We start from the raw sequence: 71,617 nt of genomic DNA, 5'->3' as shown, positions 1-71,617 counted from the left end.
GCCAGGCCAACCGGGACTAAAGCCCCTCCCGTCCGCCAGCTGGATGGGCCTTTAGCCCCGGTTGGCCTGGCCAACCGCGACTGAAGGCCTTCGGGGACCTTTAGTCCCGGTTGGCCAGGCCAACCGGGACTAAAGCCTCTCCCGTCCGCCAGCTGTCGACCGAGCGCGCTGGGCCCAGATAGTTGGTCGCGGGTCTCCTCCCGAACCGCGACTAAAGGCCCCTTTTGTCGCGGTTCGATTGTTTTGAGGACTAATGGGGGCGTATGGAAGCCTCTTTTTCTACTAGTGTACTTCATGCCGGTCCCACTATACATGAGCGAAAAATTCTATTCACAAGATTGTTTTACCCATGTTTGGCAATTAATGTCAAATATTTTGGTTGTCCTCCAATCTTGGATCGTCTTGTCCCTAAAGAAAACTAATAATTGACAGACTCGTATTGTTGCTTCACCAGTGCTGTCGATGTTTGTCGGCTCCTGAAATCACAATTGTGTATTGGGCATTTATCTATACCAATATAAAAAAAACCCAAATGGGCAGATCGAAACCATCTCGACCATCAAATCATATTATCTAGCAGTTCAAATCGCTTCAATGTTGAGCACCAAGCACGTTTAACGCTCTAATTACCCACCACTGTCATTGGTTATAAATACGTTTTGACTCAACGCTATCCCTTGAAATCTTTCATGTAATTAATATCCTATCATTCCCGCGAAAAAGTAATTGATATCTTACTAAATACCAATGTGCAGCAGATATATCTTACCTAATATAACGTGCAACTAATATCCTACCTAATATAAACGTGTATTGCACTTACATTATTACTAGTTTGATTAAGGTTCTCTTTTTAATCGCAAACATATCAGTAATACACTAGTTAGTCTCTACACTACAATTTTGCCCCTGAAATCATGATGGCTACTATAAAAAGTCATGGAAAGTCACCATTGACGTGTCGCAGCTCGACCCGTCGTAGTTGGTGGAGTTAGTGGCCGGGGATGATCGACCTACACTCCTGATGCTAACTGTCACTCACATCTAGCGAATCGCTTGACCATCAATGGTTGGGTCTTAGCGTTTTATAAGCATGTACACTCTACTGCGATCTCACCATCGGATGCTCCTCCGCACCCGCCGCCTCACGCCCCTGCCATCTCTCCCCAGTAGTCGCCTCCCACCAATTTTCGTACATGTACGGTCAGATCCGTGCAACCCCACCGACCCTCTTCATCTCTCCATGCCCCTACCCCTCCCGCTTACCATGATCCACTCCCTCTGTGGTATCCTCTGACGTTCTGGCAACATGTCCTTCCGCATCGAGCGTTGGACCCGAGGGATGCACAGAACCAGCCAGCCGCATCCCTTCCCTCCGACCTAGCGTTGCATTATTCAAAAGGGAGCCTAATACATAACAAGGTTCAAAACATGCATGGGCACTGAATACCCAAAAAATAAAACGCCTCAGTTCAGGCAAAATAATATTACGAAACCTATAGAGGTGCTGCTACAGAAGGAACAACACAGAGCATACCATGCTGGAAAAGCCGGGGAAATCAAGACTAGAAGCCTTCAGACGACAGTATGACTAGAGACTAGAGTATCCCCATCAGTGGAGTGATTGGCCGTTTGCAACCTCTCACCTCCACTTGACCAGGACCGGTCTCCGTAGCAGCTACTAGAGATGCAGATAGAAGAGACCCATCATCTCCGGCATGTGTTTCTTGAAGAGCATGTGCTTGATCAGTAGTTTTGTCCATTTCACCAAAAGTTTCCTATTATGCTTCCCACAGTTCTGTCTAAGATGGTCACGATTTTGTGTTCCCACTAGAATTCTTCAAAATCATGAGAAATTCTGGAGGGGCGAAGATCATATGACTACAAGCAAGACAATTGCACTTCCAAATACAAGGATGCAGCTGTACAAAGCCGTATACAGATCAATGAGACGTGTTAACATGGTTAAGTTAGGAGGGTATATGGCCGCGCTGCTGCTAATTAGTAGTAGCCAGGGGTGTAAACCCCGCACTACTACTAAGTTAATAGTAGTAGCGTGGGCTATAAACCCACGTTGCTACTAAATGGTCTCCACCGTGCCCCTCAGGACAAGCCATAGTAGTAGCGAGGGGTACAAAACCCGCGCTACTACTATGTTCATAGTAGTAGCGCGGGCTATAAACCCACGCTGCTACTAAGTGGTCTCCACCGTGCCCCCGGGACGGGTCATAGTAGTAGCGAGGGGTATAAACCCATGATGCTGCTAAGTCTAGAAATCCCCATCTCCTCCCCCCAAATCCTTCCTCTCCCCGTCACTCTCCTTCCTATCTCTCCATAGACTCTCACATAGACCTCCTGCCCATGCACACCCACTAGTAGAAAACGAAGCTTTATCACCGGTTCGTAAGGGCCTTTAGTGCCGGTTCTGCAACCGGCACTAAAGAGTGGAGACTAAAGCCCCCCCCCCCCTTAGTACCGGTTCGGCACGAACCGCCACTAAAGGCCCACCACGTGGCGTGAGCTCGCGCTGTGGTATGGGGGACCTTTAGTACCGGTTGGTGTTACCAACCGGTACTAAAGGTTTTTTTTGAAATTTTTTTCTGAAAATTTTGGATTTTTTTTTTCAATTTTCTAAATTATTTGAAGATTTAGTCTCTAATCACCCCTCTTAACTACTCAAGTGTGGATCACTCATTCCAAATCGTCTAACTTCCCGGCCGGTCACCCATCCTCTCACTCCCCCAGCCTGAGCACGCTTAACTTCGGAGTTCTATTCCCTCTTCTTTCCAAGTTTGCACTTATTGTTTTCCTGACAAATGTAAGCTGACAATCCTATTAACCCTCAGCAGTTTAGTTTGAGCATTAGGTCACACGTTTCACCGTTTGAGTTTGAAACTATTATTCTAAAAAACAGTAATTATTTAGTAACACTAATCTTTTTTGAATAAGTTTGACCATAGTTTGACCACAGTTTGACCATAGTTTGACCAGATTTGACCAAAATTCAAAAAATTGAAATAATTATTTAGTAACACTAATATTCTTGAATAATTATGTAGTAACATTAATACTTCTTGAATAAGTAGTTTGACCATAGTTTGACCAGATTTAACCAAAAAAACTGAAATTTAAGCATATCTTTTTTCCCTTTTGGAATTTGAGGATTCTACAAAATTGCAAACAGGCCGTAGTGAATTCTCGTGCTGATTTTTTTGATATATTATACGTTTTTTTCTGACATCGTATGCAAAAGTTATAGCCGTTTTACATTTTCCCTACACTTTGCAAAACATGTCCAAATTGAAGTTTTCAAATTTTCCTAACTAGTACTCCCTCCGTTCGGATTTAGATGTCGCGACGGCTTTTTTGCGAAAACCCCCTCCATCTATTTCCGACCGAACCCGCGGTCCTCGCCCTCACTTTCTTCTCCGGCTGGCCGCCGCGGTCCGCTCTGTGCTCTTCTCCGGCTCGCAGCCGCGCTCTCCCCCCCTCCCTCCCCCCCACCACGGATTCCGCGCTCTCCCCCCCACCTTCGGTGGCCTCGCCGCGCTCCTCTCCTCCTTCCCGCGGCGAACTTCCAAAAAGCTTGGACCTTTGAGTTCAAGCCGGCGACGGATTCCGTCGATGCGAGGCCGAAGGCGCCAGATCCAGACCACTAACAACACGACGCCGGCAGCAACCTTCCCACAAGCAGCGGCCATGGCGTACTCGGCCTCCCTGCAGAGCTTCCTCCCACCCTCGGCCCACGCGGCGATGTCGTCGTCCCAGCACCGGCCCAACCGCGCCCGCCCCTTCCAGTGTGCGGCCGTTTCCGCCCCGTCGTCGGCGGCCGCCTCGCCGTCGGCCTCGGCCGTCCCGGCGGAGCGGCTGGAGCCGCGGGTGGAGCAGCGCTGCAACAGGAGGGCGGGTACTGGGTGCCTCACAAGCTCACCAAGCTGCCCATGGAGCAGATCGATGCCGACAAGCTCACCAAGCAGGACGTCGACGTGCGGCTCAAGTGGCTCGGCCTCTTCCACCGCCGCAAGCAGTAGTGTATGCCCCTGCTCTGTCAAGGTATACTCTGAATTCTGAAATTTTATTAGAACTCTGAATTTTTATCTTGTGGCACCATAAGAGATACTCTGAATTTTGATCGAAGATACTCTGAATTCTTCTTGTGGCATCATCAGAGATACTCGTAGAGTAGACTGAATTTCTCCCTCTATTGCTCGTGGAGCAGCCTAGAACTGAGTGAGTCTGTCCAAGCATCATGTTTGAACTCGTGGAGCAGCCTAGAAAAATTAAACATCAGGTAGATAAATAAATTCAGTTTTTAGCTAGATGTAGCATAGGGAGATTACCTGCACATTACCCTTAGGAGTAAAAAGGCTTCAGAACTCAGGAGTCAGGAGAAAGTTTGATTTTTTAAAAAAAATTGCCCTCTCAGATCTCTGAACGGCAAACAAAGGTGGCCCTTTTAGGATGCTTTCGACTTTTATGAGGGAACAGTCTAATCAGTGTTGCAGGGTTCAGACTAGATACTCCAGTTATAACACCCCAATTATATTAGTGACACCCCAATTATTGGAGTACATATATTAGACACCCAATTATAACACCCCAGTTAGATTTGTTTGATTCAGTTTCAACTATAAAATTGACACCGTTTGTTATACCCGAAGCTAACTGAGAAAATAGAACAAGCATGCATGGTCTTACAGAGGATATGAGACGAGCAATATCAAACAACAAAGCACAAGGACAAAAGAAAAACTCCTGGGAGTAGTTTATAATGTGCATGAATGAACAAATTCAGTCTGTACAACAAACACACTTTTAAATTCAGAAAAAATGAATGAAGTCTGTGTCTCCAGTGCTAAAAAATTTCACCATAAAAAGCTCCTCCTTGGCATTAATTTCAGTTAATTTGGATCTGTTTGGTAAATTACAAGATTATGATTGGAAGCTGCCACTGTTCCACTGTTCCACTTATCTGAATCTTCTGCCAAAATCACCTGGCTGCAAATGTCATTCCTAGCACCAACTGGTCATTCCTAGCACCAACCAGAGCACTAGCTGACCCCAAGTAAAGAAGAGTTGCTCTTTTCCTGCTGCTTGGAGGCTGCTGGTGCTCTTTTATTGCTGCTTGAAGGCTCCTGGTTCTCTTTTCCTGCTGCTTGGAGGCTGCTGGTATTCGAAGGGTGTTTCTGGTTCTTCAAGGCTGCTGCGGCTCTTTTCTTGCTGCTCTTTTCCTGCTGCTTTTGCTCTTTTTCTGCTGCTAAGATTGCTTCTGACTCTTCTATAAAGGGTATGGTCTGTTCAACTAGCTCACGGTCGATAGATAGAGCTATAGGAAGCCGTCCTTCTTCCTGCCGGCGTTCCTTGTTCATGTGAGGGATCGAGTAGTTTATCGCTCCCTTGTTCTCATTACCTCTCGGATGCATGACTGCAGCGTCACGAAGCTTCTAGCTAGCTTATCAACCGGGTAGTTTCGATATTCCTCCTCCACACCTTCTATCAGTTCCCTGATGCTTTGAGGTGCTCTGCTATCGGTGTGGGACTGGAGAGACCTGAATATGCAGAGATCAAAAATGTTCATGTCGGGACTGTTTGGAGGCTATTGAAGCAACTTAATATCCAAATCAGTCTGTTCTGTGACTTGTCGGGAAACCGGGTCATCGGGAAGAATATGTGGTGTGGCATTATCTTGTTGGATATAGATTGTCCGTCCTTCATCTTCGTCCGGCTAGCGCTCTTGGATCGCAGGAATAAGTTTCTCACACATGTAATACCTCATTACATCTCGTGTGACTTTCAATGATTTGAGCTCAAGCGTCCCTCTATCTCTATTTTCACTGGTTCTTTGAGCAGGAGACTCTGTGACAAAAGCCCAAATGCCGAGCTTTCCATCAAAAGTGACCTCACCACCTTCGCCGTATCTTGGTTTAGCCACGGCGGCGAGAAACATCACCTTGGCGATGCTATCCTTATGATGCAAGGTGCGCAAGAGGTCGGGTTCTTCGGGAAGCAAATAGTAGTTGTTCACCTCCCCAGTCATGTTGAACCACTTTTCATCCATATAGGCTATGTTGTCTAATTCCCGTGTCGCAGACCAATAATCTTCACACATAGCCAAGCACCATTTCAATCTCTTTACAATGTTGGATAGGTTTAAGTGGGGCCTCAACTTATTACTGTGACGCCTCAAATGACCCCACTCGAACCTTGAGTGTAAGGTCGTGCAGCTTAGACCCAATGCCTTTGACAGACCTCGCAATGTTCTCCTTCTGTTCAATGGGATTGTTACCACCCTCGACATATCCAAATCTTTCCACTTGCGGCCAACTCTACCTGGCTTTTGATTTGAGACATCAACTTTCTTCCCTTGTTCAATCTGTTTAAGAGCTCTTTCCCATATTCTCTCAACAGTTCTTACGGTCGTATCGAGTAGGCTAGCAATGACCTCCTTGTCTTTTTTCAGAACTTGTCCATTTTGGGTCTTGATCACCGTGAGTGCAAAATAAATACCATATCTCTCCTCGTTTGTGAGTTCCCCATGAATTGGTTTCTGTACAGCACTTGCTTCCTCATGAATTGCTTCCTCTACACCACTTGCTTCTTCATGAATTGGTTCCTCTACACCACTTGCTTCTTCCCCTGTCAAATAAGGAGCAAAAGATAAGTCATGTAGCTATTGCAAATAATAGGAGTAGATCATGAAAATGAAAATGAAAATGCAAAAGTTTTGGAGGTAGTACCTGTTGCTTCATTATTGACTGGTTCCTCATTGTTGTATTGTTGGTGACTGTTGTGTTCTTCCTGTTGATCTGCAGGTTCTGAGGCATCATCTTGTGGAGGAGTCATGTTGAGATCAATCCCAAACATCATTGCGGCGGTGGAGCACTTGCTCAGGTAACTGTTCATGTTCCAATAAGAAAGAACATTCTGGTCAAGTTAAATCAGCTAAATCAAAGAGGCACCTGAAAATAGTTCTCTCCACAAGAATTGTTTGCTAGACTGATGGTTATTGCTTCATTGGTTATTTTCTTCATTGGTTATTGCAGAACAAGTAAGTAGTGATGGGCTGCTTGCTTGAGCCTACACCATGCTGTCTTTTGTTCAGACTTGAGGGTAAACAAAGAGCAGCTGTAAAAGCTTTGTTTCTTTTACAAATCCTAGATACTCTGCATCTACTCCCAAATTCTGTACTGAATAAAACTGTTCTGTACTGAATAAAACTGTTCTGTACTGAATAATGCCCAAATTGTACAAGGAGGACATTGGATCATTGTCTAGTGCAGAACAAGCAATGGGCCTAAATAAAACTGTTCTGTACTGAATAATTTCTGGAAGTGCATGTGAATACCAGCAACAGCAACTACTCCAGCATTCAGTATTGAGCTTCATTGGGTATTCAGTGTAACTGTGTTACCAGCAACACTCAGTATTCAAGTTCTGTTTAATCCAGTTTTGCTTTACAATCAAACAGGGAGAGGAATACCAGCAGCAATTAAGTTCTCTTTAATTCAGTATTCAGTATTCAGCAATCCAGTTTTGCTTCTACTCTTTCAAGTATTCAGTATTCATGTACTTTAATTCAGTATTCAGGTTTACAATCAAGTTCTCTTTAATTCAGCAGCAGCAACAACAGAGGCGGGGGCGGGGAATACCAGCAGCAACAGAGGCGAGGGCGGGCGCGGAGAGGAAGACCCTGGGCTTGGAGGAGAGGTTGAGCAGGGCCAACGCGGCGATGAAGACCCTGGGCCAGAGTGGCGACAAAGACCCAGCGCCGCGACGGCGACCAAAATTGTCCGCGGCGACGGCGGCCAAGGCGGACCAAATCGAGGACCTAGTCATCGATTTACTGCTTCTTGGCATGATTCAGAGGGAGGTGACGAAGAGGAAGAACTTTAGGAGCAATCCCACTGCTCAGGTAGGCGAGGGCACACCCATGGCGGCTGCGCGCAGCTGGGCGGCGGCGCAAGGCGCCTCCGTGGAGGTTCTGCGCGTCTCCTCCGCGACGACGCAGGTCGTCTCCTGCACAGGCGGCTGGGTCCTGCAACACGCGGAGACTCTCTCTGGGTGCTGAGGAGAACGGGGGAGGAAGACGGGGGATGGTGGCCGGAGCCGGCGACGTGCGAGCGACGGTGGAGAACTGAGGAAGGAGACGGGGCGTTTTTTCAAATGATTCGAAAGTATCAGGACATGTTTGCAAAATGCATAATGTACAGCATGCGCGACATCTAAATCCGAACGGAAGGATTTTATTTTTTGAAGTTTTTATCATTTTTTTTATTTTTTCAAAACTGAAATGGCGATAAGGGGGGGGGGGGGGGGGGGTAGAGTTTGAAAATTGCCCTATAGTCCTGGTTTGTGTCTCCAACCGGGACTATAGGTCAGGCCCCTTTAGTCCCGGTTCATGGCACGAACCGGTACTAAAGGTTAGCCCTTTAGTACCGGTTTGTGCCATGAACAGGTACTAAAGGTGATCATGGGGCCCCGGCCTGACGCCAGCCTGCCACCACCCCTTTAGTACCGGTTCGTGGCACGAACCGACACTAAAGGTTCAACACGAAACGGCATTAATGCATAGCCGTTTGAACCGGCACTGATGGTACCATTAGTACCGGGCCAAAATCAAACCGGGACTAATGTGTCTCACATTAGGTCCTTTTTCTACTAGTGACCTCCTCCTCCATGGCGCCAAAAGAGGCCGCCGCCTCACGTCGCTGGCGTCCCGGAGCTTGCCGGTCTTCCCCGCATCTCCATGCCACCACGCCAGAGCACCTCACCACCGGCGACCAGCCCTGCTGCTACCTCCATCTCCTTCCTCTCTTCCTCGTTTTTCTTTTTTGCACTCTTCCTCTGGTTTGACTAACCCTCCCATGTCCATGCTCGTGCAGGTTGTCGCCATGAACGACCAAGAACTCACTGCCTTGGCTGCGAAGAGGAGCCCCACGCCGCCGCCTTGCTCTGCCATGGAACCGGGCCCTTTGCAGCAGACGTCGATGGATCTGGTCTGCCACTGGCCTTCCACACCTCCGGCGACCCCTGTCGTCACTGGATCAAACCATTGCTGCCATTGACAGCACGCACGGGATCAAGAATTTTGTTTTTGTTTTTGAAATTAATAGTAGTAGCGCAGGTGGCACTCACGCTACTACTAACAGATGTAGTAGTAGCGCGGGAGGCACCCACGCTATCATTACAAGTTAGTTGTAGCGTCCTAGTACTAGCTATTTAACCCGCGCTACTACTAGGCTTTTCCCTATAGTAGTGTGTGATGGTGTGCATGATAACATCTTTGCCTGATCACACTACTAGAATCGCCTAGTTTGCCAAGTTTCAAAGAAACTCGGCAGAGCCCATAATAAACTCGGTTAAATCTTCAGCGAGTGCCATACTCGGTATACAACACTCAGCTGGATGGGGCCCGGAAATCATTACTACTGTCGAGTTTTTTTATCGCGAACTTGGTGAATATTTAACAATGTTTGCCAAGTTTCATCATCTAGAGAACTCGGCAAACTACACCGTCAGATGGGACGGGTCGTTAACGAAAATGCCACATCGCTCAACCTGTCGTCGGTGGATGGACCTACTAGCCAAGGATGGCCTACCCCTGATGGACCTACTAGCACGAGCCGTTAACGGAAATATAAGATGTTTCTTACACTAAATGGAGGGAGTAGTACATTATTGTATTGTATATAAAAAGTAAAAGAAAGCGTGGAAAGGCCTACATATGCACCTAGACAAAGCCATGTTATAAAAGGTGGACGTAGTAGCATAGAGCAAACATAATACTACCACCTACAATGTTTGCGAAGTGGAAAAGAGAAGGAAGAGAGCCAGACCAACTTTGCCATGGTTCCAACCTGGCCTTTGGACGGGGGCAAAACAACTGATGGGATTGAGAGACCTTGGGAACATGTTGCGTTCTTTCAAATCTTCTTCCGTTGTTCGGCATTATGTGTTCTCTCGTGCAATGGTGACATGGACCGTATCACCTACCGTAGCCCCAGATGTCAGATGGTCGTTCTGCCCACCACGGTTGCAAATATGGTGAAGGGGACATGGATGTCATCAGCAAGTAACCTCCCTGATCTGTGTGGTCAAGACCGTGCGGGAGCCCAGACGCCGACACCGCTCCACGCCCCCGGTGGGAAAACAACTCCTCCATGAACTCCTGCCTCATCCTCCTTGACGCCGCTACCGCCGTTGGACTTACCTTCCAATGATGGACGCACAACTCCTCCCTCACGGCTCCACTGGGTAACCTGCCGACTTGATCCCTGATATCCGCTCAATTGCTCTCTCTGCTCCGGGCGCCGGCAGAGGAAGCGGCAACACCTTTGGTGTGGGCGGCACGGAGGGTGCCTGCACCACAACCATCTGCAAGGACCGCAAGCATGCACGCCACAACTGCAATTCCCCATGTTTGAATTTTATGTGTATATACAGTACAAAAATATAGAGGGCACTCAAATTTAGTATCCACTTTATTTTTGTAGATCATTCTACGAGGCTTGCACTACCAGCTTAGCAAAATATATAATTGTTATTGCACATCACACTTATGCAAATGCATTTCATAATTTTGTATGTCTTGCTTGGAATTGTGAGACTATACTGTGGCATCAAGTGAGCAATTGAAGCAACAAGAGGGTCCCAATTAGTAGTTTCTAAGATCTTTTTATGATTATTTACGTTTTGCGTAGTTAGATTTCATGGATTTTAGTTTAGTAGACTTGCATTTGTACGTAAAATTTTTTAGACGTAAAAAGTTTGCCCCAACTAACTTCAGTTTCTGGATCCACCACTGCAGTTGTGTTCAATTCGTCATCACTGTTTCTTCGAGATGGGCTTGCTACAGAGTAGTATCCCGTCCAAAATGTGAGTATTACAATGCACTACAGGCTTAAGCTTTAAAAGATCGTGGCAACTGTATTGCCTAGCATTAAAGCTGTGTCAGGAAATAAAAGAATGTGTGGAAGGACCTACATCCGCACCCAGCCAAGACATGTTATAAAAGGTGGACGATGTAGCTAAAGAAAGTGTGATACTACCACACCTATAAGTTTACCAAAGTGGAAAAGAAAAGAAAGAGAGACAAAGCAAGCTAATTTCCAGGGTTTTCACCCGGGCTTTGGATGGGAGCAAAAAAAAAAAAGACTGCTAGGATTGAGAGCCGTCGGGAACATGTTGTGCGCCAGAACACAGAACCATAGTAGTATCAAGTTCGGGCTGTCATGTTTTGGTACACCAATTTTGCTTGGCACCATTTGTTTCCTTGTGCTATTGTGAGCTCACTTATGACCCATGGTGCAAGATTAGCCTAATCGGTGAAACGTGACTACATAAAAGTCAGCATCCGCTAGTGAGCACCTGACCTGTGTGGCTAACTCAATGCGACGGCTGTCAAAAAAAAATTCGGGCCTAAGGAAGAAATACGAAATGACGCCTTTAAATTTCTTCAAATTTATATAAAACCAAAGAACATGCTCTCAGTTAAGGGAAAACGATTCAGATCAGACGGCCGATCCCGTGCCAGCATCCGCCACCACTCCTGTGTGATGCGTGTCTTATTTTGGCCCGCCCATCATTATCTGTAGGCAGCAGTTCCCTTCATCCTTATCTCACGCACACCAACCGCTCAACTTTTCCCTTTCTTCCATGGCGTGTTGTCTCTCAAGCTTTCTCTCAATCTCTCACCAAATTCTCCTCGCTAGAGGATGGTGTTTTTTGCAGCCAGTGCGTATTGTTGCAAGAATCACGAGCGTCGCGGATTGTGAGGGGAAAGTGTTGACGAGTGCTTCAGGGGAGTCACGGCCCACGAGGTGCTATTTGGGGATTGACACCTAATGTGAAGGAACGTGGCCGTGGTGGTTTAGGGAACCGCGGCCGCATGCGAGACCTCCTCCATGCCGCCCTTGACCATTACCGGCCGCACGAACGGCAACGGTGTTGTCAGCAATGGCGGCGGTGTTTTCGAAACATCATCTTTGTTGTAATATTTCTACAAACATCATTTGTGTTGCAAAAGTTCATTCTGCAATAAGATAGCAAAAAAATCTACAACAATTATCTGTTGCAAAAAAAAAATCTGCAACAAGGCTTGTGTTGCGCTAATAGAGGGCGCCGCCGGTTGCAAAAAAATTCTTCAACAAGGTTTGTGTTGCAATAATGGTGGGCGCCGTTGGCTGCTAGATGCGCCAGATCCGATGGATGGCGAACCGGCCGATCTTTTAAAAAGATCTGCCGGCGGGCGCATAGCAGCCCCCCTCAGTTAACTTATTATTCATCAATCTATCTTCTTTAAGAGAAAAGGCATACGCCCGACTTTATAGATAAAGCCACCAGATAAAGTTCACCAGAGACCACAAAAGAGTTCAAGACAGCACCACCACAACAGGGCAACAAACTTAAGTAGCGATACAAGGCCCAAGGCTGAATAAGGCATGCAAGCCCACAACCTACAAGCAACAAATTAAGCTTCAGAGCAGCAGAACATCAGCAACAACATTAAGTGTGGATAGAACGCTCCCACGAGATAAGGAAGGACGCATAAGTACGCACTTTGCCACTGATGTTCCATAAACACGAGCACCAAAATCCTAGAGAGAAAATAAAAGTGACACTAGTAAGAACCACATGCTCCCCAAAGGTGCAATAAATAATTGGTAGATTCTGTATAGTACAACATTATTACAGTGTAAAAAAAATAAGTAAAAGGAAAGTGTGGAATGGCCAAGTTCTGTATGTAGCCAAACCATGCTATAAAAAGTGGATGAAGTAGCATAGAGCAAGCATGATACTACAGCCAATAGTCAATGCACGGTCGAAGAAAGAAAAGCATTGCCATGGTTCCGAGCTGGCCTTTGGATGGGAACCAAAAATGGTGCCAACCACTTGAATTGAGAGGCGTGGGGAACTGCCTGCATGCTTTCTTGTTAGGCAATACCATGATGCTTTCATCCTCCTTTAGGCCAAGCAAATCATACATCTCTTCCTCCTCCACACGAACAATGTTAGCGACATTACCAGCTTGGCGCCAGACTGGTGGATATGGGCACTTGGGCAGCTACTTTCTTTCCGTGTACGGAAGCGTTTTCTCTTGGGAAAACGTTTAAACGCAGCCGGATGATTTCTCGTGTTTGTCAATCGCGTCCGGCATCGTTAGATCCTTTTTGATCGTGTGGCCGCGGACCGCCTCTGTGTCCCACGTGCGAAGGTAGCGCACCTTCGTCAGTTTCTCGACCTGTATTACGTAGCTACCTTTTCTTTGAGACAAAGTACGTAGCTGCCTTGACGTCTTCAGTTGGCGTATGGTGGCGGGTCGTGGCCTGATCAAGGTAGCCCAAAGCGGCGTCTGATCGTTAGTTCGTGACCTTCGTCAGTTGATACAAATAATTTGTAATAGTCTGTACGTTGATTAAGGTGTTGCTTTGTTTGGTACAAGCAAGCTCACGAGTCAAGGTTGCTTTGTATGTACCGTCCTTAACGCTGTTGACGCCGCCTTTGAAGCATGCCGTCGCGGCATCATCAAAGCAGCCGGGCCACCGTGTCAAAGCATGCTGTCGCACCATCATCAAAGCAACCATGCTCGTCATCACAACAATGTCGCGTCCACGAAACATGCCATTGTAGTATCATCGAAGTAGTCGGGCCATCATCGTAGAATCACCGTGGTTGTTGAAGCATGACATCACAGTATCGCCACGACTGTTCGAAGCACGTTGTTGCAGCATCAACGTGACCATTTAAGCATACTATCGAAGCATCATCCTGACTATCGAAGCACAGCACGAGCATTCAAAGAATGTCCGTGCGCCATCACAGCGGCCGCTGCAGCATGCCTCGCAGCATCACCGTGACCATCAAAGCATGCTGTCACGGCTTCGTCGCAGCCATCGTAGCCCCCCACGGGTTTTCGGAGCATGTCGGTATGCTACTGTCGCGTCCGTCGCAACACGCCTCATAGCATCGCCACGACGGTCGAAGCAAGTCATCGCAACATCCTCGAAGAAGCCGTGATGCCGTCGTAGCATCTCCGTGGACATCGAAGCATGCCGTCGCGGCCGTCGTAGCTGTCGAAGCCCGCCACGGGTGTTCGAAGCATGTCGTTGTGCTAAAGCAACGTCCATCGCAACACGCCTCGTAGCATCACTGCTGCGGTCAAAGCAAATCGTCGGAAGATCCTCGAAGAAGCCGGGATGCCATCGTAGCATCACTGCAGCCATCGAAGCATGTCATTGCGGGATCGTCGCAGCCGTCGAAGCCCGTCACAGGTGTTCAAAGCATGTCGTTGTTGTAACGCCGCGGCCGTCACAACACGGCTCATAGCATCGCCATGGCGGTCGAAGCAAGCCGTCGCAACATCAATGGAGACTGGAGAAGCCGGGATACCGTTGCAGCACCATGGGCGTTCGAAACATGTCGCCGCGCCATCGCCGGGGCCGTCGCAACACACGTCATAGCATCACCACAACCGTTGAAGCAGTCAGGTGTCGCAAAGACCCAGCGTCGCAGCACTGGGCTTACGGCCTCACAGTGACCCGTAACAGCCGGCCGACCCTTGCAACATCATCCTCTCGACTTATAGTGCATCAGCCCAAGTACGCAGCAGCCTCTCCGCCACTGGTCTTCTGACGACTCGCGCGTACAAAAGAAGTGGACGACTAATGAGACGGCTGACGACGAGGGTCCGATCGAAGGGCTCAGAAGGCGGTTTACCTTTCGCTGGCATCAACCGGATGATGTGTAGTATCCGCCTTTCTCTTGTTGATGTGTGGCGACGGCGGCCAGGGGGGCCTAGGGGCAGCTGCCGGAACTAGGCTGATGGCGGTGGCAAACCAGGTACGAGCTTCTAGCTCGGCGTACTGGAATAAGAAAGAGCATCGAGGAGATGGAGACCGGCATGGCATCTTGGCCATCGTACATGAGGAAGGAGACGGTCATGGTGAGGCTGCGGTTAGACAGGAGTATTGACACTGCATGTAGGGTAGTTTGTTTTCTGTTTGAATAAGCATGCATGGCAGTCGGATGTGACGCGCCCATGCAGCTAGCTTGTGGGAGGGTGCTACATGCACGAACCCGTTTTTTTTTTTCCTTCTTTGTAATCTCCCGGACGTGGTCTACGCTGTGTGAGGCAATCGTGGGATGGCGCGGTAGCTGCGGATCATGGCGAAGCATCCACGAGAAGTAGTTAGCTTTTGAGGCTTGTACTGAGATAAGGAAAGCAATGAGAAAATAGAAAACGCTGCGACAGTTTCGGCAGCACAAAAATCTCTCTCGTTCGTCTACCTCCGTCTCTCCGGCTCGACATCATCTGATCGCTCTCGCTGAGTCCGGCAACGACAAGGAGGACGTGACAGCGCCGGGGACCAGCTCTCCTCGTCGGCGCACACCTTCTAGCAAAGGGAATAGTCCCCAGGCATTCTGCAGGAGCGGGACGACGACGCCGGGACCAACTCCGGCACAAAGGGAATTGTCCCAAGGCAGTCTGCAGGAGCGGGACGACGACGGAGACGCCAAGGCCGGGGTGGAGCCGTGGATGGAACCAAGTTCACGCCATAAGGAGCCGCGCTGAGCTGGCGCCAGGGGCGATCGTGGACGTCGCCCGGGGCGTCGATGAGGAGCTGGACTGCTGCACGTCAACCTCGGCATCGGACTCAGCTGCCGTCGCACCGTTTTCTGTAAAGGACAGAGGAGCGTGATGCGCTGCAAGCCTACGGGAGGACGCAGTCCACTGCTGCTGGGCACCTTTCTGACCGCGTCACTCGAGGCGTGTTGCCGGGGACACACCGACACGGCTCTAGGCTTGGCTTGGTAGTGTACTGCACGGTGTGCTGGCAGTGTGTTCGTCGAAATACTAGTTGTGGCGACAAGAGCACCCGTGATGTAGATGGTGATTGCAAACATAGTGTGTCTCAAACTCTCAATGCTAGTGCCGTAACAATTCTTTAGTCAGTGTGTGCACCGTTACAATTTTTTATGTATCCATTGATGTGGTTTGCAAATACAACTCCATGTCGACAACTAAGCAATGTTTTAGATTAGATCATATATGCCATGGGCTTAATCATTGTCTGGTTACAAATTGTACTGTTGCAAACTTGCAAGTTATATGGCAATCTCACCGCCTCGATAAGAAAACGTCACCATAGTTTTTAGCCATCACTCATCCATCAAACCATACACATACGTGGCTATGAGGTTCAACCACTTATTATCCTACCCAATCAAGCATACATGGTGGTTGGGGATACCCATAGCCACCTCAAGCTTGCACCGAAACCAAACACACCCATAGTTGTCTTCATGTGGCCTAACCCAAGAAGGGGCATGCACTTCACCGAATCGAATCAATCACTCGGTTCAACCCCTATCACCAGTATTGGTTAGTGCACCCTTACAAAAAAAAAAGTATTGGCTAGTGCATGCCGACGCCGCTTGACGAACTACTCCACGCTGCTGTTGGAAAAAATATTCCTCCACGGACCCACACCTCCTCCTCCTTTACACCGCTGCCGCTGATGGACGCATCTTCCTCTGCTGGACGCACTACTTGCTCATGGCTTCACAGACATGGCCGCCTCCACCTTCACCTACCGACCTGATCCCTGATCCATCCTCGATTGATCTATGCTTCGCGAGCCATCAGAGGAAGCGGCAGCATCTTCAGAGGGGCGGCACGAGATGGTGCCTGCACTACACCGATCTGCAATCGCAAGCATGCACGCCAGAACTGGAATGACCACAACCACAACTGCAATTCCCCATGTTTGAATTGTATGTCTACATAAAATGAAAAAAATAGTGAAATCCTTTGTGTAGGGGGTGATGATAATATTCTTAGAACATACGCTGATATCTTTGATTGTCAAATTGGACATTTTCCCATGAAATATCTTGGGGTTCCAGTGACATTTTCCTCCTTACGAGTAGCTGATTGGGACTTTGTGGAAGCTAGATACGTCAAAAAATATGACTCTGGATTGGGGGGTAATGCTTCTTCAGGAGGCCGTCTGACGCTGTTAAATGCTAATATTTCTAGCATTGCATTCTATTATATGTCTATGTTCCTCCTTTCCAAAACTATTATTGAAAGGATTGACAAGTACAGAAGGAGATTCTTCTGGCACGCGACTAAGAACAAGAAACATTATTATCTAGTCAAGTTGTCCAGAGTTTGTAGATCCAAGAATAGGGGGGCTTGGGTGTTAAGGATCTTCATAAGCAGAACTTAAGTCTGCTTACTAAGTGGTGGTGGAAGGTGGAAACTATATCCGGCCATGGCAGGACATTGTTAAAGCTAAATACTTCAGTAGGACCACGGTGGCTGCAATCAAAATGAAAAACAATGAGTCGCCGTGCTGGAAAGACAATATGAAGGCGAAGAACCTTTATATGGCAGGGAGGCGGGTGGTGATTTGATCAGGTGATATTGCCAGGATATGGATTGACCCCATTGGGGATAACATCCCTCTGGATGTGCAATTCCCTCGTCTATTCTCCATATGCAATTATCCTGAGTGCACTGTCGATAAATGCTTGAATGCTGATCCTCTCTCCTTCTTTAGAAGGAGGTTGAATGTTGAACTCAATGAACAATGGATCATTCTGGGTAACCAGGCGCGGGAAGCATGTGTTTCGGAGAACAGTGATATTATTAAGTGGGTTTTAGGTGCGAAGGCATCATTCACCACTAAGTCCGTGTATTCTCTCCTGGAGAAAAACATTGCTAGGTGTGATTACAGATGGATCTAGAATGCCAGAATTCCATTTAAAATTCAAAACAAAATTATGGCAATTATTTTAGAATGTTGTCTTGACTAGAGATGTGATGAAACATCGGGGATGGCAAGGGAACCCTAAGTGCTCATTCTGTGGGGGTCATGAGACCTCGTAGCACTTGTATTTTACATGTCCAGTTGCTAGGGTAACTTGGAGAACAATTGCATGCATGTTTGGCACTACGTTGTGTCCTGACAACATTTGGCAAGCTTATGTGTGGTGCTTTACGTTTTTTCCTGGAGGAGAAGAGTTTTACACAGTGGGGATTGCGACTGTGTGTTGGGCGATATGGTCTTGCAGCAATAGAGCTACATTCGAATTCAAACCTCCTAAAAACCCGTTTGAATGCATCTTTTTCTTCTTGTGCTTTACTTTGTTACTAGGCAAGGCTGCTGAAGCAAGAGGACGCTGCAAGCATGAGGGATGGGGCAAAGATGTTGAAGGAGAACGCATCAATGATGATGAGAATCTGTGCGGCAAGTCAAGAGGAAGTGGCGCGCTGAGGCATGCATTTCGCGCGGTGGTAATTCATGTTGTTTAGATGCCCTAGACTATCTTCATTTTGTTAATTCCTCCCCTGTGTGGGACTGGCCTTTTGTTTCTCATGTGTGAGCGGTTTGGTTGTCGTGGGGGCTGTTGGGCCTAGACTTAGGAATTGAGATATGGTGTCGTCGGGTTTTCGTCCCACGGCGGGTAATCTCGATGGCGAGTGCTCACAGTGGGTTTCCCGGCGATGCTTGAACTCGCTTTCCCCTTTTCTTCCTTTCTTTGGACTGTTGTATTTCCGTTATGTTGCAGTAATGGAAAGGGGTTATGCCCGGTTCAAAAATATAGAAGGCACTCAAATTTTGGTATCCAGTTTGTTTTCGTAGATCATTCCACCAGGCTTGCATTATCATCTTAGCAAAATATACATTGTTATCACACCACACTTGTGCAAATGCATTCATAATTTTGTAGGTCTTGTTTGGAATTGTAGTTTTATATTGTGGCATCAAGTGAGCAATTGAAGTAACAAGAGTCCACATTATAGTAGTTTCTAAGAACTTTTTACGCTTATTCACGTTATAGGTAGTTGAATTTCATGGATTTTAGTTTAGTTGACTTGCGTTTGTACCTAATTTTTTTAAGACGTAAACTATCTGCCCAGGCTAATTGCAATTTTTGGATCCACCACTACACTTGTATCCAATTCGTCATAACTGTTTCTTCGAGATAGACATGCTACAGAGTAGTATCCCATCTGTAATGCGAGTATTACAATGCACTAGAGGCTTAAGCTTTGTAAGTTCGTGGCAATTGTATGGCCTAGCATTGAAGCTTCACAAACACGAACACCTAAACACAAGGATAGAATATAGGAGTGACCCCCAGTCTCCTAAATGAAAACCACATGCTCCCTGCTCACGATAGCCATTGTATACTACTTGGTACATTATTATAGTGTCAGAAGATAAAAGAAAGTGTGTGTATACCCGTACCTAGCCAAACCATTATAAAAGGTGGACGAAGTAGCAAGAGAAAACACGATACTACCACCTATAATTTTACCAAAGTAGAAAGGAGAAGAGAGACAAAGCAAGTTAATTCTACCATGGTTCTAACCTCGCCTTAGGATGGAAGCAAAACAAAAGAAAAAATCTCCTAGGATTGAGAGAAATTGGGAACGGCTTGCGTGCTAGAAAGTAGCACCCTACTACTCACTTTGGGAATCAGGAATTACCATCCATGGATTGGGGAACATGCCATCTAGGGAAACAGGAATGCAACATCCATGGCATCTCGCGAGGCCCGACAAGACAGGAGGACGATTGGAGGCGAATTTACTAATTAAGGGCTACACCTTGCAAAGGTCTCTCCCACTTCCTTAGGTTGCGACTAATGACACACTGCATGTTTGTTTCTTGTTGCAACCTGAGAGTTATTTTTAGATTCATTTATTCAAAACGTTTTACCTCTTAAACCGTGTATCCAAATCATGAATAATTTTCACCATCAGATTTTAGAGATCTTTGAAACTAGATCCCATGTTGACACATTTCGACGAACTTTTTTTCACAAAAAATAACTGAGACGAAAGCACGATTTTTTTCCTATTTTTTTTTATTTTCGAAAAGTATAGTTGTGCCTCTTGCGAAAGCAAATTTGTGCTTCTTGTGGAAGAAGAAAAAAAGTATTTTTTTTTTCTTTTTCCTGAGGCACAGCGAAAGAAAATGTGTGCCTCTACAAGAAGCAAATCTATGTCTCTCGTGAAATAAAAAAAACATGTTATTTCCCTCTTTCCAAGAGGCAGAGCTATGCCTCTCGCGAATCAAACATGTGCCTCCATGGGAAGCAAATTTGTGCCTCTCGCGCAGAAAAATAAAGGCGGTTATTTTCTGAGGCACAATTGTGCCTCTGGTGAAGCAAACCTGTGACTCTCCAAGAAGTAAATCGATGCCTCTTGTGAAAGGAAAAAAAACACATTTTTCCTTTTTAGAGAGGCATAGCGGAAGCAAACTTGTGCGTCCAGAAGAAGCAAATTTGTACCTCACAGAGGAAAATACATGTTTTTTCGCGTAATTTCTTTTGTCCAAAATTTAGGGGAAACCGGGAAAAAACCCAAAAGCATAAAAAACAGAATAAAACCCATCTAAAACCTGAAAACGTGTACAGAAAAATAAAAATTAAAATCCCAAAGGAGCACCCTACGCATGGTGGCGGCTAAGAGCATGCCACCAAAAGATTACAACCGACGGCTGGACGATCCTACGTGGAAGGCCAGCAGTGAGCGTGCATGCCGTATGTTATTTGTTTTCCTTTTTATTAGCTGACGCTAGTGCTGTTAAAGAGGAACATCGTTTGCAAATCGTGCGTAAAGTGTCGTCCCTGAAGCAATTTCGGAATGCGACTGTGCCAGGGACCAGTCCAGATTGGCGGCGGCCTTACTGTGGATTGGATGGCCATTGAAAGGTCTTTGCGAGTGATACTCTCCCAAGATCCGATGGTAACGTTTGGCGGTGAGGTGCAATCTATGGAAAATGGCATGACGCAGAGGGCATGGTTGCGCAGCGGTGGCTATCGGTTTTCTGAGCCTAGAACATGTAGCTGCTAGGATCGCGGAAAAGTGATGGCGACAACACATGCTTGACTCCGATGATGGTGCTTTTTGAGTACGTAGTCTCGAGCTCTGGGGTGAAAACCTAGGTCTAGCCCATGTTGATTATACCTGGCAATGACGATGTTTGTGCGTCGTTACCTTGTTGAAGGCTTTGCTCGGATATGCTCAGATTGTTTCTTCAGGGTGAAAACCTAGATTCTGACCTTTGATGGTTGGTTCCAGTGACGGCGGCGCCTGAGTATCGCTCCCTTCGTGAAGGCGTTACTGTTGAAAAATATCGTTGTTCTTGTGGTGTCATGAGATGGTTGGTGCGGATATGGTCATTGTTGTAGGTTTGCCGATCATGAATTTGATCGCTTCAGGTTTTTCTTTTCTTTTCAGCGCTTAGGCATAGCTTTGGTCTTATATGACTTTGCTACATGCCGGTCTTTTTCTGTGTGTGTGCGTTGGTCTTGGCCGTGTGCATCTTAATTATGCAGACGCCGGGTGTATGCTCATTATGGTTGTATTGTCTTGATGCTTCATTTTGAGTAATAAAATCCACCCTTTATCGAAAAAGGGACCAGCTCTCCGTGTCGGCGCACACCTTCTCGCAAAGGAAATAGTCCCAGGCATTCTGCAGAAGCGGGACGACGACGCCGGGACCAACTCTCCTCGTCGGTGCGCACCTTCTGGCAAAGGGAATAGTCCCAAGGCAAGGCAGACTGTAGGAGCAGGACGACGACGGAGATGCCAAGGCCGGGATGGAGCCGTGGATGGAACCAAGTTCACGCCATGGGGGAGCCGCACTGAGCTGCCGCCAGGGGCGATCGTGGACGTCGTCCGGGGCGTCGATGAGGAGCTGGACTGGTGCATGTCTACCTCGACACCGGACTCAGTTTGAGGAGTTGTGCCGTCGCACCGTTTGCTGTCAAGGATCGCAGCGTGATGGGCTGCCTACGGGAGGACGTAGTCCACTGCCGCTGGGCACCTTTGTGACCGCGTCATTCGGGGCGTGTAGCCGGGCGGGAGGAGCTGCAGCCTGGGGTCGTGTACTGCACCGTGTGCTTGCAGTGTGTTCGTCGAAAGAGTAGTTGTCGCAAGGAGTGCAAACAGGCAAGCGCCCGTGATGTAAATGACGACTGCAAACACAGTGTGTCTCAAACTCTCAATGCTAGTGCCGTAACAATTCTCTAGTCATTGTGTGCACCGTTAAAAAAAATTATGTATCCATTTTATGTGGTTTGCAAATACAACTCCATGTCAACTAAGCTATGTTTTAGATTAGATCATATGCCATGGACTTAGGGGTTATTTGGTTCGTGACCTGGTCTCTGTGCCAGGCAAAAGTAGATGCCTGACCTGCGCATGAGAAACGAACGAATATTGCTTGACCAGGCTGTCTGAGCGAGAAGGCGTTTGGTTCGCTTCCTGGGCGTGAACTACTATGCCGCGTCCTAGTTCTTTAATTACTACAGCCCCTTGTTTGTATTCGCCAGACTTCTCGAATTTTGTGTCCAGGCTTCCCTTCCACGTAGACTGGGTCAGGCTAATTGTGTGCCTGCATGTTGGCTAGGCTAATCATCGTTGTACGTCCATCCAGGCCAGGCTCGCAGAGAGATCACCAAACAAGGTCCAGGCAGCTTTCAGGGACCACTCCAGGCCAGGCATTTTTGTGCGAGGACAACAACCAAACACATTCTTAATCTTTGTTCGGTTAGAAATTGTACTGTCGCAAAAATTGCAAGTTATATGGCAATCTCACCACCTCAATAAGAAAAAGGTCACCATAATTTGTAGCCATCACTCATCCATCAAACCAAATACATACGTGGCTATGTCCAACCACTCATTATCCTACCCAATCAAACATACGTGGTGGTTGGGGATACCCATAGCCACCTTAAGCTAGCACCGAACCCAAACACACCCATACTTGTCTTCCTGTGGCCCAACCCAAGAAGGAGCATGTGCTTCACCGAATCGAATCGATCAATCGGTTCAACCCCTAGCACCAGTATTGGCTAGTGCACCCTTTCTAAAAGAAAGACTGGCTAGTGCATGCTGACGCCACCGGACGAACTACTCCACGCTGATGTTGGAAAAACTATTCCTCCACGGCCCCACGCCTCCTCCTCCTTTATGCCGCCGCCACCGTTGGACGCATCTTCTTCTGCTACACGGACTACTCCATCCTGGCTCCACAGAAATGGCTGCCTCCACTGTCACCCACCGACCTGATCCCTGATCCATCCTCGACTGCTCTATGCTTCGCGAGCCGTCAAAGGAAGCGACAACATCTTTAGCGGGGCGACACGAGATGGCGCATGCACCACAACGATGTGCAACCACAAGCATGCACGCCAGAACTAGAATGACCACCACCACAGCTGTAATTCTCCATGTTTGGATTTTATGTGTATTTACAGTACAAAAATATAGAAGGCACTCAAATTTAGTATCGAGTTTGGTTTTGTAGATCATTCCACCAGGCTTGCATTATCATCTTAGCAAAACATACAATTGTTATCACCTATCACACTTGTGCAAATGCATTCATAATTCTGTAGGTCTTGTTTGGAATTGTAGGTTTATACTGTGGCATCAAGTGAGCAATTGATGTAACAAGAGTCCACATTATAGTAGTTTCTAAGAACTTTTTACACTTATTTATGTTTTGTCTAGTTTAATTTCATGGATTTTAGTTTAGTTGACTTGCGTTTGTACCTAATTTTTTTAAGACATAAACTGTTTGCCCAGTCTAATTGCAATTTTTGGATTCACCACCACACTTGTATCCAATTCATCACAACTGTTTCTTCGAGATGAGCTTGCTATAGAGTAGTATCCCATCTGTAATGCAAGTATTACAATGCACTAGAGGCTTAAGGTTTGTAAGTTTGTGGCTATTGTATATAAAGAGGGGCGGCAGCCTTTTTCGGTAAGTTCGTGGCTATTGTATTGCCTTGCATTGAAGCTTCACAAACATGAACACCTAAACACAAGGAGAGAATATAGGAGTGATCCCCACTCTCATAAATGAAATCCACATGCTCCCTGCTCACGATAGCCATTGTATACTACTTAGTACATTGTTGTGTGTCAGAAAATAAAAGAGAGTGTGTGTACATCCGTACCTAGCCAAATCATGTTATAAAAGGTGGATGAAGTAGCAAGAGAAAACCCGATACTGCCACCTATAATTTTACCAAAGTAGGAAAGAGAAGAAAGAGAGAAAAAGCAAGTTAATTACCATGGTTCTAACCTCGCCTTAGGATGGGAGCAAAACCAAAGAAAAAATCTCCTACGATTGAGAGACATTGGGAATGGCCTGCGTACAAGAAGGACGTTGTAGCGTACTACTCACTTTGGGAATCAGGAATTACCATCCATGGATTGGGGACTTGCCATCTAGGGAAACAGGAACACGACATCCATGGCATCCCGCGAGGCCCGACAAGGCAGGAGGACGATTGAAGGCGAAATTAGTAATTAAGGGGTACACCTTGCAAAGATCACTCCTACCATCTCAGGTTGCGACTAGTGACGCACTGCATGTTCATCTCTTGTTTCAATCTGAGAGTGTTTTTTAGATTCACTTATTCAAAACGTTTTAACTCTTAAACCGTGTGTCCTAATCATGAACGATTTTCACCATCGGATTTCTCATGTTGAGATCTTTGAAACTGGATCCCATGTTGACACGTTTCAATGAAAAAAAATCACAAAAAAAACTGAGATGGAAGCACGATTTTTCCCTATTTGTTTTCTGTTTCCGAAAAGTATTGGTGTGCCTCTTGTGGAAGCAAATCTGCGCCTCTCGTGGAAGAAGAAAAAAACATTTTTTTCCTGCGGCACAGGTGTGCCTCCCGTGAAAAGCAAAATTGTTCCTCCACAAGAAGCAAATCTGTGTCTCTCGCAAAATAAAAAAACAAGTATTTTTCCTCTTTCCGAGAGGCACAACTATGCCTCTCACGAATCAAATATCTGCCTCCACGAAAAGCAAATTTGTGCCTCTTGCGCAAGAAAATAAAGGCGTTTCTTTTTTAAGAGGCACAATTATGCCTCTCGTGAAGCAAACCTGTGCCTTCATGAGAAGTAAATCGATGCCTCTTGTCAAAGAAAAAACTTTTTTTCTTTTTCGAGAGGCATAGCGGAAGCAAACCTGGGCCTCCACCAGAAGCAAATCCGTGCCTCGTAGAGGAAAAAGGACAAGTTTTTTCACGCAATTCTTTTATCCAGAATCTAGGGGAAACCGGGCAAAACCCCAAAAGCCTGAAAAACCAAATAAAAACCCATCTAAAACCCGAAAACATGTAAAAAAAAATAAGATCGCGAGGGGGCACCCAGCACGCTACGCATGGCGGCGGCTGAGAGCATGCCAAGTGGGCATGCTCTCGGCCCACCAAAAGTGACCTGTAAGGTGCTATCACAAGGGGTAACCCTGAATTAGTTAATCTACTCAACGGCGCCAAGGGTGGGCAGCACAAGCGATCGGAGGAGCGAACGGAATCAGGCCCTGTGCAGAATAGCCGGTCGGGCAAGGCGGCTATGCGTACGACAACCAAGAAGACGGGCACTTACAACCAACACGACGAGCTCGTTGGGCTTCCAACTGGGCTGCTGGGTTTTTTTCTTGAACAAGGCAGCCTAAACCTAGTGATTTGTGGCCCCAAAGTTTTGAAAGCCCTGTGTAGTCAGCCTAGCAAGATGGCGAGGCCTTTGGTTCCCATCTTTCTTAAACACCAAGGCTTTGGCCCTATTCTCAGGTGTCACATCTGCCTGCTATTGTCACTCTTGATCCAAGTCCAAGTGTTTTCCATGATAAATTTTTCACTTGTTCAGTCGCAATGCTAATGCAGTTAAATTGAAAAGAATTATTACGATCCAATTTCGGGAGGAGTCACCCGGGTACCGCAACAACCATACAAATCCATTATCAAAATTATTGTGTGCGAGTCTCGCTCATTATCTACTCTGGATTACCAACCGGCATAGATGAATCATGCTTTCAGTTACCTCTTGGTTAGAAATTCTATTGATTTTTACCCTGTAAAAAACTCTATTGATTTATTTTGACCAAATCCTCTAGCAGTATTGTATTGCAATGTTTAGCTTTCCTGGATCAAGAAGGCAGGCGATGCAGCCTACAAGTACCTCAGGCTGAGATTTGAATCATAGTTCAGCTGCAACCTTGGCTCCTCCGCCAAGTCCATAGTCAACTAGTAGACCCTTTGTGTAGGGGCACTGAAGGATCTCAATCTGATTGGTAGGTGCAATGTCGCTTGATGCTTCTTGGTCGTTGAGCCATCTTGAAGTCCACAAATGTGCCATATTACCATTTACAATTAAAATTATGTTTGAAGCATAGAACAAACATCAATCCTCATGATGCTTATGCAGGGTCATATTTTGTATGTTCATTCATAACATTTCTAGCACAAGCATGGTCTAGAGTCGATAACCCCCAACATGCTCCATCAATCTGATTCCAGCTAACTGAATATTATCCCCCAACTATAATTGTCGCTAAACTTGTAACTCAAATATTTCTTTCTGCAATCCAATTGTAGAAACATAATTTTTTGTGTTACAATAATTTTTACTTCATTCTGAAAACCTTTTGAAATATTCAAAGGATCCTAATTTAAGTAGATCATTGCCATGGTTCGGATCTGGGCTTTGGATGGGAACCAAAAATGATGCCAACCAGTGGAACTGAGAGGCGTGGGGAACTGCCTGCATGCTTCCTTGTTAGGCAATACCATGGTCATACATGTCTTCCTCCTCCACACGAACGGTGTTAGCGTCATTACCAGCTTGCCGCAAGATCATTACACCCTGGTGAGTATATATGGACACTTGGGCAGCCACTTTCGTTCAGTGTACGGAAGCGTTTTCTCTTGTTGATGTGTGGCGACGGCGGCCAGGGGGGCCTAGGGGCAGCTGCCGGCCGGAACTAGGCTGATGGCAGTGGCAACTAGGTACGACAGTCTAGCTCGGCGTACCGGAATCAGAAAGAGCAATGAGGAGACGGAGACCGGCATGGCATCTTGGCCACCGTACACGAGGAAGGACACGGTCGTGGTGAAGCTGCGGTCGATGGGAGGATGTGGCAGTGCCAGGGACCAGAGGGAATAGCTCGAGGCAGTCTGCAGGAGCGGCACTACGAAGGAGACGCCAAGGCGAGGGTGGAGCCGTGGACAGAACCACGATCACGCCATGGGGGAGCCGCGCTGAGCTGCGGGCGTCAATGGGGAGCTGGACTGCCAGGACTGTTACAAGTCTACCTCTGCTTCGGTTTCAGTTGAGGAGTTGTGCCGTCCCACCGTTTGCTGTCGAGGACCACAACGTGATGAGCTACCTACCGTAGGACCCAGTCCACTGCTGTTGGGCACCATTCTGACAGTGTCATTCGAGGCGTGTCGCCGGGACCGTATAGGGAGGAGCTGCAGCCTGGGGGATGCGGCGCAAGGCTTGGCCGTGTACTATGGTGTGCTCGCAGTGTGTTCGTCGAAATGTTAGTTGTGGCAACGAGTGCAAACTGACAAGCGCCGGTGATGTAGATGGTGATTGCAAACACAGCGTGTCTCAAACTCTCAATGCTATTGCCGTAACAATTCTTTAGTCATTGTGTGCATCGTTACAATTTTCTATGTATCCATTGATGTGGTTTGCAAATACAACTCCATGTCGAGAACTAAGCAATGTTTTGGTTTAGATCATATGCCATGGGCTTAATCTTTGTTCGGTTAGAAATTGTACTATTGCAAAATTGCAAGTTATATGGCAATCTCACCACCTCGATAAGAAAAGGTCACCATAATTAGTAGCCATCACTCATCCATCAAACAAAATACATACGTGCACTAGTAGAAAAAGAGGCTTCCATACGCCCCCATTAGTCCCCAAAATAATCGAACCGCGACAAAAGGGGTCTTTAGTCGCGGTTCGGGAGGAGACCCGCGACCAACTATCTGGGCCCAGCGCGCTGGGTCGACAGCTGGCGGACGGGAGGGGCTTTAGTCCCGGTTGGCCTGGCCAACCGGGACTAAAGGCCAACCGGGACTAAAGGTCCCCGAAGGCCTTTAGTCGCGGTTGGCCAGGCCAACCGGGACTAAAGGCCCATCCAGCTGGCGGACGGGAGGGGCTTTAGTCCCGGTTGGCCTGGCCAACCGGGACTAAAGGTCCCCGAAGGCCTTTAGTCGCGGTTGGCCAGGCCAACCGGGACTAAAGGCCCATCCCTATATATAGGACTCAGCTCACTTCACTTCACTCAGCTCACTTCACAATATTCAGAAGGGGGTGGTGGGTTTGCTTTTGGTTCCTCCTATGCACACAAGGTGTTTGATGAAATGCCCGAGAGCCTGAAACAAACATGATATGAAGTGTCCGAGCCACACTTGAGCTTTCTCATTTATTTTTCCTCCGCGATCGCGGTTAGCAACTTGAACCTTTCATGTGTCATTGATAAAATATGCATGTGTGTAGTTCATTGTTTAATTTGTATTATTTCTAGCTAGTTAGTTTAACAAATGCATGATGGTTAATTATATACTTTATATAATAATAATGCAGATGAATCGGCAATGGATGTACGGTCCCCGACTCTCCGGCGAGTTCACTACGGGTTTGAAAGATTTCCTCGTAGTGGCAAATGCGAACAAGCAGCAAGGTTTTATTATCTGTCCATGTGCTGTCTGTAAGAATCAGAAGGGTTACTCCTCCTCAAGAGACGTTCACATGCACCTGCTTCGGCACGGTTTCATGCGAAGCTATAATTGTTGGACCAAGCATGGAGAAAGAGGGGTTAGAATGGAAGAAGATGAAGAAGGGGATGACATCGATGACAACTATCATGATCATTTCGGTGATACTTTCATGGAGGATGATGCTGAAGGTGGGGAAGGGTTAGGTGAAGGTGAAGAAGAGGCACATGATGAGCCCGCTGATGATCTTGGTCGGACCATTGCTGATGCACGGAGACGCTGCGAAACTGACAAGGATAGGGAGAATTTGGATCGCATGTTAGAGGATCACAAAAAGTCGTTGTATCCAGGATGCGATAATAGTCTGAAAAAGCTGGGCTGCACACTGGATTTTCTAAAATGGAAGGCACAGGAAGGTGTAGGTGACTCATCATTTGAAAATTTGCTGAAAATGTTGAAGAATATGTTTCCGAAGAATAACGAGTTGCCCGCCAGTACGTACTAAGCAAAGAAGGTTGTTTGCCCTCTAGGTTTAGAGGTTCTGAAGATACATGCATGCATTAACGACTGCATCCTCTACCGCGGTGAATACGAGAATTTGAATGAATGCCCTGTATGCACTGCATTGCGTTATAAGATCAGAGGCGATGACCCTGGTGACGATGTTGAGGGCGAGAAACCCAGGAAGAGGGTTCCCGCCAAGGTGATGTGGTATGCTCCTATAATACCACGGTTGAAACGTCTGTTCAGGAACAAAAAGCATGCCAAGTCGTTGCGATGGCACAAAGAGGACCGTAAGTCCGACGGGAGTTGAGACACACCGCTGATGGAACGCAATGGAGAAAGATCGACAGAGTGTTCAAAAATTTGCAGCTGACGCAAGGAACATAAGATTTGGTCTAAGTACTGATGGCATGAATCCTTTTGGCGAGCAGAGCTCCAACCATAGCACCTGGCCCGTGACTCTATGCATCTACAACCTTCCTCCTTGGTTGTGCATGAAGCGGAAGTTCATTATGATGCCAGTGCTCATCCAAGGTCCAAAGCAACCCGGGAACGACATCGATGTGTACCTAAGGCCATTAGTTGATGAACTTTTACAGTTGTGGGGCAGACCTGGTGTACGTGTCTGGGATGAGCACAAAGGAGAGGAATTTGACCTACGAGCGTTGCTTTTTGTAACCATCAACGATTGGCCTGCTCTCAGTAACCTTTCGGGACAGACAAATAAGGGATACAATGCATGCACGCACTGCTTACCTGAGACTGAAAGTGTACGTTTGGTTAATTGTAAGAAGAACGTGTACCTGGGTCATCGTCGATTTCTTCCCCGAAATCACAACGTAAGAAAGAAAGGCAAGCATTTCAACGGCAAGGCAGATCACCGGCCGAAGCCTGCGGAACGTACTGGTGCTGAGATATTTGATATGGTCAAGGATTTGAAAGTCATCTTTGGAAAGGGTCCTGGCGGACAATCAGTTCCGCGGGGAGTTGACGGGCATGCACCCATGTGGAAGAAGAAATCTATATTTTGGGAGCTAGAATATTGGAAAGTCCTAGATGTCCGCTCTGCAATCGACGTGATGCATGTTACGAAGAATATTTGCGTGAACCTGCTAAGCTTCTTGGGCGTGTATGGGAAGACAAATGATGCAAAGGAAGCATGGCAGGACCAGCAACTTTTGAAAGACCCAGATGACCGGCATCCGGAATGGTTTCAAGGTCGTGCCAGCTACGCTCTTACCAAAGAAGAGAAGGTCATTTTTTTGAATGCCTGAGCAGTATGAAGGTCCCGTCTGGCTTCTCGTCGAATATAAAGGGAATAATAAACATGGCGGAGAAAAAGTTCCAAAACCTGAAGTCTCACGACTGCCACGTGATTATGACGCAATTGCTTCCGATTGCTTTGAAGGGGCTCCTACCGAAAAATGTTCGAGTAGCCATTGTGAAGCTATGTGCATTCCTGAATGCAATCTCTCAGAAGGTAATCAATCCAGAAGATCTACCACGGTTACAGAACGATGTGGTCCAATGCCTTGTCAGTTTCGAGTTGGTGTTCCCACCATCCTTCTTCGATATTATGACGCACCTCCTGCTCCACCTAGTCGAAGAGATTTCCATTCTCGGTCCTGTATTTCTACACAATATGTTCCCCTTTGAGAGGTTCATGGGAGTATTAAAGAAATATGTTCGTAACCGTGCTAGGCCAGAAGGAAGCATCGTCAAGGGCTATGGAAATGAGGAGGTAATTGAGTTCTGTATTGACTATGTTCCTGACCTTAAGCCGATTGGTATTCCTCAATCACGGCACGAGGGGAGACTAAGTGGAAAAGGCAAGATTGGAAGGAAATCCACGATATGTATGGACGGTCATTCTATGACTGAAGCACACCACACAGTTATGCAAAATTCCAGCTTGGTGGCTCCGTACTTCGAGCAACACAAGAATATTTTACGCTCGGACAACCCGGGGAAGCCTGAATCCTGGATTAGAAAGGCCCACATGGAGACTTTCGGCAGTTGGTTGCGAAAACATTTAATGAATGACAATGATGTTGGAGATCAGTTGTACATGTTGGCCAAGAAACCATCTTCGACTATAACGATTTTCCAAGGGTACGAGATAAATGGGAATACATTTTACACCATCGTCCAAGATAAAAAGAGCGCCAACCAAAACAGTGGTGTCCGCTTTGATGCAGCAACCGAGAATGGGCGAAAGGTCACATATTATGGTTACATAGAGGAGATATGGGAACTTGACTATGGACCCTCCTTTAAGGTCCCTTTGTTCCGGTGCAAATGGTTCAAGCTAACAGGAGGTGGGGTAAAGGTGGACGAGCAATACGGAATGACAATGGTGGATTTCAACAATCTTGGTTACCTTGACGAACCATTCGTCCTTGCCAAAGATGTCGCTCAGGTTTTTTATTTGAAGGACATGAGTAGCAAACCGAGGAAACGGAAAGATAAGAAAACGATCAGTACATCATGCGATGATCCAAAGCGCCACATTGTTCTTTCAGGGAAAAGAAACATCGTGGGAGTGGAGGACAAGACAGACATGTCAGAAGATTATAATATGTTTGGTGAAATTCCGCCCTTCAAAGTGAACACTGACCCAAACATTAAGTTAAATGATGAGGATGCTCCATGTATACGGCACAATCGTAAGTAAGCAGGGACACAAGGGAAGAATTGATGTGTAATAATTTGTTGTACCAAACTTTGTTGAATAGATCATGTGAATTAAAACGTACGATGGCGAATCCGGATGATTTGTATTTGATATATTATTTCTATTTTTCAGATTTTAAAATGAATTAGTTTTATTTTATTGAATTTATTGATATATTATTTCTATTTTTAAGATTTTAAAATGAATTAGTTCTATTTTCTGAATTTTTTGATATATTATTTCTATTTTTTAGATTTTAAAATGAATTAGTTTTATTTTATTGAATTTTTTGATATATTATTTCTATTTTTAAGATTTTAAAAGGAATTAATTTTATTTTTCTGAATTTTTTGATATATTATTTCTATTTTTAAGATTTTAAAATGAATTAGTTTTATTTTTCTGGATTTTTTGATATATTATTTCTATTTTTAAGATTTTAAAATGAATTAGTTTTATTTTTCTGAATTTTTTGATATATTATTTCTATTTTTAAGATTTTAAAATGAATTAGTTTTATTTTATTGAATTTTTTGATATATTATTTCTATTTTTAAGATTTTAAAATGAATTAGTTTTATTTTTCTCAATTTTTTGATATATTATTTCTATTTTTAAGATTTTAAAATGAATTAGTTTTATTATTCTGGATTTTTTGATATATTATTTCTATTTTTAAGATTTTAAAATGAATTAGTTTTATTTTTCTGAATTTTTTGATATATTATTTCTATTTTTAAGATTTTAAAATGAATTAGTTTTATTTTTCTGGATTTTTTGATATATTATTTCTATTTTCTGAAAAGTATATGAAAAAGGACCTTTAGTCGCGGTTCGTGACACGAACCGCGACTAAAGGCTCTTTCCGCGCGGGAACGAAAGCGGCGCGAAAGCCTTTAGTCCCGGTTGGGGAGACCAACCGCGACTAAAGGTACCCTTTAGTCGCGGTTGGTGTCCCCAACCGGGACTAAAGGTACCTTTAGTCGCGGTCCGCCTCCCCAACCGGGACTAAAGGTCTGTCTATATATACAGCACTTAGCAGTTTCTTCCGCCACCTCCCATTCTCCTCTCGACGCCGAAGCCCTGCCCCGACGCCGATCGACGCTGACGCCGCCAGGCTGCTGCCCCGACGCCGATCGACGCCGACGCGCTGCCCCGACGCCGCCGCCCCCCACTTCCCCTGCCCTGCGCGCCGCCGCCCCTGCCCCAGTGAGCTCCGCCGCCGCCCCTGCGCTGCCCCTGCGCCTCGCCGCCGCCCCTGCCCTGCCCCTGCGCCTCGCCGCCGCCCCTGCCCTGCCCCAGTGAGCTCCGCCGCCGCCCCCGCCCTGCCCCTGCGCCTCGCCGCCGCCCCTGCCCGCCGCCCGACGCGCTGCCCCTGCCCCTGCCCGCCGCCCGCTGCCCCTGCCCCTGCCCTGCCCGCCGCCCGCCGCCGCCTGCATGCCGTCCTCCGCCTCCCGCCGCAGCCTGCCGTCCTCCGCCTCCCGCCGCCGCCTGCCGTCCTCCGCCTCCCGCCGCCGCCGCCACAAATGAAGGAAAAAACAAAAGAAAACAAAGAAAAACAAAAGAAAAACAAAAGAAAAACAGAAGAAAACAAAGAAAAACAAAACAAAAGAAAAACAAAAGAAAACAGAAGAAAAACAAAGAAAACAAAACAAAAACAAAAGAAAAACGGAAGAAAACAAAGAAAAACAAAGAAAACAAAACAAAGAAAAACAAAAGAAAAACAAAGAAAACAAAACAAAAACAAAAGAAAAACAGAAGAAAAACAAAGAAAACAAAAGAAAAACAGAAGAAAACAAAGAAAACCAAACAAAAAAAAAGAAAAACAGAAGAAAACAAAAGAAAAATAGAAGAAAACAAAAGAAAAACAAAGAACACAAAACAAAAACAAAAGAAAAACAGAAGAAAACAAAGAAAAACAAAAGAAAAAGAAATAAAAATAAAACAAAAACAAGAGAAAAACAGAAGAAAACAAAGAAAAACAAAGAAAACAAAACAAAGAAAAACAAAGAAAACAAAACAAAAGAAAACAAAAACAAAAGAAAAACAGAAGAAAACAAAGAAAAACAAAAGAAAAACAAAGAAAACAAAACAAAGAAAAACAAAGAAAACAAAACAAAAACAAAAGAAAAACAGAAGAAAAACAAAGAAAAGAAAAGAAAAACAGAAGAAAACAAAGAAAACAAAAGAAAAACAAAGAAAACAAAACAAAACAAAAGAAAAACAAAAGAAAAGAAAACAAAACAAACAGAAAAACAAAGAAAACAAAACAAAACAAACCAATGCAAAGGAATGAAATCAAGAAAATCGAGAAAGAAACAAAGAAAACCAATGAAAACCAAGAAAAACAAAATAAGAAAAGGAAGAAGAAAAGGAAGGAGAAAAGGAAAAACAAAGTAAGAAAAGGAAAAAGAAAAGAAAAAAGAAAAGGAAAAACAAAATACTTGGCAGTGCTAAACAAAAACTTCTATGCAAATTAGTGCTCAATAATCTTATTTTTTAATTCCTCCTCCTCCATGTCCCCTTAATCTTATTTTTTAATTCCTTTATACTTAAAGAATTTTTACTACATGCAGGAGTGACATATGGCGGACGATAGAGCCGAGCCGCTTAGGGATCCGGAGGCTGAACGTTATTTAATGGGCATCATCAACAACGAGATTCCTTATGTGTCGGGCTCAGAATATGAGCAAGAAGAGGATGTAGTCTCTTCTTTTCTGAACCTTGATGGTGATCAAGAAGGCGATAATCAAGAAGGTGAAGGAACGGACATTGTCGACGGAGGTCAACCGTCAACAAACGACGATCTCGAATTGCAAGTAGCAACCACCTCCGGCGAGGTATATATATACATTGAGCCTCTCGTGATACAAACTTACTGAAATGTGAATACATATGTATTAATGCGCGCGACTCTCTTTCTTTTTTTAGCCCTCTGCCGGATCGAGTACGAAAAAGCGTGGCAAATCCAAGGCGATGAAAACAGGAGAAACATATGCCATTGAGTTTGTTAGTGAAACTGGCAAGCCCCTACAGCACACCTCAAAGTTTGTCAACCAATGCGGAGTCGTTGTTAGAGACAACGTCCCGATCACCGTCCAGGAATGGAAGGAGCCAAAGAAGGCACGTCTTGGTTTCAGTTTTGTCGACAAGAGAACGAAAAAGGATTGCTGGAGAAAGCTTATGGAACATTTCATTCTACCTCCGGAATAAACAAAGTCGATGAATTCGGTAACGAGGTTCCGGGTGGACGTGAGAGGAGGAGGCTAGTTAAAGAGTTCGCTCTTCAGAAGATGGGCGAAGCATTCCGGAACTTCAAGAAAAATTTAACCCGTGACTATGTCAACAAGGGCAAGACTCCGGATTTCAATGGACAACATGAGAAACTGAAAGATGATTGGCCAGAATTTTTGAGGCAAAAGCAATCGGAGCATTTCAAGGAAATATCAAAAAAATAAGGATAATGCGAGTAAGAAAAAGTTCCATCATATTATGGGGCCAGGAGGATACCGCCTTTCGGAGCCTAGGTGGCAGAAGATGGAGGAGGACCTGAGGGTGCGAGGAATCCCTCTAGGTACAGAGGGATGGGACCCAAGGGCCAAAAGCTGGTGGTACGGGCATGGGGGATCGCTAGACCCGGAGACAGGGGTGTGTGTTCACAGGAAGAAAAAGTTTGCTCCCACCCAAGCCCTTATTGACGCAATGACCCAAGCTCAAGAGGGCTTGATCAAGTTCAACAGAGAGAAAGACGCACTGACAACAGCCCTCGGGAATGATGAACACGGAGGACGTGTACGAGGCAAAGGCAAAGTTCCGTGGAAAGTAGGGTTTTCCCAGGACAATGACCCGTACTGTTACAAAAGCCATAAGAGAAAGACGGACCGGGATGCAGATCTTATGGCGAAGTTTGCATCGGAACTCCATGAGTTGAAGCAGACCGTGCATGAACTAGTAAAAGAAAAATCGGCTGCAGGGCCGCATGAAGATCATGAAGCGGATCGCGGAAGCCCGCAGCGGAGAAGCAGCGTGGCTTCCACGGATACCCCGCCTGGTGCTAGTGCACCGATGATCGAGATTCGTGCACCGGAGCCTCACTACCCCGTGGATGATGTAAAGGAGATGAAAGAATGTGATCTGCATTATCCCGTGGGGAACGTTTCCACGAAGGTAGCTAGCGGCAGTGCTTTACCCTGTACACCTGGAGCACTCCACCACAACAACCCCATTGCATATGGCTATGCTCGTGTCACGGTGGAAGACATAGTCCAAGGGTTTGAGGACCTGGAGATTGACAAAGCTACACCCGAAGGGGAGAGAAGACTTTGAGATGTCAAGCGCCAGATCATTCTATGGAAAAAGAAGTACATAGTGTTTCCAGGCGAGGCGCCAAGGCTAGCAAGTCCACCCCCCCTCCGATGGTGGTGGTGGTGGTGGTGGCGGCGGTGGTGGCGGTGGTGGTGGTCGTGGTGGTTCACCTACACCTCCTTCACGCCATTCGACGCCGTCCCCCGATCCATTACCTTCGGCGGGTACGACGCCCCCCAATCCTCCTCCGGCGGGTACGTCGCCCCCCAATCCACCTCCGGCGAAGAAGCAGAAGCAGGCGGACAGCAAGGAAACCCGCTCCTGGACTATTAACCCGGACCCTTATGTACCTAAGACCACAAGGGTACCGGAGCCATCACTGAAGCCTCTCCTCCCAAGGCCTTGGGAACTTAGTGAAGCTGAAACCAAATTGGTCGCGTCTGCTGATTATGAGAAATGGAAGGCGGATATGAAGGCGATAAAAGAGCCTGAGCCCAAGCAAGTATTCACCGAGAAGCAAAAGAAGTGGGCTAAGGATTTTTTAACGACACCGTCCCAAGCCGAGCTGAATATGCCTGACGACTATGGACATGAACTTCGTAGGCAAGCAAAAATATTGAAGGAGGAGAAAGAAGAAAGTAAAAAAAGCGGGAAACAAGTTGACCAGCTCGGGATGCAGAAGAAACAATCGATCCCCCCGCTCATAGTGAAAGCCGGTCCGGAAGAGGACCCCGAGATCATAGCAGCTGCGGCAGCACTTGGATTGACTGTAGCGAGTGCCATGAAACAAGCGTGCGAGATGGGTTTGACTCTTCGTGCCTTCTTAGGCCTTGAGGATGCGCCAGTATGTGAGATAGCATTACAATATGTGCGGAATGGGCCTCTCGTCGAGCCTGCGCGGGAAAAGAGTCTACCACCACAAATGCGAAATCTGCTACGTTGGTACAAGCAATTCATAACATGGGCCGACAAAGAATATATTTATGCGGATGTTACAGAGGAGCATCACACCAAACGGTACTCTGTACAAGTTCATATGAGTGAATTGTTCCAGCTGTTCAATCTGCGCGACCTCGACAAATCTATGCTGAGTTGCTACATTCTGTAAGTGATTTATTTCTACCTCATCTCGTTCTTCATTGCCTGCACTATATGTATATATATATATATATATATATATATATATATATATATATATATATATATATTGTCCTAACTATATTGTTGCGTATGCTATTATGCAGATTGAAGATTTGGGAATGCAAAATAAGAAATATCCATGATGTTGGGTTCATTGACCCACATATCGTTAATGGACATGTGTTACAAAATCACCCCGAAGACGTGGAGAAAGACTTGTACAAGTTTCTTAGAAAGCATCAACTCAAAAGTCATATTCTATTTCCTTACCATTTTGGGTGAGTGTTTCTCTCTTGTGCCCATTCTCTTTTGTTTACTCCATGCATGGCATGTCTAATCGATGAGTTATGCATGACTATGCATGTAACGTGTCCGCAGGTTCCACTGGATTCTGCTAAATATTGAACTTCACACCTCCATAGTTCTAATCATGGACTCTATGGATTCGGATCCAAAGCGTTGGGCCGACATGAGAAAAATGCTGCAAAAGTAATTATTTTCAATCATTTGAGCTCTATATCGATCGGTCTCTTTCGTTCATTTCCTAATATCAAGTAACTAATAACTCCCTTGTTCATTTAATTTTCTTTGCCCTGTAGGGTTTGGAGACGGTTCTCAGAAGAAATTGTCGGTGAATTCAAACATGAGCTAGATTTTAGAAGGTTAGTTAATGTGGATAAGCAGCCACCGGGGACCAATCTATGTGGATACTATGTTTGTGAGAACATCCGGAGACACACCTCTGAGCGGAAGGCATCGGATAGCGTGCGGAAGGCGACGGATAACTTGCGGAGGAGGCTTAGTCCAGAAGCTCGCTTCCGACCAATTCAAGATGAATTAGCAGGATTTTTCATGAGGGAAGTCATCAATCCTAAAGGAGAACACTATGCCCAGGACGAAGAAATTTATATGCATACCCGAGATTGAAACTTGTTCGAAGTTGTATATGGTCATCCATCCTAATTGTGTATGGAAACTTGTTCGAAGTTGTATATGGTCACCCGAGATTGAATATATATTATATATTCCTCTTGAATTCTTCTTGTTTGAAATTTCATATGCATGTATATAGTAGCGTAGAATATGTATACTGAAACTTCATCAAAATTAAAATAAAACACAAAATAAAATATAAAAGAAATAAAACACTACAAATTAAAAAGAAACCAGGTTTAGGGGGGCTAAAACCCTAAACCTGCGGAGGGGGCCTTTAGTCCCGGTTAGCCACGAGAACCGGGACTAAAGGTCCTCCGCCCCGACGGACCCCTGGCGCCCACGTGGACGGGCCTTTAGTCCCGGTTAGCCACGAGAACCGGGACTAAAGCCTTTAGTCGCGGTTCGTAAGAGGCGCGACTAAAGGGGGGGGGGGTCTTTAGTCGCGCATATTTAGTCCCGGTTGCACAGCCGGGACTAAAGGCCTTTGCGAACCGGGACTAAAGGCCTTTTTTCTACCAGTGGTGGCTATGTTCAACCACTTATTATCCTACCCAATCAAACATACGTGGTGGTTGGGGATATCCATAGCCACCTTAAGCTAGCACCGAAACCAAACACACCCATACTTGTCTTCGTGTGGCCCAACCCAAAGCATGCGCTTCATCGAATTGAATCGATCGATCGGGTCAACCCCTAGCACCAGTATTGGCTAGTGCACCCTTTCTAAAATAAGTATTGGCGAAAAAGGTAGTTCAGTGAAATGGGCGTAGAGAGCTCCCCCTCCCCTCCCCGCGTCGCTCCCGTGTGGCGACCGGGGGGGAAACCCTAGCCGCCGGCTTCGAGCCTCCCCTCGTCCCTTCCCTCCCTCGCCGCCGCCGGTGGCGGCGGGGCTCCATCTCCATCCTGCTCGGAGGTTGTTGGCGCGGGTCGACGGCGTCCGGCGGAGCTTCGCGCTGGTGAGGGGCGCGGAGGCGTGGCGGCGGGGTAGTGAGGGCCTGGTGGCGGCGTGGTGGGCTTCACGAGGTGGCTCTCGCTCGCGGATGCGGTGGCGGCCTGGTCTGGGCTCGGCCAGATCTGGCGGGCCGGCGGACTGGGGCGGCGCGCGACGCCTCTCCGGCAGGGTGGGCACGTCTGCTGTGGCATGTGGCGCGGTGGACGGGCTCGGGGCGGGCGTGCGAGCTGGTGGTCCGTGCTGGCCGACCTCCAGTCACAGCTCCCCCGGCCCCTGGACGACGGCGAGCGACGCGGGGTGGCTCTCCCGGTGAGTGCTCTTGGCTGCGGGTGCAGGTTGGCTTCGCGCTCCTTGTCGATGGTTGGGCGGGCTGCCGTTGGTGGCCTCGCGTCGAGCTGCGGCGGGCGCCATGGTGAGGCGACACGGGGGTGTGTCCGGTGGGGAGTTCTCAGGAGGGATGGGAGGCCCCGATGGCCACCTGCCGCCGGTGTAGGGGTGCGCTGGTCCGGATGAGTCCGCTCCTCCTCCCCCTTTCCTCGGTTGTGTGCTCTTTGTTGGGGTTCTGGCGATGTTCGAGGCAGGGCGGTTGCTGGCATCTCCATAGGCGGCGGCTGCCAGTCAGGCCAAAGCCAAGGCCTTTGGGTGTTCACGGAGTTGCTTGGATGCTGGGCGGCGGCCCTGGCGGTGGGAGACGCGGCGTTCGTGGGTGGAGTGCGCGTCTTGGGTGCGGTCGGGCAGCCATGGCCACGTGGGTGGCATGGCTGGCGATGTTTGGCGAAGCATGGTGGTTTGGTAGAGGGTTAACATCAGAGTGCATAACTTGCCCAGTCTTCTCCGGCCGACGGTGGCGGCGGCCGCGGGCGTCGTTTCCTTCATGAAGGCTCCGTCGTGGTGTTCTCTTCTCTCCATGTTGCTCCGGGTGAAAACTTGATCTCCGAGATCGGGCGGTGGCAACTTTTGGTGTCGTGCCCTTCTTGAAGGCACCGCCTTGGAGTCCATGCTTCGCCATTGTCCCGCTTCACTTCTTCTCGGTGGCTAGGTCTCGGAAGGTCCTCGTCGGCCCCAAGTGTTTGGTAGTGTGCTTGGTGGTCGATTGGGTAGTGTTGCGGTGCATCGGCACCCTTGTATCTTGCATTGGGTGTGTGTGTTGTGTGGGTGGTTGCGTGTTGTATCCGGATTTGTACTTCTGGTCGTTGCTTTATCTATAAAGCGGGGCGAAAGCCTTTTTGGTAAAATAAGTATTGGCTAGTGCATGCCGACGCCGCTGGACGAGCTACTCCACGCTGTTGTTGGAAACACTATTCCTCCACGGCCCCACGCCTCCTCCTCCTTTACGCTGTCACCGCTGTTGGATGCATCTTCCTCTGCTGGACGCACTACTCCCTCATGGCTCCATAGACATGGCTCTGTAACAAGAACTTTTTTCCTTTTGAGAAGGCTTCTAGAGCTGATTCTGTCATATAGTAACAGCCAAAAGAAAACTTTATGTCTGATTCTGCTTGCTGCTTTCCGTAAATCTCTTAATAGTTGATGTGCCTCTGAAGGACCAATCATATGTTTATACATTTTACAGACTGAAAATATACTAGACTTCCACCCATAAGTCCATTTATCAGCAGAGTTTCCAAGTTGCTACACAATTGGTGTTAGTTCACACAGTTGCTGGAAGGCAATGGCAGAGAGTGGGGTGTGGAACTGCTCCATGATATCAATCGATTGTTTCACATGGGCAACTGAGCATTTATCATTGATTACAAAAGAGTGTGTAGCTCAGGATATTGCTCAGCAAGGACTCTGTGTTGCCATTTATCTGTGTGAGCAAACATGATACTACCACTTGCAACTTTTGCAAAGTGGAAAAGAGAAGACAGAGAGCCAAAGGAAATTAATTGCCATGGTTTCCGTCTGGCTTTGGGTGGGTGGGTGCAAAACAACACCTCGTGGGATAATCGGCTAAGCTAGGCTCAGTGTAGACTACGGTTAAGCGCTCGAGGCTGTTATGTTTGCGCTGCCACTTCTGCTTGCCACGATGATTTTACTTGTGCTATCATGACCACGATGATTTTACTTGTGCGACATTATCGTTGCCACAGAAATAAAAAATGTCATTTTGTTGACCATGGATACATACATGGCGACAACGAAGGTTGTTGTTGCTTAGCAGTGACCTCACTAACCTATGTGACCACGACCGGCCAGGAGCCCACATGGCCACGCCTACCAGCCCTTGTTCCGATCCTAACCCTTGATTTTTAATGGGTAGTGTATACTTTTTCCATGAATAAATTGGCATTTTAGAGTGGCGTCTTTGAACGTCCGTGTCGTATTCGGTGTTCCCGCGAAGTGTTACTACCGTCCGGTTCCCTTCTGCGCTGCATGATCTGATACTTCGGGCCTGTTCGCACTATAGATGGATGAAAGAATCGATTCATGCTTTACCCATATTCGGATATTAATTTCAAATATTTCGCTGTCCTCCAATCCTGATCGTCTTGTTCATAAAGAAAACTAATAACTGACGGACTCGTATGCTGCTTGGCCGGTGTTGTTGATGTTTCTCGGCTCCTGAAATTACAATTGTGTATTGGGCATCTATTTGATGAAGATTCTATTGCAAACATACCAGTAAGGTGGAAAAAACAACAGTGCAATATGTAATGATACACTAGTTAGTTTCTACTCCATCCGTTCCTAAATATAAGTCTTTTTAGAGATTCCTATATAGACTACATACATAGCAAAATGAGTGAACCTACACTCTAAAATACGTCTATATACATCAGTATGTAGTTCATATTGAAATCTCTAAAAAGACTTATATTTATGAACGGAGGAAGTAGAATACAGTTTTGACCTTGAGATCATGATGGCTAATATAAGATGTAAATGCCCAATATGAAGTTGTGTAGTGTTATACCAGTGAACGTGTAACACTACATCTGTAAGGTAGATCCGTGCAACCCTGCCAACCTTTTCATCTCTCCATGGCCCTACCACTCCCCTCCCGCCTACCATTATCCAACCCATCTACGGTATCCTCTGACGTTGTGACAACACGTCCTTCCGCATTGGGCATCAAACCTGAGAGGTGCACAGAACCAGTCATCCGCCTCCCCTCTGGCCAACCTGGTGATGCCTTCCTCTGTGTTGCGTGCCGGTCTGGTGTCAATCAGATATTGCCTGGCATTGAAGCGAGCACCAAATCACAAGGAGTGGAATTCAAAGTGAACCTAATCTCCCAGACGGGAACCACATGCTTCCTCACTCACGGTAGCCTTTATTCAGTAGTACATTATTGTAGTGTAGAAAAATAAAACAAACAATGGAAGGGCCTACATCAGGACCGCCAAACCATGTTATAATAGGTGGACGAAGTATCATAGTGGAAAAGAGAAGGAGAGAGGCGGAACACGTTATTTGCCATGGTTCCGACCTGGCCTTTGGATGGAGTCAAAACAACTCATGGGATTGAGAGACCTTGGGAAAGGGTTGGGTGCTTTGGTAGTCTCTGGGTCGAGTCGTTATGTTCTACTCTTTGACTTTTCCTCGGCACTATGTGTTGTCGTGTGCAGTCGTCAGCTCATATATAACACAAGGTGCAAGACTACCGTAGCCCCAGATGTCAGAGGGTCGTTCTGTCGACCAAGGGTACAAACTGTCTGTGTGGATAGGCCCGGTCCGAAGCCCACCCCTAGCATCAGCATGAAGAAAAGATGAGACGCTCGCGTAACGCGTGGAATGGGCCAATGGTGTCCGCGATGTTTTCCACACTGAACTCAGCGTCCTCATTGCGGCAAAGCAGAAACCAGAAAGATGATGAGACGGCTTGTGTCCCATTGCTCGTCATGCCCATGCGACCCGGCGAAGGGGTAGAAGCGGCCAACGGCGTGCCAACGATGCGACAAGTTTGTGGCGAGCGGTGGTGTGGCTCACACTCCGGCCAGATTAGGTGCCCGAACATGACCCAGACATCGCCCACATTTGTTCAGTTTATTTGCCTAGCTCATCCCACCCCGTGCATACTATTATTGTAGCTAACCTGCTGCAGAGATCGAAGCAGAAATGCATGGCTGCCCGCGAGCTCCGCTTCATCCTTGTAGCAACCCGTGGTTCTCTAGTCTATGATTTCAAGTGATCTGTAATTTTTTAGATCAACTATGAGAGAGCTCCCCGGCTCCACTAATCATAAGGAAGACTGATACATCACGACTAGTAACACTGCACTAAATACCGAACTATAAAACACCTCAGTTCAGGCAGAATAAAACGAAATCTGTAGAGGTAGTGCTACAGAAGGAACAACACAAAGACGAAATGTCTAGAATAGAGGTAGGGCTAGCTCTGCATCCATCCATCACCATGCTTGATTGCCGTCAGTGGAGTGATTGGTCCTTCGCCAACTCTCACCCCCACTTGATCAGGACCGGTTTCCGCAGCAGCTGCCAGAGATGCAGATAGAAGAGATCCATCTTCTCCAGCATGTGTTTCTCAAAGAGCATGTGCTTGATCTATAGTTTTATTCATTTTATAACTTTTGCTTCCAACAGTTGTTCGGTAGGAAAACCACCCCCCCCCACCCCAACAAAACGTAGAAGGGCAGAATGGTCATACGAAAGAAGGGTATGCCCACCTTGTATTATACAGTTGTGGATGGCGTACGTAGACCGCGTGCATGCAAAAAAAAATACAAACAAACTGCCAGCACGATCTACTCGCCCGCCCACCCCGTCTACTCGCCCGCCCCATCCGATCGCCGCCGCCGCGGATCGCCGCCGCCGCGGATCGCCGCCCTCCGACCCCGTCCGCCGCCGCCGTCCGAGCCCGTCCGACGCCGCCGTCGCCATCCCAACGGCGTGCGTCGCCGCATCTCACCGTCATCATCCACCGCCCGAATGTGAAGGCCCGTCTACTCGCCCGCCCACCCCGTCTACTTGCCCGCCCCATCCGATCGCCGCCGCCGCGGATCGCCGCCCTCCGACCCCGTCCGACGCCGCCGTCCGACTCCGTCCGACGCCGTCGTCGCCGTCCCAACGGCGTGCGTCGCCGCATCTCACCGTCATCATCCACCGCCCGGACGTGAAGGGCCCGACATGCCACGCCGCCTCCGCACCACTCTCCCCACCCCCCGTCGCGGATCCTGCCAAACATCCGTTCGGTGGCTCGTCGTGCACGTCGCCGGCTGCTAGATTCAAGGCGGGGACAGCTGCCGTCGTCGAACGCCGGCGACGCCTAAACCGCGGGGCAAGGTTTGTCATCTAAACCTAGCGAGCATGATGGATGGAAGTTAGGGCTAGTTAAGTGGCGAATCTAGGATGTAAGTGGAGGGCATGCTTAATTTAAAGAAAGCTATATTTTTTTCATGACGACATCACACAATATGCACACACCGCTGGGCAACCTCAACTAGTTGTTTCACACAACACTAAAAAATGTTGTTTGAACCATTGCATTAAGAAAAAATTCATGGTAGCTGCTGGGTTCATGGATTACACGTCTTTCTCTTTTTTTGCAAACCAACATGAGATTTTGTCCTTGTTGTAATCAACACTTCAAATGTTTTGCAGTTCTGTGAGTTAGGCGTGTTGACATGGAGAAAGAATCCGCATTCGGGAGGGACGAGAATGATACTGATAAGGTGACTAAGACTGATAACGAAAATTTGAACGAAGATGATGAGAGCAGCGACAATGATTCCGTCTCGTCATATGATATCTTACCTCCGGATGATTTTCATAATAATGAACATGGCGCAAATAGTGAAAACGTAAGTGGCGTATATTTTGATTTTATTTTTGAATTTGCAAAGTATGGCATGGCTAACTATATATCTTTGTGTACAAATTTGCATGAAGATGTGGATGTTGACAATGTGCAACATAGTTGGCAGGAATCATTTGCAGATAACTTGAGCCAGGTTAGTTGATAGATGTTGTACATCGATCAATACTATGATTTAAATGATAGTAATTGACATATATATTTTCAAATGAATGTTGTAGGAGGAGTCAGATGGTCCTAGCGTTGATCACGATGAGGGAGAGATCGATATTGAGGAGGCTCAAAGGCAGCAGAAGATGCTTTAGACACATTGGAAGGTCATGGCTATGACCTTTCGGTCGCAAGGGGATGCATACATATTCTACAACAATCACGCCGGGTTTAGCATCAGGAAACAGAAGGTGAAACGAGGTGCTTCGGGAATGATACGGTACCGGCGGTTTCTTTGCTCCAGGGCAGGGAGAAGGCAGAGCAAGTTCATAACCATGGAGGGCCGCAAGCGCAGGCTTAGACCGGAGACTCGTTGTGACTGCGGTGCACATATGGTGGTGAAGCTGGACAGAGAACGTGGCGTTTGGTTCGTCGCATCATTCGTGGATGATCACAACCACGCGATGGCTCGGCCCGACGAGGTTTGTTTTTTGTGGTCACACAGACGGATTGGAGATGGCCAGAGGGCCGAGATATTGGCGATGGAAGCCGCCGGGATAAGAAAGCATATTATAATGGACAACTTCATCAGCAGATACGGTTCGTACGATAAGTGCGGGCTTATCAGGAGGGACATTTACAATTTTTGTTGCAGAGAAAAAATGAAGCTCATTGCAAAGGGTGATGCAGAGACGGCAGGTGGCATTATGAGGAGCAGGAAGGAGAAGGACCCTGAGTTTTTTTTTGAGTATGTGCGTGACAAGGAAGGGCGACTGAAGAGTATGTTCTGGTGCGATGCACAGTCGCGGAGGGACTATCAGGACTACGGAGACGTGGTCGTGTTTGATAGCACGTATAAGATGAACAGATATGGTATGCCATTCGTCCGCTTTGTCGGAGTTAACAACCACCGTTGCACCACAGTGTTTGGTTGTGCCATCATTGCTGACGAGACGGAAGGGACATACGTGTGGCTGCTGCAGACATTTATGAAGGCAAACTGTCAGGTGAAGCCAAAGTCAATAATCACAGACGGTGACGCTGCAATGATCCGGGCTATTCGGACTGTCCTTTCAGATGTTTTCCATCGTCTTTGCTCCTGGCATATCGAGAAAAATATGCAGAGGCACCTGCATTACAAGTCACTGGATGAGTTCAGATCGCTCCTGTACTATGCCACCTCTCAAGCGAACTTTGAGCAGAGATGGAAAGCTTTCTATGATAAGTGGAAGACGGATAGAACTGAAGAGTGGCTTGACAGGATGTACAGGAAGAGGAGACTTTGGGTAGCTTCATATCTTTCCGATGGTTTTTTCCTTGGTATGCGAAGTAACCAGAGGAGTGAAAGCCTCAACTCCTGCCTTCACCTTCACCTGGACTACGGTATGACAATTGTTGATTTGGTGGTGCATTATGAGAACTGTATAGTTCGCCTGCGTGAGAACGAGGCGTACGATGACTGCGAGGCATTCCAGAAGGAACCACCGTCGGTTACTGAATATAAGGCCCTTGAGGAGCATGCCGCCAAAGTATTCACACCTGCTAATTTTCTACATCCTGCAAGATGATTTGCATAAGATGTGTCAGCTGGAGATATTTGAGACGCTCGTGGGAATTGGGCATCAGACATTCATGGTGACATGGAAGGATAACCACAAGTTCAGGTACAATGTTGTTTATGAACCAGGTAACTCAGAAGAAACTATTACATGCAGTTATCTTAGGATGGTTCGGAAAGGGCTGCCATGCAAACACATTCTGTTTGTTCTCCATCATCTGAACTTAACTGAAATACCAAAGTGTTGTGTCCTGCATCGGTTGTCCAAACATGCGAGAGATGGGTTGCCTGTGCAGCGGAAGAGTGATATCTTTGGATGGGGTTGGTCAGGGCCATTGGAGAGAGAACGGTATAGTGCAATAACCATTAAAACCGCAAAAGCTGCTCATGTTGCAGCAAATGATCCCTTCTTGTTCGACGAGTTGATGAAGTGTTTGGACAACATAATAGTGCAGAAAAAGATTTCAGAGGAGGAACTTATAGGAAGTAGAAGGTATGCTATGCTTAAGAAGGAGGCAAGTCAGGCACAACAAGTTGAGCCTGGTATTGGTGATCCTCAGAAAGTTTCGACGAAGGGTGCACCTAAGAAGGGGCGGTCGAAGGGTGGCCCGGACGCTACAAAGAATGGTAGGCCAAAAGATTTTACAGAGAAGAAAAGTGGTCCTTTGTGCAGTCTATGTAGTCTCCCAGGTCATAACAAGGCTACATGTAGTCTGAACGAGAAGTGAGTTGCTACCTTTTTGTTTTGTTATGTTGCCAATTTGATTCCACCGACTATATTTTCTCACCCAATTTTTTTATATTTTGTTCAGGAATCGGGCGTAGAGAAGCAGCTTGGTTGGTTAGAAGAATAAAAGTGGTCGCACGAGTCATGTCTAAATAACCTATGCTATTTTTATTCGCACATGTGTGCCAGAAAACTTGATTTGTACAGTTACGTGATGATTTGTACTGTTTATATATGCAGTTTTGAAATTCTGTTTATTTTTTTATGATGATTTGTACACCTGATTTGTATTTCTTGTACTGTGATAAAATGCGGCCGGACGCTGCTATTTTGTACTGTGATTCCCTTTGTACTGTTATGAAATGTATGCAGCCGGCAGCTGCTTCTGTCCAAAATAGCAAGTTCGAAAAAAAATGCCCAAATACCTCTGCCGGGCCCATAGTAGCAGGCAGAACCTGCCCAAATCTAGCCCGAAGGCGACTAGGGCGGCCGATTCAGTCCACTAATGGGCCCAGACATGGGGTCCAACGGGGCTGCGGGTACTAAGTAGAGAGGAGCTCGGTGGAGGGGGCGGAGGCAGGTATTTAAGCCGGTCCTCGACGGCCCCCGCTTCCGAGGTGGGACTAAACACTGAGTTCAGCGGCGCGCGGGGGAGGGAAGTGGGCGTGGGCCGGGGGAGGGGGCGAGTGGCGGCGTGCCTTCATTGGGCCAAACTGGGCCGGCCCGAGAAAACGCAAATTAGGCCTCCTGAGCCTTGCGGCAACCGCGTGCAGCGTGGGGCGCAATGGGGGCGCCATCTTTAGTACCACCTCAGAAGCCGGGGGCGCGAGGAGCGGCTTAAATAGCTGCCTCCGCCCCCTCCACCGAGCTCCTCTCTTATCACCGCCCGCAGCCCCGTTGGACCCCGTTGCCAGGCCCATTAGTGGGCTCTATCAGCCGCCCAAGTCGCCCCCTTCGGGCTTGATTTGGGTATGATCTGTTCGCTACTATGGGCCCGGCTGCGGTGGTTGGGCATTTTTTTTCTAAGTTTTTTTGACAGAAAGCAAAGCAGCCGGCGTCCGCATTACATCACAGTACAAAATACAAAACATTATAAAAAAGCAGCGCCAGGCCGGCCATGGCGGCGTAATCATCACACTATATAACAAGTTGAAAAATCATCACCCACAATGATGCAAATAAGAGTGTCACCGACAATAATGCAAATAAGAGTGACATTGAAAAATAGATATTGTAGCAAATACGGACCACGGCACATTTATTTAGTTGCGGAACATGCTAAACCATGCCGCATTACAATATAGAGATGTCTTATTATGAAAATTGTATCAAGTACCGACAACGGCACATTTATTTAGTGGAGATAATAGCCAACACCCCATCCTCCGACTCATTTCTTCTCCATGATCTTGAGGATCTTCTCTTTCACTACTTCCTTCGTGTTGCACTCTGAAAAAAGTATTTCAGCTAGAATGCATCCCCTTGAAGCATTAACCTCATCTTGATCAAACTCAAATGTCCAATCATCTCCGTCCCAGTTTTGAACGCATTTCATCACGAAAAGACCACAAGAGTCTCTGCAAGAAACCACAAGTCAATTATTGATGGATCAGACAAGTACATACTAATTCAACATTTGCAACATACCGGTCTGTTTGTGACGGCATATCGTACTCCCTTATTGGCCAGGATGATACGTCAGGATGTTCCGTTTCAATAAGAGCATTCACCTCCTTTGTATCATTTACTATTTCTGCCCTCTGAAATAAAAATGACAAATCCATATGAAGTACGTTTCGAATAACTATATATTGTTTTATGTAACGTTGCAAGCTTACCAGCTTAGCAATCTTTGCAAGAACTCTTTTGCTGCATTTACCAGTAGAGTTTAAAACTTGAAACTCTTTTTTCTTGTTGTGCATAAGAACTGTTATCCAATGATTTTCTTCCACATGAAAAGGAAAGTATGCCTACAACAAAGTTTATTCATGTTGGTGTACACACAGATATACTACGAATGATCATACTAAACTGAAGTACCTTATCTTTGATGAAATACTCTTCAGTAACTCTAGACACCATTTTAGTTTGGTTTGTGAAGTGATCCATAAAATGCCTCTTAGAGTTGTTAACCTTTCCATCAGCACGAAGAATAAGCCAGTGGGACACCCAAGATGATAATATGTGATGGTCAGCACGAGGATTATGGGTCTGCATATGGTTGCAATAACTATTGATGACCTACAAAATAACATAACAGCAATACGCCTATTAGATAATTTATGTAAATGACATGTACAACTTAATAAATTATTGCTAATACTTACACCACCGTGCAACCACTTTTTCGAAATGATGGCTTCAAGCATTTCAGGTGTACATGTTTCCCCACCAATTCCCGTCATGTGCACCACAGTTTTGCTGCAAAGCTTCTCCGAGTCTGCCAGTGTCCGGATATAAACCTTCGCGGCCTCTATGTGATCCTCATTAATGTAATCAGTATTAATCATAGCAGCTCTTATACCAAACAGACCTAAAATAGTAAGAAACAATGAGTTAATAAAGTGTGCATGCAAGGACAGAAGTATGTTGCAAGAATAAATTACCTAGCACTTACTTTTCTTTGCACATTTACGTCCACCGTTCTGCTGGTAAGGTGAAAGACAATATTTTGACTATTTCCTCTTGCGTTTCCCATCATTCTCCTTCCCATCATTCTCCTTCCCATCATTCTCCGGAGTGCCATTTTCTTTCGCATTTTTAATACGGGTGTTCAGACTATCCATACTAATCTCCTCAGATTTATCGGCGCTAGACCCGTCTGACACTTCATTCATATTCTTGGGGCTTGAAGTAATAGCCGGAAAGTCATTCGTGTCTACCGTCGCAAGAGATGGGTTGGGTGAATTACCATTGTCCTCAATAACGAAGGGGTTGCCTTCATCTCCTGTACCAGGTGTGTTGTGATGCACACCTTTCTCACGCGCCAATTTATTCCCGTTCCCAGTGGTGAAGGATGCGTCCACCCTGTTGTCCATATCTTCTTTTGCAGGAGTTGATTTTACATCTGTCCAATATTTTGATGATTTGTATTTTGATGGACCATACTTCCCCACCCAGTCTTCACTATGCTCCACAAACTCAATGTCATCATCAGACCCCTTGTTTGGCTTGAATACAAGACCTTTCTTCTCCAGCTTCTCCACTACTATCTGCAATGACACATCGAAAGCATTAACTACATGCATAAATTATGAATAATCCAATGTAAACTGAACATCACTCATATTACCTCAGCACATTTTTGAGGGAGAAGTCTAATTTCTTTTTGCATATCTTTGATGCATTTCATCACTTGATCTAATGTACTATCCCTGCTCGATGAAGCCTCATCTCTATTATCTTTCTTTTTTTGGGCACGATCTTCTTGCTCTAATTCTTGCTCTAATTCTTCCTCCGCCTTTCTTCCTTGTTGAGCAATTAATGTCTGCCTGTACTTCTCACTTATCACGTCATCAATCTGTGACAGGTAAAATCAATATAAATTTCTCAACATATAAATAGTAACATAAGTGCATGCAGTACGAAATAGTAACATATTAATAGTAACTTACCGTCCCATTACCACGGCCGTATGACGTGTCGTACGCGTCACGCTTCTTAGCCTCATCTTCTGACCAATTAAGCATCAACGGATATTCATGAGCCAATGGATCAAATGCCTCATCATCCAGTGGCTGCACTTTCTCCCAAAACAAGTACTGCATGAACATGAAGTATATTAGCAATTTTTTTTCACAAACTATAGTTCGAAAGAAACAAATATAACATAAGATTTACCTGTAGGAGGGCAAGGTTTCCGATCGGCCAAGTAAATTTTGTAAGATCTGATAAGGTCTTTGTGAAGCCTTCAACGCAAACGCGTAAAGTAAACGCGTTCCAATTAAATGCTTTGATGGCCTCCACATCGTGCACTAACTTGTAATAAGCATTAGGAACTTCTTTCGTGGACTGCGGTGCAAGAACCGTGCCTAGAAGAACCAGAACAATTCTACGGAGAAAATCATCATCATATGTGCCACTGGCAACGATGTTCTCAATCAGCTCGTCTATCATCATTTCCCCCATATTGGAATCTAGAAAGCGACTAGGCACCTTCACCTTCGCCTTTAACCCCCCTTTTCCTAGCGCTTTCATGGCATCTTTGCCCTTGTTCTGTAGCCCGAAAATGTCAAACACATCTTCGGTGCGCAATGATATCGCACCATTTTTTGATGGCATGATGAACCTTTTTCTGTCCAACGCATATGATTTAATAATGAACTTGAGCAAACATTTTCGCATGAGCACACTAGGAATCATCAGCATTTTCTCCAGACTAGTGCTTGCAAAACGCTTTTTCTGCCTAGAGTTTAGTTTGCTGACCAAGAGACACCACTTCTCAACCGAACAAAAAATATCTCCGTACTCCACCGTCGCTAGGAATAGGAGCAAAAATAATGTTAGCTACTTTATATGGGTACATGATAAACATGATGAATGCATAGTACCTCGTGCCATGGGATCAGGGCCGGCCCTGGGGGACGACGGCACGGTGGCGTTGGTGGCAGATGGCGTCGGTCGCAACCTGCAAATAAAATTCATAGATATATAACCTCATTCACATTACATATTCCAAGGTGCAACATAGGGTGTGTTTGGGAAAACTACACTATAGCCAAACACTTAGGTGGTTTTGACAGAACTAAGAAAAACTATGGTATCTACAGTGCATGTAGCCACTCATGCATGCGTGTATTTACGCAGTACTTAGTGCACTAACTACACACTCTAATGATCTAGGACAAAAAATTCTAGGATCAAGGTTATCCATGATAAAGCACATGAAATATGCAAGTAGGTCCGAATCTGTGTTCACCAACTTGGGGGTGTCGGCGTTACGTGGCGACGGCGTCGGCCGCAGATGGCGTCAGGGCAGATCGTGTCGGGGCAGTCGCTGTCTGGTGCGTCGGCGTGAGCTGGCGTCGGTGGCAGATGGCATCGGCGTGAGGTGGCGTCGGGGGCGGCGTCGGCCGCAGATGGCGTCGGGGGAGGCGATCGTGGAGGCGGCGTGAGGTGGCGTCGGGGGCAGCGTCAACCGCAGATGGCGTCGGGGGAGGCGATCGTGGAGGCGGCATGGAGGCGTTGAGGCGGCGTGGACTGACGATCGTGGAGGCGTGGAGGCGGCGTCCACCTTGGCTTTGACCCCGATGGATATGCATGTATGCGCGGGGCCTATCTATTAATTTTTTTCTAAGAACCCATTCATTAGTTTTTTCCCAATTATCACTTGCGTTCGTTTTTTAAAACAACCATTATCGAAAATACATTGATTGATAGGTACTTTTTTTTCACTCCGTCAAATGGCACGAGACTTTTTCCACACGTTGGCGCCAATTTTCATATTTTTCGGACGCTCGATGCATCTTCTAGGGTTTTCCCGGTCAAAAATCAATAAAACACTGGCCAGACGTGACACAACGTTCATTTTGTATCTGTTTTCGTTCCAACCTTGCGTGGGGGCCTACGTTGGTCGTGCCCACGTGTACGCACACTTTGGTGCACTTGCATGGATGCGATCACGTAGCCCAGTGCAACCAGCTACTTTTCGGTCTGCTCGAGTGGGGGTTCCCAACTATGGTTTTTTTCTACTCCGTCAAACGTCACGAGAATTTTTTCACATGATGGCACCACCATCCACAGCACCCACGCCAATTTGCATATTTTTCCGACGCTCGATGCATTTTCTAGGGTTTTCCCGGTCAAAAATCAATAAAACACTGGCCAGACGTGACGCAACGTTCGTTTTGTATCCGCTTTCGTTCCAACCTTGCGTCGGGGCCTACGTTGGCCGTGCCCACGTGTACGCACACTTTGGTGCACTTGCACGCATGCGATCACGTAGCCCGAGTGCAACCAGCTACTTTTCGGTCTGCCGGAGAGGGGGTTCCCAACTACGGTTTTTTTTCTACTCCGTCAAACGTCACGAAACTTTTTCCACACGTTGGCATCACCATCCACAGCGCCCACGCGAATTTGCATATTTTTCCGACGCTCGATGCATTTTCTAGGGTTTTCCCTGTCAAAAATCAATAAAACACTGGCCGGACGTGACGCAACATTCGTTCTGTATCCGTTTTCGTTCCAACCTTGCGTGGGGGCCTACGTTGGCCGTGCCCACGTGTACGCACACTTTGGTGTACTTGCATGCATGCGATCATGTAGCCCCAGTGCAACCAGCTACTTTTCGGTCTGCCGGAGAGGGGGTTCCCAACTACGTTTTTTTTTCTACTCCGTCAAACGTCACGAAACTTTTTCCACACGTTGGCATCACCATCCACAGCGGCCACTCCAATTTGCATATTTTTCCGACGCTCGATGCATTTTCTAGGGTTTTCCCGGTCAAAAATCAATAAAACACCGGCCGGACGTGACGCCACGTTCGTTTTGTATCCGTTTTCGTTCCAACCTTGCGTGGGGGCCTACGTTAGCTGTGCCCACGTGTACGCACAATTTGGTCCACTTGCATGCATGCGATCACGTAACCCCAGTGCAACCAGCTACTTTTTGGTCTGCCGGAGAGGGGGTTCCCAACTACGGTTTTTTTCTACTCCGTCAAACGTCACGTAAATTTTTCCACACGTTGGCTTGACCATCCACAGAACGCACGGCAATTTTCGGTATTTTCCGATGCCCGATGCATTTTCTAGGGTTTTCCCTGTCAAAAACAATAAAACACTGGCCGGACGTGACGCAACGTTCGTTTTGTATCCGGTTTCGTTCCAACCTTGCGTGGGGGCCTACGTTCGCCGTGCCCACGTGTACGCACAATTTGGTCCACTTGCATGCATGCGATCACGTAGCCCCAGTGCAACCAGCTACTTTTTGGTCTGCCGGAGAGGGGGTTCCCAACTACGGTTTTTTTCTACTCCGTCAAACGTCACGTAACTTTTTCCACACGTTGGCTTGACCATCCACGGAACGCACGGCAATTTTCGGTATTTTTTTACGTCCGATGCATTTTCTAGGGTTTTCTAGGCGAAAGTACCCTAAACCGCTGTCCGGACGTGCCGCGACGTGTGTTTCTTGTGTGATTTCGTTCATATCATGCGTGCAGGACTAAATTCGGGATGCACACACACTCGCAAAATTTCGTTTCATACATGCATTCAATCACGTACCTTTACATTGAGCATCATTACTAATTTCTTATGTTTTACCATATATTCATGTACAAATGCATCATCAAATCAATACTCTCAAATGAAATGGACAAAACAAATTTCACTCAAATTTCATTCAACATAGATAAGATATTTTACATACTCGAGCGAACTCGATGATGATAAGTTCGTACATAATGTCTAGTACTTAGGCTTAGAACGACATAACCAAATTAACTAAACAACACACTAAAAAAACTACTCGGCGTCGCTATCAACGAGGTCAATCACGGCCGGGCCATTGCCGCCGTCATCGTCGCTGCTGGACCGGTTCGCGACGTCGTCCCAGTCCACCGGGACGTCGTCCGAATCCTCTTCCTCCTCCGCCGCCGGCGCCTACTGCCACTCCTGCTGCCACTCCGGCGGCACCTGCTGCCACTCCGGCGGCGCCATCGCCGCCTGCTGCGCCGCCATCGCCTTGGCCGCCTGGATTGCGGCCGCAATCTCAGTGGCTTCCTTCACCGCCGCCGCCGCAGCCTCCGACGCCCGTACGGCCACGTGGTACCCCGGGGTGTCATCCGGATCACCGTCCTCACGGAGGATGACCTGCTCCGGCGGCAGCTCTATCTCCGGCGGCGAGGGAGGGGCGGCCGGCGCGGCCGCCGGTGCCGGCTGTGCACCGTGGCCGCCGCCACGTCTGCCGCGATCGTGCGGTGGAGGCGGTGCGCGAAGACGGCAGCTGCGGCCCGTCAGGTCGGGGGTCACGCCGGCCGACGCAAGGCGGAAGGCTGCCATGACCTCCCAATAGTCTTTCCCGTGCCAAAAATTCTTGCGGCCTTCGATGTTGTGTCGGCCGCCGTTGTGGTTGCGGAGCTCCTCCTCCGTCGCGCCGGGACCCGGCGTCGCGTAGCCGTCCGCGTCGATCTTCTAGTTGTGTGGAAGACGACAGCCCGGTGGCACGGGGAGGCACTAGCGGTGGAGCTCTACCGTCTCCGGCACTCCGATGCTCGTCGGCCATGCACCGGGTTTGTTGTCGTCGTCGCCGCCGCCACCGGTGCTGCTGCTGCCGCGGAAGAACGCCATCGACGGTGGTCGTCAGTGGGACGGGTGCGGGTGTGGGCGTCGGAGGGACGGGGTGGGCGTCGGATGGACGGGGGTGCCTTTATAAAGCGGCGGGCTGCGGGCGGGGCGATGCGGGGGAGGGGAGGTGGCGGGTGGGACGCCGGGGCTATTAAAATCGGCGCGTTAATGACCGCGCGGCAGGCGGGCAGGCGCTTTGACCCTCGGCCGCCGCGAACGACGCGTCCGGAGGGGGAATGCCAGGCGGCGTGGCAAACCAGGCGGCGGGCCTGTCGGCTGGCAGGCGAGGAGGCGGCAGCGGTGGCGTCCGGTAGGCGAGGAGCCGACAGCGGCGGCAGGCGGCAGTGGTGGCGTCCGGCAGGCACAGCGGCAGGCGGCAGCGGTTGCGCGGCAGGCGAGGAGCCGACAGCGGTGGCGTCCGGCAGGCGGCACGCGCGTGAAACCGCCTGCGTGCATGCGCGCCTCGGGCGGCGTGATTGGCGGACGGCAGGGGCCGCGACGGGTGCGGGCTGGCGTGGGGCGGGGGACGTGGGGGGGGGGGGGTCGGTCCGCGACGGGTGCGACGCGGCGCGGATGACGCGCATGCACGTTGACTGCGGGGCTGCCGCGTTGATCGCGGGCGGGCCGTGCGGGCACGTCTGCATGCCTGCCACGTCACCAGGCGCGTGCGGACGGACGGTTTAATTTTTTTTCCCTCACGGGTGGGCGGCCAGCGCCATGCATTTTAGTCCCACCTCGGCCGCGGAAGAACGCCGCGACCGGCTTAAATAGCCGTGTCAGTTAACCCATGCATGGTCATATTTAACAATGTGATGTAACGTTACTTACCTGCCCGGGCGGTGCACTGCACTGTCCGGGCAGTGCCCGGGCAGTTATGTAACGTTACATCACATTATTAAATATGCTTTTTATTTTTTATTAATTCGTGTATTTTTGTTACGTCACACAAAAGACGCGAGGCCACTATGTTTTTTTTGACTCCGCCAAATGGCACGCAACTTTTTTCACACGTTGGCATCACCGTTGACAGCACCCACGCCATTTCGCATATTTTTCCGACGCTCGATACATTTCCTAGGATTTTCCCGGTGAAAATGCCCTGAAACACGGGCCGGACGTGACGCAACGTTCGTTTTGTGTCCGTTTTTGTTCCAACCTTGTTTGGGTCCCCACGTCAGCTGTGCCCACATGTCTGCCCACTTTGATGCAATTGCATGCATGCGATCACGTAACCCTAGTGCAACGATGTTAGTTTCTGTCTACCGGAGGGGGGTTCCACACTACATTTTTTTACTCCGCCAAATGGCACGAGACTTTTTCCACAACGTTGGCATCACCGTCGACAGCACCCACGGCAATTTGCATATTTTTCCGGCGCTCGGTGCATTTCCTAGGATTTTTCCAGGAAAAATGCCCTAAAACACTGGCCGGACGTGACGCAACGTGCGTTTTGTGTCCGTTTCCGTTCAAACCTTGCGTGGGTCCCCACTTCAGCCGTGCCCACATGTCTGCCCACTTTGGTGCAATTGCATACATGCGATCACGTACCCCTAGTGCAACGAGCTTCGTTTCGCTCTTCCAGAGGGGGTTCCCAACTACTTTTTTTTACTCCGCCAAATGGCATGATACTTTTTGCACACGTTGGCATCACCCTCAACAGCACCCATGCCAATTTTCATATTTTTCTGACGCACGATACATTTCCTAGGATTTGCCTGGTGAAAAACCCCTAAAACACTGGCCGGACGTGCCGCAACGTTCGTTTTGTCTCCGTTTTTGTTCCAACCTTGCGTGGGGCCCTATGTCGGCCATGCCCACATGTACGCACACTTTCGTGCAATTGCATGCATGCGATCACGTGGACTTTGTGCAACGAGCCCCGTTTCGATCTACCGGAGGGGGGTTCCCAACTACTTTTTTTGACTCCGCCAAATGGCATGAACCTTTTTTCCACACTTTGGCATCACTGTCGACACCACCCACGCCAGTTTGCATATTTTCCAGCGCTCGATGCATTTCCTAGGATTTTTTCAGGTGAAAATGCCCTAAAACACTCGCCGGACGTGACTCAACGTTCGTTTTGTGTCCGTTTTCGTTCCAACCTTGCGTCGGGCCCTACGTCAGCCATGCCCACATGTATGCCCACTTTTGTGCAATTGCATGCATGGGATCACGTACCCCTAGTACAACGAGGTTCGTTTCGGTCTACCAGAGCGGGGTTCCCAACTACTTTTTTTTACTCCGCCAAATGGCACGCAACTATTTCCACACGTTGGCATCACCGTCGACAGCACCCACGCCAGTTTGCATATTTTTCCGCCGCTTGATGCATTTCCTAGGATTTTCCCGGTGAAAATGCCCTAAAACACTGGCCGGACGTGACGCGATGTGCGTTCGGTCTCCGATTTCGTTCATATTTTGCGTGGGGGCCTACATTGGGCATGCACACACCCTCACAAAAAATGGTTTCATTTCATGCATGCGATCACGCTCCCGTAGTGCAACCAGCACCGTTTCGGCGTGCCGGTCGGGCTACTCTCAAAGACGTTTTTTTAATCTCGACCGAACGACCCCAAAATTTTTTCACGTACTCCAAGCATCATCGGGAGCACGCACGACAATTTTCGTTATTTTTTGACGTCCGATGCTTTTCTAGGGTTTTTTGGGCGAAAATACCCTAAAACACTGGCCGGACGTGACGCGACGTGCGTTCGGTGTCCGATTTCGTTCATATCTTGCGTGGGGACCTACATTGGGCATGCACACACCCTCGCGAAAGATTATTTAATTTCATGCATGCAATCACGCACCCCTAGTGTAACCAGCACCGTTCCGGTGTGCCGGTCGCGCTACTCTCAAAGACTTTTTTTTCGTCTAGACCGAACGACCCCCAATTTTTTCCACGTACTCCAGGCACCATCGGGAGCGCGCACGACAATTTTCGTTATTTTTTGACATCCGATGCATTTTCTAGTGTTTTTTTGGGCGAAAATACATTAAAACACTGCCCGAACATTTTCCACACGTTGGCATCACCCTCGACAGCACCCACGCCAATTTTCATATTTTTCCGATGCTCGATGCATTTCCTAGGCCCGGTGAAAATGGCCAGAAACACTGGCCGGACGTGACACAACGTTCGTTTTGTGTCAGTTTTCGTTCCAACCTTGTGTGGGGCCCTACGTCGGCAGTGCCCACATATCTGCACACTTTCGTGCAATTGCATGCATGCGATCACGTACACCTTGTGCAACGAGCTCTGTTTGGGTGTACCGGTCGGGCTACTCTTAAAGACGTTTTATTTTCGCCTACACCGAACGACCCCCAACTTTTTCCACGTACTCCAGGCACCATCGGGAGCATGCACGACAATTTTCATTATTTTCTAACGTCTGATGCATTTTCTACGGTTTTTCCGGTGAAAATACCGTAAAACACTACCCGAACGTGACGCGACGTGCGTTCAGTGTCCGATTTCGTTCATATCTTGTGTGAGGGCCTACATTGGGCATGCACACACCCTCGCAAAAAATTGTGTCATTTCATGCATGCGATCACGCACCCCTAGTGCAACCAACACCGTCCATATCTTGCGTGTGTCGATATTTCATGTGTTTGTTCCACATTAATTATTCCAAACTTTTTTCACAGAGAATAAAAGTGGTTGCCCGAGTCTTGTCTGAATAACCTATGCTGTTTTTTATTCGTAAGTGCGTGCCACAAAACTTGATAAGTGATTTCTTTATGTTTTCTCAAAATATGTATGTAATAAATTTGTATTTTGTACTGTCCTATGTGAAATAGTCTGTAGTTTCAAAATTCCGTTTAATTTGTTTGCTGTCGTTTCATGATGATGATGCCATTGTATGTGTTATACTACCTGGGCTGACCAACGTGGTGAAAAAACGCACCCGGCCGTGTTATTGTCTCATGCCATGTTTTTGCCATGTTATTATTCTCTCATGCATGTTTTTCACATGCATGTTTTTCACATACACGTCGCCACAAACCCGCGCATGCACAGAAAATCGCACCTACCTCATCCCAGCCAACCAGCGCCTCCCTCGGATCCCAGCTGCCCAACTAGCGCCTCCCTCGGATCCCGCCACCACGCACCGACCGGATCAGCCTCGCTCCCCGTGCCCAGCGACTCTGAGCCGCCCGACCGCATCTTCCTCGATCTCCCCGCCACCATGCACGCCTCCAACACGTCTCCCGCAACGTCTGCATCCTTCTCGATCTCCCCGCCCCCATGCACGCCTCCAACACGTCTCCCGCAACGTGTACTGCCTATTCAGCGCCCACACACAAAAAAAAATTGCCCGGCCGCGACTCGGGACGGCAACACACGGACTAGCATGTGGGTCCAACAGGGCAGTGACAATTCGAAGGCGTTCAACAGCTACTGCACGCCCGGCTATTTAAGCCGCTCCTCACTCGCCCCCGCTTCTGAGGTGGGACTAAACACCGAGTGTTGCCCCGCGCGGGCGAGGGGAGGGGGGCGTCGGCCGTGGGCCGTGGGAGGGGGCGAGTGGCGCCCTGCCTCTATGGGCCGAACTGGGCCGGCCAGTGATAGCGCAGAAAACGCCCTCATGAGCCCTGCGGCGGCCGCGTGCACTGAGGGACGCATTGCAGCGCGATTTTAGTCCCACCTCGGAAGCGGAGGGCGCGAGGAGCGACTTAAATAGCTGCCTCCGCCCCCTCTTTCGAACTCCTCTGCTATTACTCACCACTGCCCGGTTGCACCCTGATGCTGGGCCCTTTAGTGGGCTCGATCAGCCATCCGAGTCGCCTTCGGGCTTGATATGGGTATGTTCTGTAAGCTACTATGGCTCAGCATCGGTGGTTGGGCATTTTTATAAGTAACTTAAATTTTTTGCCGGTATTTCATGTGTTTACTTCATCTTTTTTACTTTCATGTGTTTACTTCATATTTTTACAAAATCAAAATATCCCATTAATAACATAAACATTTTCATGTGTTTACTTCATCTTTTCCTGCTGAGGTTGCGTGCAGTGCAGTGTTCGTGTTAGGTGCACCCTGTGGCGTACCCTCGCGTTTGCGTGCATGGCGCATGCACGTGCGCTTGGTACTGTTAGGTGCACCCCGTGGTGTATGCGTGCGTTTGCGTGCATGGCACATGCATGTGTGTGCGCTGTCGTCGGTGGTGCGTGCTTTCGATACGCTGGGGTTGTTTGGACTGTGTTTTTATTTCTTTTGATTTTGGTTGTAGCAGTTTTTTGTATTTTCAGATAATTTTGTTCCCGCTGCTGAAATTTATGTATTTGCAGAAAATTTTGTTCCTAGTGCTAAAGAGGCTACTGCTGCGTCTGGTGCTTCATATTATTGGTTTAGTAAATCTATTGCTGTTGATGCAGCTGTTCAGAGGGGCCGTTCGTATTATGGCAGTCCGGATCTTACATGTCAGTGGTGTGGGGCTTTTTATTGGTTCCGTGAGAGCTCAACTTATCACCGGGCGTCTACTATTCGAAGACCTGTTTATTATACAACCATTCCATTACTCATTGAAGCAACATAATTTCGTTCATATTAGGATATTTCACATTCGAACGAAATTTTACATGAAAAAAGATTAACACTAAAACAAATCTAACTACTCCTCCTCCCTACTCAGAAGATCAACCACTACGGTCTGGCCGCCGTCTTCACCGCCGTCTTTGCCGCCGTCTGAGTCATCGGAACTGTCTAAGAATCCGAAAAATTCCTCCGCGGTAGCCGACTCCTGCGCTAGTGTATCGGTCGAGTCCCTGATCGCCTGCCAGTATCCCGGCTCGTCTGCCGGGTCCCTCGGGTCAACAATATCCGCCGGCGGCATCCAACCGGTCTCCGACGTGGAATTCCGGATCGCGCGGATCAAACCCGGCGACTCCAACGGGTCGCCCTCCTCTTGCATCGCCGCCAGTTCCGGCGGGATCTGAAACTCAGCGACGCCTGATGGAGCAGCGGGCGTGGCGGCGGGATTAGCCGGGGCGCCTGCGCGAGCGCGCCGACCGGCACGGGCCTGCACGACCGGGACGGCGGGGGGCGCGAGGGGCGCGTTTGGAGCGTCCGCGCGGATGCCCCGAGACTTGTAGAAGGTGACCACGGTGTCGAAGTCGCGGTCTTGCCAAAAGTTAAGGCGACCTTCGGGGTTCCATGGACCGGGTTGTGCCGGCCCAGGCGTGGCATAGCCGGTGCTCGTCACGTGCCAGCCATGTGCTAGGCGACACGACGGCGACACTGGGATGCCGTGCCGGTAGATATCGACAGTCTGCGGCCCGGTGAGGCTAGAGGGCCACAGACCGCCCGGCGCGGCGCCGCGTCCACCACCGCTGCCGACGTGTCCACCGCCGCTGCCGCCGCCTCCACCGCCGCCTCCCGCCCGGCGACTGCTCCCTGCGCCTCCACTGCCGCCTCCCCAGCCGAACCAACGCCGGCCGAAGCATCCGCGTCCACGAGGCATTGCGCCGGAGAGAGGAGAGGCGGGGTCGGGGACGGTTTCTAAGAGGAGAGGCGGGGTCGGGGTGTTTTCTGTGAGACGAGCGCGGGTCGGGGGTGGCTTTATGGGAGCACTCGTCGGGGGCGTTGGACGGGCGCGCCCACCGATAGGCGTCGGGGCACGCGGGGCAGGCGAGGCGGCAGCCGGCAGCGGGGGGCAGGAGGCATCGGGGCACGCGGGGCAGGTGAGGTGGCAGCGGGCAGCGGGGGGCAGGCGGCAGCGCCTCAGCGGGGGCGGCCGACGCGACGCGGCAGCTGAGCAGCGGCGCATGCCGAGGCGGAAGCGGGGACGGCCGACGCGAGGCGGAAGCGGGCGCCGCAGGCCGGCGCGGCGGGCGAGGCGGAAGCAGGCGGCAGGCGGCAGCGGGGTGCAGCGCGGCAGGCGGCAGCGGGGCCCGTAACCGCGCCATGCATGCATGCATGCATGCCTATCCGCGCGTACATAGCGGGGTAGGCGCGCTGGCGGGCGCGTAATCAGCGTAGGACATGGGGGCGTGGGGTGGGCGCGCTGGCGGGGCGACCCGGCCGAAAAAAAACAAGGCGCGTATACGAATACGTAGACGTTGCGATTGGGACAGCGGGCGGGCGGCCTCTTTTCGAGTTTTGCCCATCGTGCCCTCCGTTATAAAGGGGTATGGGACAATCTTAGCCACTGGAATTCCTCAAAAATCTTGAGAATTTACTATAGGGGAAGATCATACGACTACAAGTAGCACGATTACACTCCCAAAAGCGAGGATGCGTACAAAGCCACATACAGATCAATGAGACCGTGTTAACATGATTAACTTATGTTGTGATGGTGTGCATGATAACATCTTTAACTGATCATAGCGAGTCGCCGGTGCTCCCCCTGCCCCCCTCGTTTGTTGTCGATCTGCGTCCAGGAGTAGAGCACCCCTACGGCCCTGCCTCCCCTTGCGGCATGCGGGCATTCAAGATCCGCCTCCTCCATCAGATGGCGCCTCTAGCTCCTCCCATTGGAGCTCCCATAAGTCCGTATCTCCCCCAAGACCATGCTGACATCCCACTCCTAGTGAAACAGCACTCACGCGGCTGCTCGCTTGGTCTAGCCCAGCAACGCAAGGCGATCAGCTCACATGGCATGTCACACGCGACCCTTGGTTCGTGGTTTACCTGGTCGACTAGTTGACCGTTCAACCATAGACCGTTGACTTTTTGAGACATTCAAAACAATCAGGAAATTCAAAAATAATTGTCCATGAATTTGAGAAAAGTTTCTAAATTTTAAAATAGTTTGCGAATTCAAAAGAAAATCACAAACTCAAAAAATGTTCACGAATTCAAAAAAAAGAGGATTTGAAAAATAGTTCACGGTTTGAGCAAAGTTAACGCATTAAAATAATCATGATTCGCGCATTTGAAAAAGTTCACAAAAAATAGCAAAAACATGAAATGAAAAATAAAAAAAAAACGTCCAAACAAACATCGAAAGATCTAAAAATGGCCGGGGACATTCGCAAAAAGCAAAACGGGTACCGCCGCATGTGCTGGTCCATCACGTAGAAGACGTGTGCGCCATGTACCGATTGCCCTATAAGTGGCACTATAAACGCCAAATAGGAATTGGCCAAGAATCTAGACAACTCTTCTTGAAACTAATGGAAATTTATCCAAGATCCAAATGGCCTCTGAAAGTAAAAGACCAAGCTCGTGTGCCCTTAGGTCTAAAAATGCAAAGTCAGACCAGAAGTGTGGACTTCAAGCCCATTCCATGAGCTGACCGAATATGAGAATCCATGGTCCAGGATGCGAGAACTATATTCGCTTCACGCGAGACTACCTCATCGTCACACCTTTTTCTTTTCTTTTTCAGAAGACCTAATCGTCCTACCTGAACTTTCTGTCTGCGCTACACTATCAAGTCGTCCCTTTCCTATGTTGTTCACTCGCTCGCGCTAGCTGCCTAGGTTAATTCTCAAAACTAAAAATAAAAACTACCTGGGTTGGCTTCGCCTGTTCGCTATTTTTTCTTTTTGGTTTTCTGTGTTTCTTCAGTAGTTTTTCATTTTTGTTTGTTTTTTCACCAATTTTCTTTGTTTCTTTCATGGTTTTTATTTTTTATTTATATTTTTTATATTCTTTGTTTCTTTCTTGGTTTTCACTGGTTCTTTGCTTTTCTTCATTTTTCTTTGTTTATTTCTTAGTTTTCATCGATTTTATTTCTTTTTCTTTTATTCATTTCTCTGCTTTTATCATTTTCCCTTTTTTCTTAGTTTTCTTTCTTTCTTATGTTTCTTTGCTTTTCTTTGGTTTTACTTAATTTTTCTTCGTTTCTCATGAGTTTTGAGGGTTTTATTTGAGTTTCGGTTTTTCTTCATTTCAGAGGTATTTCTTTCTTTCTTTTATTTGGTTTTCACTTATTTTCTTTGTTTTTTTTGTTTTTCTTCGACACATGTCTATATTTTTCATACACATTGTATATTTTTGTTATATGCCAGGAACATGGGCCAGGTCATTATGGTTTGCTCTTTGAATTTTCCTCGACACTATGTGATGTGGTGTGCAATCGTGAGCTCGTATATAACCTAAGATGCAAGACTATCATAGTCCCTCAAAGGCCCAGAGAGTCGTTGTAAGGGCATTTGTATCCCTTAGATGTTTTGGTGATTGATGACAATGCTTTTGCGGACTAATCGTGTGCATTGAGTTTTTCAGAGATTCATCCTTTGGCACGAGACGATTCCCTCCCCTCGGAGTTTGAAGCGAAGACGGTGTAGTACTTTCGAATTAGTTTGGTGGACTAGTTTCGTAGGGATCACCGTACTATCAAGAAGAGGTCCGCTTTGGAAAGGCGAGGGTGGAATCATCACGTACACTTCCTTTGCACACCCTTCGAGCCTTTCCGCTTCGTTGATGAGCTCGTTCCCCTCTCTCAGTGTGCCCTCTCTGGTCCCAGCGGTAGTACCGCGGGCCGGAGCGGTAGTACCGCTTGGGTGCTACAAGCGGCAGTACCGCTCCACAGCGGTAGTACCGCTGTAGCCCCAGCCATAGTACCGCTGCGGTTTCGTGCTAGTACCGCCTCGATTCGAGGGGTCTTTTTCCGTGTCGGGTTTTACGGTACTAGCCGCGGCAGTGGGGGCGGTAGTACCGCTCGTGTGCGGTAGTACCGCTCTGGGCCCAGCGGCAGTACCGCGAGGGGGAGCGGTAGTACCGCTGGCCAAGCGGTAGTACCGCTCTCTGCGGGGCTGAAGTGGGGGGTAACGGTAGGATTGCTCCCCCCACTATAAAAGGGGGTCTTCTTCCCCAAAGTTGACCTACCTCTTCCCCCAAAAGCTCCATTGTTGCTCCAAGCTCCATTTTCGCCCGATCTCTCTCCCTAGCCAATCAAACTTGTTGATTTGCTCGGGATTGCTTGAGAAGGCCCCGATATACACTTTCACCAAGAGAAATTTGATTCCCCCCACTAATCCCTAGCAGATCTTGTTACTCTTGGGTGTGTGAGCACCCTACACGGTTGAGGTCACCGCGGAGCCATAGTCCATTGTGGTGAAACTTCGTGGTGTTGTTGGGAGCCTCCAATTAAGTTGTGGAGATTGCCCCAACCTTGTTTGTAAAGGTTCGGTCGCCGCCTTCAAGGGCACCAATAGTGTAATCACGGCATCTCGCATTATGTGAGTGCGTGAGGAGAATACGGTGGCCCTAGTGGCTTCTTGGGGAGCATTGTGCCTCCACACCGCTCTAACGGAGACGTACTTCCCCTCAAAAGGAAGGAACTTCGGTAACACATCCTTGTCTTCACCGGCTCCACTCTTGGTTATTTCTTACCTTTACTTGTGCACACTTATATTGTGTTGTATCCCTTTCTTGCTTGTGCGCTTGTTGTTGTTGCATCATATAGGTTGCTCACCTAGTTGCATATCTAGACAACCTACTTTGATGCAAAGTTTAAATTGGTAAAGAAAAGCTAAAAATTGTTAGTTGCCTATTCACCCCCCCTCTAGTCAACTATATCGATCCTTTCAATTGGTATCAGAGCCTCGTCTCTTTATTAAGGACTTTACCGTCCGAATAGTATGGTTGACGTCGTAGATGGCGTGGAGGAGCACTCCGGTGTGAATCCGGTCTCGTCTACGGGAGATGGGGGAACCGCGGTCTCTCGTGAGGAATTCAATGTGGCGTTGGACACATAGAAAACCTCCATGACGACCGAGGTCGAAAGCATGTTTAATAAATTCTTAGAAGGGCTTAAACTTTCCACCGGACTGTTGAAAGTGGGTGATCCCGCTAACAAGGTGACGGATGCTACCTCCGGCAAGGGGGAAGCTACTAGCGAGAAAGCTCCTTCTTCTAGTGGTAAAAATGGGACTGGCATCTTTGCCCATGTGGAACCTCCACCTGTCTATGGTGGACCACTCCCTTCCACTCATTTGAATCATGCCGGCCCGGCCCCTAAGATTGAGAAGAATGTAGATTTTGATTCTTGGGTCTATCGTTTTAAGCGTCATTTAAATCATGTGAACACTAACCTTTGGAGAATCATTGAAGAAGGTTTTTATCCGCATGACCGAAGTAACTTCACTCCTAGAGAAGTGGTGGATCATCAATTCAATGAGAATGCTCTCTTCATCATCCAAGAAGCAATCCCACCCGAAGATCTTCCTCATCTCCGGCCTTACACCGTGGCCAAAGATGCTTGGCTCCAAGTTATTTCCCTCTATCGGGGAAGCGCAAGCATCCAACGCTCCAACTATGAAGTGGTGCAAGATGAAGCCGATGAGTTTGCAATGAAAGAAGATGAAGTACCTCGTGAGCTTTTTCGGAGAGTAACCAAACTCGCGGTCTCTCTCCGAGATCATGGAAGTAAAGACACGGATGACAATTGGATCAAGCGCAAATTCCTCAAGGCAATGATGCCCTACCACAAAGCCATGTCCTCCGTCATTCGTCAAAGGCCGGACTTCCACACCTTGTCCTCGAGTGAAGTGTTGGATGAGTTCGTTGCTATGAGCATCTTGGACAAGACCACCGACAATGCGGTTCTTCGCTCTCAAAGAGTAAAGAAGCCCAACCTTGCTCTAAAGGCCAAGGTTAGTATGGAGGAAGAGGATGAAGAGGAAGAAGAGGAGGGCAACCTCGAAGATACGAAGTATGCCTATCATGAACACATGGCTCTTGCTTCAAGGCAATTTCGGAGCAAGAAGAACTCAAGGCCAAACTTCAACAAGAACAATTCAAGTGGCGCAAAGGGCAAGCAATGGGTGAGGACTTGCTTCAATTGTGGCAATGTGAGCCACTTTGTTGCGGAGTGCCCTTACGAGAAGAGGGAAGACAATGGTGGCAAGCTCATCCGAAAGGACAAGGCCAAGTCGTTCCCCAACAAGAACAAGTTCACCAAGAAGACTCCTCCCAAGGCATTAGTCGTACAAGAAGAGTACAACGAGGATGATGACGATGATGAAGATGGTGAGTCGATTGCCATGGCCTCTGTGGCCATTGCGATGACTCCACGGATGTCTCTCTTCGACTCACCCAATGAGAACATCGCCGCCAAGTGCCTCATGGCTAAAGCCACCAACAAGGTAACCCCAACATCAAAACTACCATCATTAATCATCCTTCTTCAACGGGTAGCATTGATGAACATGAGGGGACAAATGTGGAGGAAAATGAGTTTGAGACCTTTATGGGTAAACTCAAGGGTAAATCCAAGAAGCACTTCGTTGCTCTCTTGGAACAACTTGGTGAAGCCAATGACATGATCGAGGCTCACGAAGACACCATCTCTAAGATGGAGGGGCATAGTCGTGACTATGCCGATGAGATTTGGGATCTTTCCAATGCTCTTGACGAAGAGCGTGGTCTTCGTTTGGCTCTTGAGGAGTTATACAACGATGATCATGCTAAGTTAAAGAAAGATCTCGATCATGCTCTTGTTGTGTCTCGTGTGCTAAACTCCAAGAAGGCAAAGCTTGGGGTTGATCTTGCTAGACTCAAAGAGGAGTTTGACATTCTTGACAAGGCTCACAAAGTCTTGAAGGGTGTTCATGCTAGCCTCAAGGAGTCTCATGATCAACTCCAAGTGAAGCTAACTAAGGAGAAAGCCACCTTTCCTCATATGGTGTTAGTTGATAATGCAAGTGCTACTAATCCTTGTTGTGAGCATGTGCATCTTGTTGAGGAAAATGCTAAGTTGAAGGAGCAACTTGAGAAAGGCCTTGTGTCATGCATACAAGGCGAGAAGAACCTCAACGACCTTTTGAGCAATCAAATGGAAGTTGTGGCCAAGGAGGGGATTGGGTTCGCACCCACGCCCAAGAACAAGAAGAAGAATGACAAGACCAAACGACCTCCTCCTCTCAAGCAAACTTTTGTGAAGGAGGGAGAGGGTGCTTCCAAGGAGAATAAGAACAATGTGAAGGGTGGCGGTGTCAAGAAGGGCAATGCCACCCCTTCCAACAAAGCCGGCGACTTTAATCCTTCTTATGTGCTATGCCGTGCTAGTGATGGGCATGTTTATGCCAAATTTGTTGGTTCTCCTCATGAGTGTATTGAATGGTCTATTTGGGTTCCTAAGACCCTTGTTACTAACATCAAAGGACCCATTACAAAATGGGTACCTAAAACCAAGCATTGATCTCTTGTAGGTGTTTGCTTCCGGTGGGGGATCATGGTTGCTCGATAGTGGAGCTACAAATCATATGACTGGAAGCAAGGACTTGGTGGTGGACGTGCACAAGATTCCATCTATGCCCAGTAATGTCGAGTGGGGTGATGCCTCGTCTTCTAAGGTATTGGGACTCGGCAAAGTTGTCATTTCTCATGATCTCACGATCGAGAAGGTCATGCTAGTTGAGTCCCTTGCATACAATTTGCTTTCCGTTCATCAACTTGCTATCATGGGCTTTGCCACTTTCTTTGATATTGATACCGTGGCCCTCTTGTGGAGCAAGACTCTTAAAGTAGCCTTTGTTGGGCATGTCGAAAACGGTCTCTATGTGATTAACTTTTCGGAGCGACCCACTAGGACCGCGACATGCCTAATGGCTAAAGTTGACGTGGGATGGCTTTGGCATCGCCGGTTAGCCCATGTCAATATGAGATCTTTGCAAAGTCTTCTCAAGGGGGGCCATGTCCGTGGACTAACGAATGTTAGTTTTGCTATAGATCGTGCTTGCAGTGCTTGTATCGAAGGAAAGCTACATGAGACGGCTCACCCTCCCACAACTATCATTTACTCGAAAAGGCCTTTGGAGCTCCTTCATTTGGATCTCTTTGGGCCTCCATCCTTTGATAGTCTTGGGGGTAGGAAGTATTGCTTGGTGATTGTGGATGACTATTCAAGATACACTTGGGTGTACTTCTTCAAGAGGAAGAGCGAGACCCAACAAACCGTCATTGACTTTGCGAATGAGGCCCAACGTCAACACAATATAAAGATCTTGACAATAAGGAGTGACAATGGCACCGAGTTCAAGAACTACACCTTGGATGAGTTCCTTAGTGATGAAGGGATCAAGCATCAATATTCCGCACCTTACACCCCTCAACAAAATGGTGTTGCGAAGAGGAAGAACCGGACGTTGATGGATGCGGCAAGGACCATGACGGCGGAGTTCAAGTCTCCATACAACTTTTGGGCCGAAGCCATCAACACCGCGTGTCATGCTTCAAATCGGCTCTATCTCTGCAAATGCTTGAACAAGACTCCATATGAGATACTCACTGGTAACAAGCCCAACCTCAAGTACTTTCGGGTGTTCGGGTGTAAGTGTTTCATTCTCAAGAAAGGTGTTCGTTTGTCTAAATTTGAGGCTAGAGCTCATGAGGGCATATTTGTTGGTTATGCTACAAACTCCCATGCTTACCGTGTTCTCAATAGGTCCACGGGACTTATTGAGGAGACGTGTAACATGGAGTTTGATGAGAATAACGGCTCCCAAGTGGAGCAAAGTGGTACTTGTGATGTAGGTGATGAAATTCCTCCCCAAGCTATAAGAAGAATGGGTGTTGGTTATATCCTACCCATTGAGGAACCCCTTGTGGCCGAAGGAGAAGGACAATGCTTCACTCAAGTGGAGCCATCACCAACCCAAGACCCACACGCTTCCGAAGAACAAAGTTAAGGCCCTCAACCCCATGAACAAGATCAAGGGCAAGATCAACCTCAAGATGGTGGTGATCCACCAAATGATGCCCAAGGTCGAGTTCTCCCCCTCGAGCATGTTCAAGATCACGAGCAAGCTCTAGATCAAGAACAAGCTCAAGATGACGCTCAAGATGATCAAGTAACTGAAGGAAATATGCCCTAGAGGCAATAATAAAGTTATTTTTATTTCCTTATATCATGATAAATGTTTATTATTCATGCTAGAATTGTATTAACCGGAAACATAATACATGTGTGAATACATAGACAAAGAGTGTCACTAGTATGCCTCTACTTGACTAGCTCGTTAATCAAAGATGGTTATGTTTCCTAGCCATAGACATAAGTTGTCATTTGATTAACGAGATCACCTCATTAGGAGAATGACGTGATTGACTTGACCCATTCCGTTAGCTTAGCACCCGATCGTTTAGTATGTTGCTATTGCTTTCTTCATGACTTATACATGTTCCTCTGACTATGAGATTATGCAACTCCCGTTTACCGGAGGAACACTTTGTGTGCTACCAAACGTCACAACGTAAATGGGTGATTATAAAGGTGCTCTACAGGTGTCTCCAAAGGTACTTGTTGGGTTGGCGTATTTCGAGATTACAATTTGTCACTCCGATTGTCGGAGAGGTATCTCTGGGCCCACTCGGTAATGCACATCACTATAAGCCTTGCAAGCATTGTGACTAATAAGTTAGTTGCGGGATGATGTGTTACGGAACGAGTAAAGAGACTTGCCGGTAACGAGATTGAACTAGGTATCGAGATACCGACGATCGAATCTCAGGCAAGTAACATACTGATGACAAAGGGAACAACGTATGTTGTTATGCAGTCTGACCGATAAAGATCTTTGTAGAATATGTGGGAGCCAATATGGGCATCCAGGTCCCGCTATTGGTTATTGACCGGAGACGTGTCTCGGTCATGTCTACATAGTTCTCGAACCCGTAGGGTCCGCACGCTTAAAGTTACGATGACAGTTTTATTATGAGTTTATGTATGTTGATGTACGGAAGGAGTTCGGAGTCCCGGATGAGATAGGGGACATGACGAGGAGTCTCGAAATGGTCGAGACGTAAAGATCGATATATTGGACGACTATATTCGGACTTCGGAAAGGTTCTGAGTGATTCGGGTATTTTTCGGAGTACCGGAGAGTTACGGGAATACGTATTGGGCCTTATTGGGCCATACGGGAAAGAAGAAAAAGGGCCTCAAGGGTGGCCGGACCCCTCCCCTTGGTCTGGTCCGAATTGGACTAGGGAAGGGGGGCGCCCCCTTCCTTCCTTCTCTTTTTCCCTTCCTCTTTTCCTATTCCATATGGGAGGTGGAATCCTACTAGGACTAGGGAGTCCTAGTAGGACTCCACACTTGGTGCGCCCCCTCCTAGGGCCGGCCTCCTCCTCCCTTGCTCCTTTATA

General features: G+C 47.8%; 3 protein-coding genes across 3 annotated transcripts; 2 read left to right on the top strand and 1 right to left on the bottom strand.

The window, feature by feature from the left end:
* Positions 1-3,424: 3,424 nt before the first annotated feature.
* Positions 3,425-7,417, top strand: LOC120969778 (uncharacterized). Its single transcript, XM_045230598.2, has 3 exons — positions 3,425-4,053; positions 6,813-6,891; positions 7,044-7,417. The coding sequence occupies exons 1-2, from the start codon at positions 3,625-3,627 to the stop codon at positions 6,846-6,848; spliced, it is 465 nt and encodes a 154-aa protein (XP_045086533.2). The 5' UTR covers positions 3,425-3,624; the 3' UTR covers positions 6,849-6,891; positions 7,044-7,417.
* Positions 7,418-45,340: 37,923 nt separating this feature from the next.
* Positions 45,341-47,291, top strand: LOC109761153 (protein FAR1-RELATED SEQUENCE 5-like). The gene is made up of 3 exons (XM_020319949.3): positions 45,341-46,534; positions 46,593-46,692; positions 46,960-47,291. Exons 1-3 carry the CDS (start codon positions 45,341-45,343, stop codon positions 47,289-47,291), a joined length of 1,626 nt encoding a protein of 541 aa, XP_020175538.3.
* Positions 47,292-48,680: 1,389 nt separating this feature from the next.
* Positions 48,681-52,467, bottom strand: LOC109761152 (uncharacterized). The gene is made up of 11 exons (XM_073503709.1): positions 52,232-52,467; positions 51,841-51,917; positions 51,131-51,198; positions 50,905-51,051; positions 50,583-50,810; positions 49,980-50,502; positions 49,618-49,823; positions 49,331-49,531; positions 49,129-49,260; positions 48,938-49,050; positions 48,681-48,867 (listed from the first exon to the last, which is right to left on the bottom strand). The coding sequence occupies exons 1-11, from the start codon at positions 52,465-52,467 to the stop codon at positions 48,681-48,683; spliced, it is 2,118 nt and encodes a 705-aa protein (XP_073359810.1).
* Between the last annotated feature and the right edge of the window lie 19,150 nt (positions 52,468-71,617).

Source organism: Aegilops tauschii, chromosome 7 (genome assembly GCF_002575655.3).
Source record: "Aegilops tauschii subsp. strangulata cultivar AL8/78 chromosome 7, Aet v6.0, whole genome shotgun sequence".
Taxonomy (NCBI): domain Eukaryota; kingdom Viridiplantae; phylum Streptophyta; class Magnoliopsida; order Poales; family Poaceae; genus Aegilops; species Aegilops tauschii.
This window is presented reverse-complemented; position numbering and strand designations above follow the sequence as displayed.

Coding starts and splice junctions, on each gene's coding strand:
- LOC120969778 (XM_045230598.2), top strand. CDS start 3,625: ATGCGAGGCCGAAGGCGCCAGATCCAGACCACTAACAACACGACGCCG. Junction 4,054..6,812: donor TATGCCCCTGCTCTGTCAAG/GTATACTCTGAA, acceptor GTTGATCTGCAG/GTTCTGAGGCATCATCTTGT.
- LOC109761153 (XM_020319949.3), top strand. CDS start 45,341: ATGGAGGGCCGCAAGCGCAGGCTTAGACCGGAGACTCGTTGTGACTGC. Junction 46,535..46,592: donor TTGAGGAGCATGCCGCCAAA/GTATTCACACCT, acceptor AAGATGTGTCAG/CTGGAGATATTTGAGACGCT. Junction 46,693..46,959: donor CAATGTTGTTTATGAACCAG/GTAACTCAGAAG, acceptor CTCATGTTGCAG/CAAATGATCCCTTCTTGTTC.
- LOC109761152 (XM_073503709.1), bottom strand. CDS start 52,467: ATGCCGCCTCCACGATCGCCTCCCCCGACGCCATCTGCGGTTGACGCT. Junction 51,199..51,840: donor CCCTGATCCCATGGCACGAG/GTACTATGCATT, acceptor TTTGCGTTGAAG/GCTTCACAAAGACCTTATCA. Junction 49,261..49,330: donor AGTATTTCATCAAAGATAAG/GTACTTCAGTTT, acceptor ACTTTGTTGTAG/GCATACTTTCCTTTTCATGT.